Consider the following 72,089-nt stretch of genomic DNA (forward strand, 5'->3'; position numbering starts at 1 on the left):
ACAGGTCTAACACTTCCGAATAACCAATACAACGCCCACCCAGAACAATATATAAAGCTAAACGAACCGGTCACTGGGAACTTATATGTACGAAAATCCCTATTGATTTACCTGTTTTTACAAGGAAATAAAATGTGAAAACAATATTTCTACATCCCATGGCCTTTCCCAACCATTTAAATTTTTCTCTTACAGGTCTAACATTTTCGAAAAACCAATACAACGCCCACCCGGAACAATATATAAAGCTAAACGAACCATTCACTGGGTACTTATCCGTACGAAAATCCCTATTGATTTACCTGTTTTTACAAGGAAATAAAATGTGAAAAAATATTTCTACATCCCATGGCCTTTCCCAACCATTTAAATTTTTCTCTTACAGGGCGTACACTTCCGAAAAACCAATACAACGCCCACCCGGACCAATATATAAAGCTAAACGAAACGTTCACTGGGTACTTACCCGTACGAAAATCCCTATTGATTTACCTGATTTTACAAGGAAATAAAATGTGAAAAAAATATTTCTACATCCCATGGCCTTTCCCAACCATTTAAATTTTTCTCTTACAGGGTTAACACTTCCAAAAAACCAATACAACGCCCACCCGGACCAATATATAAAGCTAAACGAACCGTTCACTGGGTACTTATCCGTACGAAAATCCCTATTGATTTACCTGTTTTTACAAGGAAATAAAATGTGAAAAAAATATTTCTACATCCCATGGCCTTTCCCAACCATTTAAATTTTTCTCTTACAGGGCTAACACTTTCGAAAAACCAATACAACGCCCACCCGGAACATTTTATAAAGCTAAATGAACCGTTCACTGGGTACTTATACGTACGAAAATCCCTATTGATTTACCTGTTTTTACAAGGAAATAAAATGTGAAAAAAATATTTCTACATCCCATTGCCTTTCCCAACCATTTAATTTTTTCTCTTACAGGTCTAACACTTCCGAAAAACCAATACAACGCCCACCCGGAACAATATATAAAGCTAAACGAACCGGTCACTGGGTACTTACATGTACGAAAATCCCTATTGATTTACCTGTTTTTACAAGGAAATAAAATGTGAAAAAAATATTTCTACATCCCATGGCCTTTCCCAACCATTTAAATTTTTCTCTTACAGGTCTAACACTTCCGAAAAACCAATACAACGCCCACCCGGAACAATATATAAAGCTAAACGAAACGTTCACTGGGTACTTACCCGTACGAAAATCCCTATTGTTTTACCTGTTTTTACAAGGAAATAAAATGTGAAAAAATTATTTCTACATCCCATGGCCTTTCCCAACCATTTAAATTTTTCTCTTACAGGTCTAACACTTCCGAAAAACCAATACAACGCCCACCCGGAACAATATATAAAGCTAAACGAACCGGTCACTGGGTACTTATATGTACGAAAATCCCTATTGATTTACCTGTTTTTACAAGGAAATAAAATGTGAAAACAATATTTCTACATCCCATGGCCTTTCCCAACCATTTAAATTTTTCTCTTACAAGTCTAACACTTTCGAAAAACCAATACAACGCCCACCCGGAACATTTTATAAAGCTAAAGGAACCGTTCACTGGGTACTTATACGTACAAAAATCCCTATTGATTTATCTGTTTTTACAAGGAAATAAAATGTGAAAAAAATATTTCTGCATCCCATTGCCTTTCCCAACCATTTAAATTTTTCTCTTACAGGTCTAACACTTCCGAATAACCAATACAACGCCCACCCGGAACAATATATAAAGCTAAACGAACCGGTCACTGGGAACTTATATGTACGAAAATCCCTATTGATTTACCTGTTTTTACAAGGAAATAAAATGTGAAAACAATATTTCTACATCCCATGGCCTTTCCCAACCATTTAAATTTTTCTCTTACAGGTCTAACATTTTCGAAAAACCAATACAACGCCCACCCGGAACAATATATAAAGCTAAACGAACCATTCACTGGGTACTTATCCGTACGAAAATCCCTATTGATTTACCTGTTTTTACAAGGAAATAAAATGTGAAAAAAATATTTCTACATCCCATGGCCTTTCCCAACCATTTAAATTTTTCTCTTACAGGGCGTACACTTCCGAAAAACCAATACAACGCCCACCCGGACCAATATATAAAGCTAAACGAAACGTTCACTGGGTACTTACCCGTACGAAAATCCCTATTGATTTACCTGTTTTTACAAGGAAATAAAATGTGAAAAAAATATTTCTACATCCCATGGCCTTTCCCAACCATTTAAATTTTTCTCTTACAGGGTTAACACTTCCAAAAAACCAATACAACGCCCACCCGGACCAATATATAAAGCTAAACGAACCGTTCACTGGGTACTTATCCGTACGAAAATCCCTATTGATTTACCTGTTTTTACAAGGAAATAAAATGTGAAAAAAATATTTCTACATCCCATGGCCTTTCCCAACCATTTAAATTTTTCTCTTACAGGTCTAACACTTCCGAAAAACCAATACAACGCCCACCCGGAACAATATATAAAGCTAAACGAACCGTTCACTGGGTACTTATCCGTACGAAAATCCCTATTGATTTACCTGTTTTAACAAGGAAATAAAATGTAAAAAAAATATTTCTACATCCCATGGCCTTTCCCAACCATTTAAATTTTTCTCTTACAGGTCTAACACTTCCAAAATACCAATACAACGCCCACCCGGAACAATATATAAAGCTAAACGAACCGTTCACTGGGTACTTATATGTACGAAAATCCCTATTGATTTACCTGTTTTTACAAGGAAATAAAATGTGAAAAAATTATTTCTACATCCCATGGCCTTTCCCAACCATTTAAATTTTTCTCTTAAAGGTCTAACACTTCCGAAAAACCAATAAAACGCCCACCCGGAACAATATATAAAGCTAAACGAACCGTTCACTGGGTACTTATCCGTACGAAAATCCCTATTGATTTACCTGTTTTTACAAGGAAATAAAATGTGAAAAAAATATTTCTACATCCCATGGCCTTTCCCAACCATTTAAATTTTTCTCTTACAGGTCTAACACTTCCAAAATACCAATACAACGCCCACCCGGAACAATATATAAAGCTAAACGAACCGTTCACTGGGTACTTATATGTACGAAAATCCCTATTGATTTACCTGTTTTTACAAGGAAATAAAATGTGAAAAAATTATTTCTACATCCCATGGCCTTTCCCAACCATTTAAATTTTTCTCTTACAGGTCTAACACTTCCGAAAAACCAATACAACGCCCACCCGGAACAATATATAAAGCTAAACGAACCATTCACTGGGTACTTATCCGTACGAAAATCCCTATTGATTTACCTGTTTTTACAAGGAAATAAAATGTGAAAAAAATATTTCTACATCCCATGGCCTTTCCCAACCATTTAAATTTTTCTCTTACAGGGCGTACACTTCCGAAAAACCAATACAACGCCCACCCGGAACAATATATAAAGCTAAACGAACCGTTCACTGGGTACTTATATGTACGAAAATCCCTATTGATTTACCTGTTTTTACAAGGAAATAAAATGTGAAAAAATTATTTCTACATCCCATGGCCTTTCCCAACCATTTAAATTTTTCTCTTACAGGTCTAACACTTCCGAAAAACCAATACAACGCCCACCCGGAACAATATATAAAGCTAAACGAACCGGTCACTGGGTACTTATATGTACGAAAATCCCTATTGATTTACCTGTTTTTACAAGGAAATAAAATGTGAAAACAATATTTCTACATCCCATGGCCTTTCCCAACCATTTAAATTTTTCTCTTACAAGTCTAACACTTTCGAAAAACCAATACAATGCCCACCCGGAACATTTTATAAAGCTAAAGGAACCGTTCACTGGGTACTTATACGTACAAAAATCCCTATTGATTTATCTGTTTTTACAAGGAAATAAAATGTGAAAAAAATATTTCTGCATCCCATTGCCTTTCCCAACCATTTAAATTTTTCTCTTACAGGTCTAACACTTCCGAATAACCAATACAACGCCCACCCGGAACAATATATAAAGCTAAACGAACCGGTCACTGGGAACTTATATGTACGAAAATCCCTATTGATTTACCTGTTTTTACAAGGAAATAAAATGTGAAAACAATATTTCTACATCCCATGGCCTTTCCCAACCATTTAAATTTTTCTCTTACAGGTCTAACATTTTCGAAAAACCAATACAACGCCCACCCGGAACAATATATAAAGCTAAACGAACCATTCACTGGGTACTTATCCGTACGAAAATCCCTATTGATTTACCTGTTTTTACAAGGAAATAAAATGTGAAAAAAATATTTCTACATCCCATGGCCTTTCCCAACCATTTAAATTTTTCTCTTACAGGGCGTACACTTCCGAAAAACCAATACAACGCCCACCCGGACCAATATATAAAGCTAAACGAAACGTTCACTGGGTACTTACCCGTACGAAAATCCCTATTGATTTACCTGTTTTTACAAGGAAATAAAATGTGAAAAAAATATTTCTACATCCCATGGCCTTTCCCAACCATTTAAATTTTTCTCTTACAGGGTTAACACTTCCAAAAAACCAATACAACGCCCACCCGGACCAATATATAAAGCTAAACGAACCGTTCACTGGGTACTTATCCGTACGAAAATCCCTATTGATTTACCTGTTTTTACAAGGAAATAAAATGTGAAAAAAATATTTCTACATCCCATGGCCTTTCCCAACCATTTAAATTTTTCTCTTACAGGTCTAACACTTCCGAAAAACCAATACAACGCCCACCCGGAACAATATATAAAGCTAAACGAACCGTTCACTGGGTACTTATCCGTACGAAAATCCCTATTGATTTACCTGTTTTAACAAGGAAATAAAATGTAAAAAAAATATTTCTACATCCCATGGCCTTTCCCAACCATTTAAATTTTTCTCTTACAGGTCTAACACTTCCAAAATACCAATACAACGCCCACCCGGAACAATATATAAAGCTAAACGAACCGTTCACTGGGTACTTATATGTACGAAAATCCCTATTGATTTACCTGTTTTTACAAGGAAATAAAATGTGAAAAAATTATTTCTACATCCCATGGCCTTTCCCAACCATTTAAATTTTTCTCTTAAAGGTCTAACACTTCCGAAAAACCAATAAAACGCCCACCCGGAACAATATATAAAGCTAAACGAACCGTTCACTGGGTACTTATCCGTACGAAAATCCCTATTGATTTACCTGTTTTTACAAGGAAATAAAATGTGAAAAAAATATTTCTACATCCCATGGCCTTTCCCAACCATTTAAATTTTTCTCTTACAGGTCTAACACTTCCAAAATACCAATACAACGCCCACCCGGAACAATATATAAAGCTAAACGAACCGTTCACTGGGTACTTATATGTACGAAAATCCCTATTGATTTACCTGTTTTTACAAGGAAATAAAATGTGAAAAAATTATTTCTACATCCCATGGCCTTTCCCAACCATTTAAATTTTTCTCTTACAGGTCTAACACTTCCGAAAAACCAATACAACGCCCACCCGGAACAATATATAAAGCTAAACGAACCATTCACTGGGTACTTATCCGTACGAAAATCCCTATTGATTTACCTGTTTTTACAAGGAAATAAAATGTGAAAAAAATATTTCTACATCCCATGGCCTTTCCCAACCATTTAAATTTTTCTCTTACAGGGCGTACACTTCCGAAAAACCAATACAACGCCCACCCGGAACAATATATAAAGCTAAACGAAACGTTCACTGGGTACTTATATGTACGAAAATCCCTATTGATTTACCTGTTTTTACAAGGAAATAAAATGTGAAAAAATTATTTCTACATCCCATGGCCTTTCCCAACCATTTAAATTTTTCTCTTACAGGTCTAACACTTCCGAAAAACCAACACAACGCCCACCCGGAACAATATATAAAGCTAAACGAACTGTTCACTGGGTACTTATATGTACGAAAATCCCTATTGATTTACCTGTTTTTACAAGGAAATAAAATGTGAAAAAAATATTTCTACATCCCATGGCCTTTCCCAACCATTTAAATTTTTCTCTTACAGGTCTAACACTTCCGAAAAACCAATACATCGCCCACCCGGAACAATATATAAAGCTAAACGAACCGTTCACTGGGTACTTATCCGTACGAAAATCCCTATTGATTTACCTGTTTTAACAAGGAAATAAAATGTAAAAAAAATATTTCTACATCCCATGGCCTTTCCCAACCATTTAAATTTTTCTCTTACAGGTCTAACACTTCCAAAATACCAATACAACGCCCACCCGGAACAATATATAAAGCTAAACGAACCGTTCACTGGGTACTTATATGTACGAAAATCCCTATTGATTTACCTGTTTTTACAAGGAAATAAAATGTGAAAAAATTATTTCTACATCCCATGGCCTTTCCCAACCATTTAAATTTTTCTCTTAAAGGTCTAACACTTCCGAAAAACCAATAAAACGCCCACCCGGAACAATATATAAAGCTAAACGAACCGTTCACTGGGTACTTATCCGTACGAAAATCCCTATTGATTTACCTGTTTTTACAAGGAAATAAAATGTGAAAAAAATATTTCTACATCCCATGGCCTTTCCCAACCATTTAAATTTTTCTCTTACAGGTCTAACACTTCCAAAATACCAATACAACGCCCTCCCGGAACAATATATAAAGCTAAACGAACCGTTCACTGGGTACTTATATGTACGAAAATCCCTATTGATTTACCTGTTTTTACAAGGAAATAAAATGTGAAAAAATTATTTCTACATCCCATGGCCTTTCCCAACCATTTAATTTTTTCTCTTACAGGTCTAACACTTCCGAAAAACCAATACAACGCCCACCCGGAACAATATATAAAGCTAAACGAACCGGTCACTGGGTACTTACATGTACGAAAATCCCTATTGATTTACCTGTTTTTACAAGGAAATAAAATGTGAAAAAAATATTTCTACATCCCATGGCCTTTCCCAACCATTTAAATTTTTCTCTTACAGGTCTAACACTTCCGAAAAACCAATACAACGCCCACCCGGAACAATATATAAAGCTAAACGAAACGTTCACTGGGTACTTACCCGTACGAAAATCCCTATTGTTTTACCTGTTTTTACAAGGAAATAAAATGTGAAAAAATTATTTCTACATCCCATGGCCTTTCCCAACCATTTAAATTTTTCTCTTACAGGTCTAACACTTCCGAAAAACCAATACAACGCCCACCCGGAACAATATATAAAGCTAAACGAACCGGTCACTGGGTACTTATATGTACGAAAATCCCTATTGATTTACCTGTTTTTACAAGGAAATAAAATGTGAAAACAATATTTCTACATCCCATGGCCTTTCCCAACCATTTAAATTTTTCTCTTACAAGTCTAACACTTTCGAAAAACCAATACAACGCCCACCCGGAACATTTTATAAAGCTAAAGGAACCGTTCACTGGGTACTTATACGTACAAAAATCCCTATTGATTTATCTGTTTTTACAAGGAAATAAAATGTGAAAAAAATATTTCTGCATCCCATTGCCTTTCCCAACCATTTAAATTTTTCTCTTACAGGTCTAACACTTCCGAATAACCAATACAACGCCCACCCGGAACAATATATAAAGCTAAACGAACCGGTCACTGGGAACTTATATGTACGAAAATCCCTATTGATTTACCTGTTTTTACAAGGAAATAAAATGTGAAAACAATATTTCTACATCCCATGGCCTTTCCCAACCATTTAAATTTTTCTCTTACAGGTCTAACATTTTCGAAAAACCAATACAACGCCCACCCGGAACAATATATAAAGCTAAACGAACCATTCACTGGGTACTTATCCGTACGAAAATCCCTATTGATTTACCTGTTTTTACAAGGAAATAAAATGTGAAAAAAATATTTCTACATCCCATGGCCTTTCCCAACCATTTAAATTTTTCTCTTACAGGGCGTACACTTCCGAAAAACCAATACAACGCCCACCCGGACCAATATATAAAGCTAAACGAAACGTTCACTGGGTACTTACCCGTACGAAAATCCCTATTGATTTACCTGTTTTTACAAGGAAATAAAATGTGAAAAAAATATTTCTACATCCCATGGCCTTTCCCAACCATTTAAATTTTTCTCTTACAGGGTTAACACTTCCAAAAAACCAATACAACGCCCACCCGGACCAATATATAAAGCTAAACGAACCGTTCACTGGGTACTTATCCGTACGAAAATCCCTATTGATTTACCTGTTTTTACAAGGAAATAAAATGTGAAAAAAATATTTCTACATCCCATGGCCTTTCCCAACCATTTAAATTTTTCTCTTACAGGGCTAACACTTTCGAAAAACCAATACAACGCCCACCCGGAACATTTTATAAAGCTAAACGAACCGTTCACTGGGTACTTATACGTACGAAAATCCCTATTGATTTACCTGTTTTTACAAGGAAATAAAATGTGAAAAAAATATTTCTACATCCCATTGCCTTTCCCAACCATTTAATTTTTTCTCTTACATGTCTAACACTTCCGAAAAACCAATACAACGCCCACCCGGAACAATATATAAAGCTAAACGAACCGGTCACTGGGTACTTACATGTACGAAAATCCCTATTGATTTACCTGTTTTTACAAGGAAATAAAATGTGAAAAAAATATTTCTGCATCCCATGGCCTTTCCCAACCATTTAAATTTTTCTCTTACAGGTCTAACACTTCCGAAAAACCAATACAACGCCCACCCGGAACAATATATAAAGCTAAACGAACCGTTCACTGGGTACTTATCCGTACGAAAATCCCTATTGATTTACCTGTTTTTACAAGGAAATAAAATGTGAAAAAAATATTTCTACATCCCATGGCCTTTCCCAACCATTTAAATTTTTCTCTTACAGGTCTAACACTTCCAAAATACCAATACAACGCCCACCCGGAACAATATACAAAGCTAAACGAACCGTTCACTGGGTACATATAAGTACGAAAATCCCTATTGATTTACCTGTTTTTACAAGGAAATAAAATGTGAAAAAAATATTTCTACATCCCATGGCCTTTCCCAACCATTTAAATTTTTCTCTTAAAGGGCTAACACTTCCGAAAAACCGATACAACGCCCACACGGACCAATATATAAAGCTAAACGAACCGTTCACTGGGTACTTACCCGTACGAAAATCCCTATTGATTTACCTATTTTTACAAGGAAATAAAATGTGAAAAAAATATTTCTACATCCCATGGCCTTTCCCAACCATTTAAATTTTTCTCTTACAGGGCTAACACTTCCAAAAAACCAATACAACGCCCACCCGGAACAATATATAAAGCTAAACGAACCGGTCACTGGGTACTTATATGTACGAAAATCCCTATTGATTTACCTGTTTTTACAAGGAAATAAAATGTGAAAACAATATTTCTACATCCCATGGCCTTTCCCAACCATTTAAATTTTTCTCTTACAAGTCTAACACTTTCGAAAAACCAATACAACGCCCACCCGGAACATTTTATAAAGCTAAAGGAACCGTTCACTGGGTACTTATACGTACAAAAATCCCTATTGATTTATCTGTTTTTACAAGGAAATAAAATGTGAAAAAAATATTTCTGCATCCCATTGCCTTTCCCAACCATTTAAATTTTTCTCTTACAGGTCTAACACTTCCGAATAACCAATACAACGCCCACCCGGAACAATATATAAAGCTAAACGAACCGGTCACTGGGAACTTATATGTACGAAAATCCCTATTGATTTACCTGTTTTTACAAGGAAATAAAATGTGAAAACAATATTTCTACATCCCATGGCCTTTCCCAACCATTTAAATTTTTCTCTTACAGGTCTAACATTTTCGAAAAACCAATACAACGCCCACCCGGAACAATATATAAAGCTAAACGAACCATTCACTGGGTACTTATCCGTACGAAAATCCCTATTGATTTACCTGTTTTTACAAGGAAATAAAATGTGAAAAAAATATTTCTACATCCCATGGCCTTTCCCAACCATTTAAATTTTTCTCTTACAGGGCGTACACTTCCGAAAAACCAATACAACGCCCACCCGGACCAATATATAAAGCTAAACGAAACGTTCACTGGGTACTTACCCGTACGAAAATCCCTATTGATTTACCTGTTTTTACAAGGAAATAAAATGTGAAAAAAATATTTCTACATCCCATGGCCTTTCCCAACCATTTAAATTTTTCTCTTACAGGGTTAACACTTCCAAAAAACCAATACAACGCCCACCCGGACCAATATATAAAGCTAAACGAACCGTTCACTGGGTACTTATCCGTACGAAAATCCCTATTGATTTACCTGTTTTTACAAGGAAATAAAATGTGAAAAAAATATTTCTACATCCCATGGCCTTTCCCAACCATTTAAATTTTTCTCTTACAGGGCTAACACTTTCGAAAAACCAATACAACGCCCACCCGGAACATTTTATAAAGCTAAACGAACCGTTCACTGGGTACTTATACGTACGAAAATCCCTATTGATTTACCTGTTTTTACAAGGAAATAAAATGTGAAAAAAATATTTCTACATCCCATTGCCTTTCCCAACCATTTAATTTTTTCTCTTACATGTCTAACACTTCCGAAAAACCAATACAACGCCCACCCGGAACAATATATAAAGCTAAACGAACCGGTCACTGGGTACTTACATGTACGAAAATCCCTATTGATTTACCTGTTTTTACAAGGAAATAAAATGTGAAAAAAATATTTCTGCATCCCATGGCCTTTCCCAACCATTTAAATTTTTCTCTTACAGGTCTAACACTTCCGAAAAACCAATACAACGCCCACCCGGAACAATATATAAAGCTAAACGAACCGTTCACTGGGTACTTATCCGTACGAAAATCCCTATTGATTTACCTGTTTTTACAAGGAAATAAAATGTGAAAAAAATATTTCTACATCCCATGGCCTTTCCCAACCATTTAAATTTTTCTCTTACAGGTCTAACACTTCCAAAATACCAATACAACGCCCACCCGGAACAATATACAAAGCTAAACGAACCGTTCACTGGGTACATATATGTACGAAAATCCCTATTGATTTACCTGTTTTTACAAGGAAATAAAATGTGAAAAAAATATTTCTACATCCCATGGCCTTTCCCAACCATTTAAATTTTTCTCTTAAAGGGCTAACACTTCCGAAAAACCGATACAACGCCCACCCGGACCAATATATAAAGCTAAACGAACCGTTCACTGGGTACTTACCCGTACGAAAATCCCTATTGATTTACCTATTTTTACAAGGAAATAAAATGTGAAAAAAATATTTCTACATCCCATGGCCTTTCCCAACCATTTAAATTTTTCTCTTAAAGGGCTAACACTTCCGAAAAACCGATACAACGCCCACCCGGACCAATATATAAAGCTAAACGAACCGTTCACTGGGTACTTACCCGTACGAAAATCCCTATTGATTTACCTATTTTTACAAGGAAATAAAATGTGAAAACAATATTTCTACATCCCATGGCCTTTCCCAACCATTTAAATTTTTCTCTTACAAGTCTAACACTTTCGAAAAACCAATACAACGCCCACCCGGAACATTTTATAAAGCTAAAGGAACCGTTCACTGGGTACTTATACGTACAAAAATCCCTATTGATTTATCTGTTTTTACAAGGAAATAAAATGTGAAAAAAATATTTCTGCATCCCATTGCCTTTCCCAACCATTTAAATTTTTCTCTTACAGGTCTAACACTTCCGAATAACCAATACAACGCCCACCCGGAACAATATATAAAGCTAAACGAACCGGTCACTGGGAACTTATATGTACGAAAATCCCTATTGATTTACCTGTTTTTACAAGGAAATAAAATGTGAAAACAATATTTCTACATCCCATGGCCTTTCCCAACCATTTAAATTTTTCTCTTACAGGTCTAACATTTTCGAAAAACCAATACAACGCCCACCCGGAACAATATATAAAGCTAAACGAACCATTCACTGGGTACTTATCCGTACGAAAATCCCTATTGATTTACCTGTTTTTACAAGGAAATAAAATGTGAAAAAAATATTTCTACATCCCATGGCCTTTCCCAACCATTTAAATTTTTCTCTTACAGGGCGTACACTTCCGAAAAACCAATACAACGCCCACCCGGACCAATATATAAAGCTAAACGAAACGTTCACTGGGTACTTACCCGTACGAAAATCCCTATTGATTTACCTGTTTTTACAAGGAAATAAAATGTGAAAAAAATATTTCTACATCCCATGGCCTTTCCCAACCATTTAAATTTTTCTCTTACAGGGTTAACACTTCCAAAAAACCAATACAACGCCCACCCGGACCAATATATAAAGCTAAACGAACCGTTCACTGGGTACTTATCCGTACGAAAATCCCTATTGATTTACCTGTTTTTACAAGGAAATAAAATGTGAAAAAAATATTTCTACATCCCATGGCCTTTCCCAACCATTTAAATTTTTCTCTTACAGGGCTAACACTTTCGAAAAACCAATACAACGCCCACCCGGAACATTTTATAAAGCTAAACGAACCGTTCACTGGGTACTTATACGTACGAAAATCCCTATTGATTTACCTGTTTTTACAAGGAAATAAAATGTGAAAAAAATATTTCTACATCCCATTGCCTTTCCCAACCATTTAATTTTTTCTCTTACATGTCTAACACTTCCGAAAAACCAATACAACGCCCACCCGGAACAATATATAAAGCTAAACGAACCGGTCACTGGGTACTTACATGTACGAAAATCCCTATTGATTTACCTGTTTTTACAAGGAAATAAAATGTGAAAAAAATATTTCTGCATCCCATGGCCTTTCCCAACCATTTAAATTTTTCTCTTACAGGTCTAACACTTCCGAAAAACCAATACAACGCCCACCCGGAACAATATATAAAGCTAAACGAACCGTTCACTGGGTACTTATCCGTACGAAAATCCCTATTGATTTACCTGTTTTTACAAGGAAATAAAATGTGAAAAAAATATTTCTACATCCCATGGCCTTTCCCAACCATTTAAATTTTTCTCTTACAGGTCTAACACTTCCAAAATACCAATACAACGCCCACCCGGAACAATATACAAAGCTAAACGAACCGTTCACTGGGTACATATATGTACGAAAATCCCTATTGATTTACCTGTTTTTACAAGGAAATAAAATGTGAAAAAAATATTTCTACATCCCATGGCCTTTCCCAACCATTTAAATTTTTCTCTTAAAGGGCTAACACTTCCGAAAAACCGATACAACGCCCACCCGGACCAATATATAAAGCTAAACGAACCGTTCACTGGGTACTTACCCGTACGAAAATCCCTATTGATTTACCTATTTTTACAAGGAAATAAAATGTGAAAAAAATATTTCTACATCCCATGGCCTTTCCCAACCATTTAAATTTTTCTCTTACAGGGCTAACACTTCCAAAAAACCAATACAACGCCCACCCGGACCAATATATAAAGCTAAACGAATCGTTCACCGGGTACTTAACCATACGAAAATCCCTATTGATTTACCTGTTTTTACAAGGAAATAAAATGTGAAAAAAATATTTCTACATCCCATTGCCTTTCCCAACCATTTAAATTTTTCTCTTACAGGTCTAACACTTCCGAAAAACCAATACAACGCCCACCCGGAACAATATATAAAGCTAAACTAACCGTTCACTGGGTACTTATATGTACGAAAATCCCTATTGATTTACCTGTTTTTACAAGGAAATAAAATGTGAAAAAAATATTTCTACATCCCATGGCCTTTCCCAACCATTTAAATTTTTCTCTTACAGGGCTAACACTTCCGAAAAACCAATACAACGCCCACCCGGACCAATATATAAAGCTAAACGAACTGTTCACTGGGTACTTATATGTACGAAAATCCCTATTGATTTACCTGTTTTTACAAGGAAATAAAATGTGAAAAAAAATATTTCTACATCCCATGGCCTTTCCCAACGATTTAAATTTTTCTCTTACAAGTCTAACACTTCCGAAAAACCAATACAACGCCCACCCGGAACAATATATAAAGCTAAACGAACCGTTCACTGGGTACTTATCCGTACGAAAATCCCTATTGATTTACCTGTTTTAACAAGGAAATAAAATGTAAAAAAAATATTTCTACATCCCATGGCCTTTCCCAACCATTTAAATTTTTCTCTTACAGGGCTAACACTTCCGAAAAACCAATACAACGCCCACCCGTACCAATATATAAAGCTAAACGAACCGTTCACTGGGTACTTATCCGTACGAAAATCCCTATTGATTTACCTGTTTTTACAAGGAAATAAAATGTGAAAAAAATATTTCTACATCCCATGGCCTTTCCCAACCATTTAAATTTTTCTCTTACAGGTCTAACACTTCCGAAAAACCAATACAACGCCCACCCGGAACAATATATAAAGCTAAACTAACCGTTCACTGGGTACTTATATGTACGAAAATCCCTATTGATTTACCTGTTTTTACAAGGAAATAAAATGTGAAAAAAATATTTCTACATCCCATGGCCTTTCCCAACCATTTAAATTTTTCTCTTACAGGGCTAACACTTCCGAAAAACCAATACAACACCCACCCAGACCAATATATAAAGCTAAACGAACTGTTCACTGGGTACTTATATGTACGAAAATCCCTATTGATTTACCTGTTTTTACAAGGAAATAAAATGTGAAAAAAATATTTCTACATCCCATGGCCTTTCCCAACCATTTAAATTTTTCTCTTACAGGTCTAACACTTCCGAAAAACCAATACAACGCCCACCCGGAACAATATATAAAGCTAAACGAACCGTTCACTGGGTACTTATCCGTACGAAAATCCCTATTGATTTACCTGTTTTAACAAGGAAATAAAATGTGAAAAAATTATTTCTACATCCCATGGCCTTTCCCAACCATTTAAATTTTTCTCTTAAAGGTCTAACACTTCCGAAAAACCAATAAAACGCCCACCCGGAACAATATATAAAGCTAAACGAACCGTTCACTGGGTACTTATCCGTACGAAAATCCCTATTGATTTACCTGTTTTTACAAGGAAATAAAATGTGAAAAAAATATTTCTACATCCCATGGCCTTTCCCAACCATTTAAATTTTTCTCTTACAGGTCTAACACTTCCAAAATACCAATACAACGCCCACCCGGAACAATATATAAAGCTAAACGAACCGTTCACTGGGTACTTATATGTACGAAAATCCCTATTGATTTACCTGTTTTTACAAGGAAATAAAATGTGAAAAAATTATTTCTACATCCCATGGCCTTTCCCAACCATTTAAATTTTTCTCTTAAAGGTCTAACACTTCCGAAAAACCAATACAACGCCCACCCGGAACAATATATAAAGCTAAACGAACCGTTCACTGGGTACTTATCCGTACGAAAATCCCTATTGATTTACCTGTTTTAACAAGGAAATAAAATGTAAAAAAAATATTTCTACATCCCATGGCCTTTCCCAACCATTTAAATTTTTCTCTTACAGGTCTAACACTTCCAAAATACCAATACAACGCCCACCCGGAACAATATATAAAGCTAAACGAACCGTTCACTGGGTACTTATCCGTACGAAAATCCCTATTAATTTACCTGTTTTTACAAGGAAATAAAATGTGAAAAAAATATTTCTACATCCCATGGCCTTTCCCAACCATTTAAATTTTTCTCTTACAGGTCTAACACTTCCGAAAAACCAATACAACGCCCACCCGGACCAATATATAAAGCTAAACGAACCGTTCACTGGGTACTTATCCGTACGAAAATCCCTATAGATTTACCTGTTTTTACAAGGAAATAAAATGTGAAAAAAATATTTCTACATCCCATGGCCTTTCCCAACCATTTAAATTTTTCTCTTACAGGGCTAACACTTCCGAAAAACCAATACAACGCCCACGTCTAACAACGTCTAACACTTCCGAAAAACCAATACAACGCCCACCCGGAACAATATATAAAGCTAAACGAACCGTTCACTGGGTACTTATCCGTACGAAAATCCCTATTAATTTACCTGTTTTTACAAGGAAATAAAATGTGAAAAAAATATTTCTACATCCCATGGCCTTTCCCAACCATTTAAATTTTTCTCTTACAGGTCTAACACTTCCGAAAAACCAATACAATGCCCACCCGGACCAATATATAAAGCTAAACGAACCGTTCACTAGGTACTTATCCGTACGAAAATCCCTATAGATTTACCTGTTTTTACAAGGAAATAAAATGTGAAAAAAATATTTCTACATCCCATGGCCTTTCCCAACCATTTAAATTTTTCTCTTACAGGGCTAACACTTCCGAAAAACCAATACAACGCCCACCCGCAACAATATATAAAGCTAAACGAACCGTTCACTGGGTACTTATCCGTAAGAAAATCCCTATTGATTTACCTGTTTTTACAAGGAAATAAAATGTGAAAAAAATATTTCTACATCCCATGGCCTTTCCCAACCATTTAAATTTTTCTCTTACAGGTCTAACACTTCCAAAAAACCAATACAACGCCCACCCGGAACAATATATAAAGCTAAACGAACCGTTCACTGGGTACTTATATGTACGAAAATCCCTATAGATTTACCTGTTTTTACAAGGAAATAAAATGTGAAAAAAATATTTCTACATCCCATGGCCTTTCCCAACCATTTAAATTTTTCTCTTACAAGTCTAACACTTTCGAAAAACCAATACAACGCCGACCCGGAACATTTTATAAAGCTAAAGGAACCGTTCACTGGGTACTTATCCGTACGAAAATCCCTATAGATTTACCTGTTTTTACAAGGAAATAAAATGTGAAAAAAATATTTCTACATCCCATGGCCTTTCCCAACCATTTAAATTTTTCTCTTACAGGGCTAACACTTCCGAAAAACCAATACAACGCCCACCCGCAACAATATATAAAGCTAAACGAACCGTTCACTGGGTACTTATCCGTATGAAAATCCCTATTGATTTACCTGTTTTTACAAGGAAATAAAATGTGAAAAAAATATTTCTACATCCCATGGCCTTTCCCAACCATTTAAATTTTTCTCTTACTGGTCTAACACTTCCAAAAAACCAATACAACGCCCACCCGGAACAATATATAAAGCTAAACGAACCGTTCACTGGGTACTTATACGTACGAAAATCCCTATAGATTTACCTGTTTTTACAAGGAAATAAAATGTGAAAAAAATATTTCTACATCCCATGGCCTTTTCCAACCATTTAAATTTTTCTCTTACAGGGCTAACACTTCCGAAAAACCAATACAACTCCCACCCGGAACAATATATAAAGCTAAACGAACCGTTCACTGGGTACTTATCCGTATGAAAATCCCTATTGATTTACCTGTTTTTACAAGGAAATAAAATGTGAAAAAAATATTTCTACATCCCATGGCCTTTCCCAACCATTTAAATTTTTCTCTTACAGGTCTAACACTTCCGAAAAACCAATACAACGCCCACCCGGAACAATATATAAAGCTAAACGAACCGGTCACTGGGTACTTATATGTACGAAAATCCCTATTGATTTACCTGTTTTTACAAGGAAATAAAATGTGAAAACAATATTTCTACATCCCATGGCCTTTCCCAACCATTTAAATTTTTCTCTTACAAGTCTAACACTTTCAAAAAACCAATACAACGCCCACCCGGAACATTTTATAAAGCTAAAGGAACCGTTCACTGGGTACTTATACGTACAAAAATCCCTATTGATTTACCTGTTTTTACAAGGAAATAAAATGTGAAAAAAATATTTCTGCATCCCATTGCCTTTCCCAACCATTTAAATTTTTCTCTTACAGGTCTAACACTTCTGAATAACCAATACAACGCCCACCCGGAACAATATATAAAGCTAAACGAACCGGTCACTGGGAACTTATATGTACGAAAATCCCTATTGATTTACCTGTTTTTACAAGGAAATAAAATGTGAAAACAATATTTCTACATCCCATGGCCTTTCCCAACCATTTAAATTTTTCTCTTACAGGTCTAACATTTTCGAAAAACCAATACAACGCCCACCCGGAACAATATATAAAGCTAAACGAACCATTCACTGGGTACTTATCCGTACGAAAATCCCTATAGATTTACCTGTTTTTACAAGGAAATAAAATGTGAAAAAAATATTTCTACATCCCATGGCCTTTCCCAACCATTTAAATTTTTCTCTTACAGGTCTAACACTTCCGAAAAACCAATACAACGCCCACCCGGAACAATATATAAAGCTAAATGAACCGTTCACTGGGTACTTATACATACGAAAATCCCTATAGATTTACCTGTTTTTACAAGGAAATAAAATGTGAAAAAAATATTTCTACATCCCATGGCCTTTCCCAACCATTTAAATTTTTCTCTTACAGGTCTAACACTTCCGAAAAACCAATACAACGCCCACCCGGAACAATATATAAAGCTAAACGAACCGGTCACTGGGAACTTATATGTACGAAAATCCCTATAGATTTACCTGTTTTTACAAGGAAATAAAATGTGAAAACAATATTTCTACATCCCATGGCCTTTCCCAACCATTTAAATTTTTCTCTTACAGGTCTAACACTTTCGAAAAACCAATACAACGCCCACCCGCAACAATATATAAAGCTAAACGAACCGTTCACTGGGTACTTATCCGTATGAAAATCCCTATTGATTTACCTGTTTTTACAAGGAAATAAAATGTGAAAAAAATATTTCTACATCCCATGGCCTTTCCCAACCATTTAAATTTTTCTCTTACTGGTCTAACACTTCCAAAAAACCAATACAACGCCCACCCGGAACAATATATAAAGCTAAACGAACCGTTCACTGGGTACTTATACGTACGAAAATCCCTATAGATTTACCTGTTTTTACAAGGAAATAAAATGTGAAAAAAATATTTCTACATCCCATGGCCTTTTCCAACCATTTAAATTTTTCTCTTACAGGGCTAACACTTCCGAAAAACCAATACAACTCCCACCCGGAACAATATATAAAGCTAAACGAACCGTTCACTGGGTACTTATCCGTACGAAAATCCCTATTGATTTACCTGTTTTTACAAGGAAATAAAATGTGAAAAAAATATTTCTACATCCCATGGCCTTTCCCAACCATTTAAATTTTTCTCTTACAGGTCTAACACTTCCGAAAAACCAATACAACGCCCACCCGGAACAATATATAAAGCTAAACGAACCGGTCACTGGGTACTTATATGTACGAAAATCCCTATTGATTTACCTGTTTTTACAAGGAAATAAAATGTGAAAACAATATTTCTACATCCCATGGCCTTTCCCAACCATTTAAATTTTTCTCTTACAAGTCTAACACTTTCAAAAAACCAATACAACGCCCACCCGGAACATTTTATAAAGCTAAAGGAACCGTTCACTGGGTACTTATACGTACAAAAATCCCTATTGATTTACCTGTTTTTACAAGGAAATAAAATGTGAAAAAAATATTTCTGCATCCCATTGCCTTTCCCAACCATTTAAATTTTTCTCTTACAGGTCTAACACTTCTGAATAACCAATACAACGCCCACCCGGAACAATATATAAAGCTAAACGAACCGGTCACTGGGAACTTATATGTACGAAAATCCCTATTGATTTACCTGTTTTTACAAGGAAATAAAATGTGAAAACAATATTTCTACATCCCATGGCCTTTCCCAACCATTTAAATTTTTCTCTTACAGGTCTAACATTTTCGAAAAACCAATACAACGCCCACCCGGAACAATATATAAAGCTAAACGAACCATTCACTGGGTACTTATCCGTACGAAAATCCCTATAGATTTACCTGTTTTTACAAGGAAATAAAATGTGAAAAAAATATTTCTACATCCCATGGCCTTTCCCAACCATTTAAATTTTTCTCTTACAGGTCTAACACTTCCGAAAAACCAATACAACGCCCACCCGGAACAATATATAAAGCTAAATGAACCGTTCACTGGGTACTTATACATACGAAAATCCCTATAGATTTACCTGTTTTTACAAGGAAATAAAATGTGAAAAAAATATTTCTACATCCCATGGCCTTTCCCAACCATTTAAATTTTTCTCTTACAGGTCTAACACTTCCGAAAAACCAATACAACGCCCACCCGGAACAATATATAAAGCTAAACGAACCGGTCACTGGGAACTTATATGTACGAAAATCCCTATAGTTTTACCTGTTTTTACAAGGAAATAAAATGTGAAAACAATATTTCTACATCCCATGGCCTTTCCCAACCATTTAAATTTTTCTCTTACAGGTCTAACACTTTCGAAAAACCAATACAACGCCCACCCGGAACAATATATAAAGCTAAACGAACCATTCACTGGGTACTTATCCGTACGAAAATCCCTATAGATTTACCTGTTTTTACAAGGAAATAAAATGTGAAAACAATATTTTTACATCCCATGGCCTTTCCCAACTATTTAAATTTTTCTCTTACAGGTCTAACACTTTCGAAAAACCAATACAACGCCCACCCGGAACAATATATAAAGCTATACGAACCATTCACTGGGTACTTATCCGTACGAAAATCCCTATAGATTTACCTGTTATTACAAGGAAATAAAATGTGAAAAAAATATTTCTACATCCCATGGCCTTTCCCAACCATTTAAATTTTTCTCTTACAGGGCTAACACTTCCGAAAAACCAATACAACGCCCACCCGGACCAATATATAAAGCTAAACGAACCGTTCACTGGGTACTTATCCGTACGAAAATCCCTATTGATTTACCTGTTTTTACAAGGAAATAAAATGTGAAAAAAATATTTCTACATCCCATGGCCTTTCCCAACCATTTAAATTTTTCTCTTACAGGTCTAACACTTCCGAAAAACCAATACAACGCCCACCCGGAACAATATATAAAGCTAAACGAACCGTTCACTGGGTACTTATCTGTACGAAAATCCCTATTGATTTACCTGTTTTTACAAGGAAATAAAATGTGAAAAAAATATTTCTACATCCCATTGGCTTTCCCAACCATTTAAATTTTTCTCTTACAGGGCTAACACTTCCAAAAAACCAATACAACGCCCACCCGGACCAATATATAAAGCTAAACGAACCGTTCACTGGGTACTTATCCGTACGAAAATCCCTATTGATTTACCTGTTTTTACAAGGAAATAAAATGTGAAAAAAATATTTCTACATCCCATGGCCTTTCCCAACCATTTAAATTTTTCTCTTACAGGTCTAACACTTCCGAAAAACCAATACAACGCCCACCCGGACCAATATATAAAGCTAAACGAACCGTTCACTGGGTACTTATCCGTACGAAAATCCCTATAGATTTACCTGTTTTTACAAGGAAATAAAATGTGAAAAAAATATTTCTACATCCCATGGCCTTTCCCAACCATTTAAATTTTTCTCTTACAGGGCTAACACTTCCGAAAAACCAATACAACGCCCACCCGCAACAATTTATAAAGCTAAACGAACCGTTCACTGGGTACTTATCCGTACGAAAATCCCTATTGATTTACCTGTTTTTACAAGGAAATAAAATGTGAAAAAAATATTTCTACATCCCATGGCCTTTCCCAACCATTTAAATTTTTCTCTTACAGGTCTAACACTTCCGAAAAACCAATACAACGCCCACCCGGAACAATATATAAAGCTAAACGAACCGGTCACTGGGTACTTATATGTACGAAAATCCCTATTGATTTACCTGTTTTTACAAGGAAATAAAATGTGAAAACAATATTTCTACATCCCATGGCCTTTCCCAACCATTTAAATTTTTCTCTTACAAGTCTAACACTTTCAAAAAACCAATACAACGCCCACCCGGAACATTTTATAAAGCTAAAGGAACCGTTCACTGGGTACTTATACGTACAAAAATCCCTATTGATTTACCTGTTTTTACAAGGAAATAAAATGTGAAAAAAATATTTCTGCATCCCATTGCCTTTCCCAACCATTTAAATTTTTCTCTTACAGGTCTAACACTTCTGAATAACCAATACAACGCCCACCCGGAACAATATATAAAGCTAAACGAACCGGTCACTGGGAACTTATATGTACGAAAATCCCTATTGATTTACCTGTTTTTACAAGGAAATAAAATGTGAAAACAATATTTCTACATCCCATGGCCTTTCCCAACCATTTAAATTTTTCTCTTACAGGTCTAACATTTTCGAAAAACCAATACAACGCCCACCCGGAACAATATATAAAGCTAAACGAACCATTCACTGGGTACTTATCCGTACGAAAATCCCTATAGATTTACCTGTTTTTACAAGGAAATAAAATGTGAAAAAAATATTTCTACATCCCATGGCCTTTCCCAACCATTTAAATTTTTCTCTTACAGGTCTAACACTTCTGAAAAACCAATACAACGCCCACCCGGAACAATATATAAAGCTAAATGAACCGTTCACTGGGTACTTATACATACGAAAATCCCTATAGATTTACCTGTTTTTACAAGGAAATAAAATGTGAAAAAAATATTTCTACATCCCATGGCCTTTCCCAACCATTTAAATTTTTCTCTTACAGGTCTAACACTTCCGAAAAACCAATACAACGCCCACCCGGAACAATATATAAAGCTAAACGAACCGGTCACTGGGAACTTATATGTACGAAAATCCCTATAGATTTACCTGTTTTTACAAGGAAATAAAATGTGAAAACAATATTTCTACATCCCATGGCCTTTCCCAACCATTTAAATTTTTCTCTTACAGGTCTAACACTTTCGAAAAACCAATACAACGCCCACCCGGAACAATATATAAAGCTAAACGAACCATTCACTGGGTACTTATCCGTACGAAAATCCCTATAGATTTACCTGTTTTTACAAGGAAATAAAATGTGAAAACAATATTTTTACATCCCATGGCCTTTCCCAACTATTTAAATTTTTCTCTTACAGGTCTAACACTTTCGAAAAACCAATACAACGCCCACCCGGAACAATATATAAAGCTATACGAACCATTCACTGGGTACTTATCCGTACGAAAATCCCTATAGATTTACCTGTTATTACAAGGAAATAAAATGTGAAAAAAATATTTCTACATCCCATGGCCTTTCCCAACCATTTAAATTTTTCTCTTACAGGGCTAACACTTCCGAAAAACCAATACAACGCCCACCCGGACCAATATATAAAGCTAAACGAACCGTTCACTGGGTACTTATCCGTACGAAAATCCCTATTGATTTACCTGTTTTTACAAGGAAATAAAATGTGAAAAAAATATTTCTACATCCCATGGCCTTTCCCAACCATTTAAATTTTTCTCTTACAGGTCTAACACTTCCGAAAAACCAATACAACGCCCACCCGGAACAATATATAAAGCTAAACGAACCGTTCACTGGGTACTTATCTGTACGAAAATCCCTATTGATTTACCTGTTTTTACAAGGAAATAAAATGTGAAAAAAATATTTCTACATCCCATTGGCTTTCCCAACCATTTAAATTTTTCTCTTACAGGGCTAACACTTCCAAAAAACCAATACAACGCCCACCCGGACCAATATATAAAGCTAAACGAACCGTTCACTGGGTACTTATCCGTACGAAAATCCCTATTGATTTACCTGTTTTTACAAGGAAATAAAATGTGAAAAAAATATTTCTACATCCCATGGCCTTTCCCAACCATTTAAATTTTTCTCTTACAGGTCTAACACTTCCGAAAAACCAATACAACGCCCACCCGGACCAATATATAAAGCTAAACGAACTGTTCACTGGGTACTTATCCGTACGAAAATCCCTATAGATTTACCTGTTTTTACAAGGAAATAAAATGTGAAAAAAATATTTCTACATCCCATGGCCTTTCCCAACCATTTAAATTTTTCTCTTACAGGGCTAACACTTCCGAAAAACCAATACAACGCCCACCCGCAACAATATATAAAGCTAAACGAACCGTTCACTGGGTACTTATCCGTACGAAAATCCCTATTGATTTACCTGTTTTTACAAGGAAATAAAATGTGAAAAAAATATTTCTACATCCCATGGCCTTTCCCAACCATTTAAATTTTTCTCTTACAGGGCTAACACTTCTGAAAAACCAATACAACGCTCACCTGGACCAATATATAAAGCTAAACGAACCGTTCACTGGGTACTTATCCGTACGAAAATCCCTATTGATTTACCTGTTTTTACAAGGAAATAAAATGTGAAAAAAATATTTCTACATCCCATGGCCTTTCCCAACCATTTAAATTTTTCTCTTACAGGTCTAACACTTCCGAAAAACCAATACAACGCCCACCCGGAACAATATATAAAGCTAAATGAACCGTTCACTGGGTACTTATACATACGAAAATCCCTATAGATTTACCTGTTTTTACAAGGAAATAAAATGTGAAAAAAATATTTCTACATCCCATGGCCTTTCCCAACCATTTAAATTTTTCTCTTACAGGGCTAACACTTCCGAAAAACCAATACAACGCCCACCCGGAACAATATATAAAGCTAAACGAACCGTTCACTGGGTACTTATCCGTACGAAAATCCCTATTGATTTACCTGTTTTTACAAGGAAATAAAATGTGAAAAAAATATTTCTGCATCCCATTGCCTTTCCCAACCATTTAAATTTTTCTCTTACAGGTCTAACACTTCCGAAAAACCAATACAACGCCCACCCGGAACAATATATAAAGCTAAACGAACCGGTCACTGGGAACTTATATGTACGAAAATCCCTATTGATTTACCTGTTTTTACAAGGAAATAAAATGTGAAAACAATATTTCTACATCCCATGGCCTTTCCCAACCATTTAAATTTTTCTCTTACAGGGCTAACGCTTCCGAAAAACCAATACAACGCCCACCCGGAACAATATATAAAGCTAAACGAACCGTTCACTGGGTACTTATCCGTACGAAAATCCCTATTGATTTACCTGTTTTTACAAGGAAATAAAATGTGAAAAAAATATTTATACATCCCATGGCCTTTCCCAACCATTTAAATTTTTCTCTTACAGGGCTAACACTTCCAAAAAACCAATACAACGCCCACCCGGACCAATATATAAAGCTAAACGAACCGTTCACTGGGTACTTATCCGTACGAAAATCCCTATTGATTTACCTGTTTTTACAAGGAAATAAAATGTGAAAAAAATATTTCTACATCCCATGGCCTTTCCCAACCATTTAAATTTTTCTCTTACAGGTCTAACACTTCCGAAAAACCAATACAACGCCCACCCGGACCAATATATAAAGCTAAACGAACCGTTCACTGGGTACTTATCCGTACGAAAATCCCTATAGATTTACCTGTTTTTACAAGGAAATAAAATGTGAAAAAAATATTTCTACATCCCATGGCCTTTCCCAACCATTTAAATTTTTCTCTTACAGGGCTAACACTTCCGAAAAACCAATACAACGCCCACCCGCAACAATATATAAAGCTAAACGAACCGTTCACTGGGTACTTATCCGTACGAAAATCCCTATTGATTTACCTGTTTTTACAAGGAAATAAAATGTGAAAAAAATATTTCTACATCCCATGGCCTTTCCCAACCATTTAAATTTTTCTCTTACAGGGCTAACACTTCTGAAAAACCAATACAACGCTCACCTGGACCAATATATAAAGCTAAACGAACCGTTCACTGGGTACTTATCCGTACGAAAATCCCTATTGATTTATCTGTTTTTACAAGGAAATAAAATGTGAAAAAAATATTTCTACATCCCATGGCCTTTCCCAACCATTTAAATTTTTCTCTTACAGGTCTAACACTTCCGAAAAACCAATACAACGCCCACCCGGAACAATATATAAAGCTAAACGAACCGTTCACTGGGTACTTATCCGTACGAAAATCCCTATTGATTTACCTGTTTTTACAAGGAAATAAAATGTGAAAAAAATATTTCTGCATCCCATTGCCTTTCCCAACCATTTAAATTTTTCTCTTACAGGTCTAACACTTCCGAAAAACCAATACAACGCCCACCCGGAACAATATATAAAGCTAAACGAACCGGTCACTGGGAACATATATGTACGAAAATCCCTATTGATTTACCTGTTTTTACAAGGAAATAAAATGTGAAAACAATATTTCTACATCCCATGGCCTTTCCCAACCATTTAAATTTTTCTCTTACAGGTCTAACACTTTCGAAAAACCAATACAACGCCCACCCGGAACAATATATAAAGCTAAACGAACCATTCACTGGGTACTTATCCGTACGAAAATCCCTATAGATTTACCTGTTTTTACAAGGAAATAAAATGTGAAAAAAATATTTCTACATCCCATGGCCTTTCCCAACCATTTAAATTTTTCTCTTACAGGGCTAACACTTCCGAAAAACCAATACAACGGTCACCCGGACCAATATATAAAGCTAAACGAACCGTTCACTGGGTACTTATCCGTACGAAAATCCCTATTGATTTACCTGTTTTTACAAGGAAATAAAATGTGAAAAAAATATTTCTACATCCCATGGCCTTTCCCAACCATTTAAATTTTTCTCTTACAGGGCTAACACTTCCGAAAAACCAATACAACGCCCACCCGGAACAATATAAAAAGCTAAATGAACCGTTCACTGGGTACTTATACATACGAAAATCCCTATAGATTTACCTGTTTTTACAAGGAAATAAAATGTGAAAAAAATATTTCTACATCCCATGGCCTTTCCCAACCATTTAAATTTTTCTCTTACAGGGCTAACGCTTCCGAAAAACCAATACAACGCCCACCCGGAACAATATATAAAGCTAAACGAACCATTCACTGGGTACTTATCCGTACGAAAATCCCTATTGATTTACCTGTTTTTACAAGGAAATAAAATGTGAAAAAAATATTTCTACATCCCATGGCCTTTCCCAACCATTTAAATTTTTCTCTTACAGGTCTAACACTTCCGAAAAACCAATACAACGCCCACCCGGAACAATATATAAAGCTAAATGAACCGTTCACTGGGTTCTTATACATACGAAAATCCCTATAGATTTACCTGTTTTTACAAGGAAATAAAATGTGAAAAAATATTTCTACATCCCATGGCCTTTCCCAACCCTTTAAATTTTTCTCTTACAGGGCTAACACTTCCGAAAAACCAATACAACGCCCACCCGGAACAATATATAAAGCTAAACGAACCGTTCACTGGGTACTTATCCGTACGAAAATCCCTATTGATTTACCTGTTTTTACAAGGAAATAAAATGTGAAAAAAATATTTCTGCATCCCATTGCCTTTCCCAACCATTTAAATTTTTCTCTTACAGGTCTAACACTTCCGAAAAACCAATACAACGCCCACCCGGAACAATATATAAAGCTAAACGAACCGGTCACTGGGAACTTATATGTACGAAAATCCCTATTGATTTACCTGTTTTTACAAGGAAATAAAATGTGAAAAAATATTTCTACATCCCATGGCCTTTCCCAGCCACTTCCGTTTTTCTCCCACAGGTCTAACACTTCTGAAAAACCAATACAACGCCCACCCGGAACAATATATAACGCTAAACAAACCATTCACTGGGTACTTATCCGTACAAAAATCCCTATAGATTTAACTATTTTTACAAGGAAATAAAATGTGAAAAAAATATTTCTACATCCCATGGCCTTTCCCAGCCACTTCGGTTTTTCTCCCACAGGTCTAACACTTCCGAAAAACCAATACAACGCCCACCCGGAACAATATATAAAGCTAAACGAACCGTTCACTGGGAACTTATCCGTACGAAAATCCCTATTGATTTTCCTGTTTTTACAAGGAAATAAAATATGAAAAAAATATTTCTACATCCCATGGCCTTTCCCAGCCACTTCGGTTTTTCTCGCTCAGGTCTAACACTTCCAAAAAACCAATACAACGGCCACCCGGAACAATATATAAAGCTAAACGAACCGTTCACTGGGAACTTATCCGTACGAAAATCCCTATGGATTTTCCTGTTTTTACAAGGAAATAAAATGTGAAAAAAAAATTTCTACATCCCATGGCCTTACCCAGCCACTTGGGTTTTTTCCCCACAGGTCTAACACTTCGGAAAAACCAATACAACGCCCTCCTGGAACAATATATAAAGCTAAACGACCCGTTCACTGGGTACTTATCCGTACGAAAATCCCTATTGATTTTCCTGTTTTTACAAGGAAATAAAATGTGAAAAAAATATTTCTACATCCCATGGCCTTTCCCAGCCACTTCGGTTTTTCTCCCACAGGTCTAACACATCCAAAAAACCCATACAACGGCCACCCGGAACAATATATAAAGCTAAACGAACCGTTCACTGGGTACTTATCCGTACGAAAATTCCTATGGATTTTCCCTTTTTTTACAAGGAAATAAAATGTGAAAAAAATATTTCTACATCCCATGGCCTTTCCCAGCCACTTCGGTTTTTCTCCCACAGGTCTAACACTTCCGAAAAACCAATACAACGCCCACCCGGAACAATATATAAAGCTAAACGAACCGTTCACTGGGTACTTATCCGTACGAAAATCCCTATTGATTTTCCTGTTTTTACAAGGAAATAAAATGTGAAAAAAATATTTCTACATCCCATGGCCTTTCCCAGCCCCTTCCGTTTTTCTCCCACAGGTCTAACACTTCCGAAAAACCAATACAACGCCCTCCTGGAACAATATATAAAGCTAAACGAACCGTTCACTGGGTGCTTATCCGTACGGAAATCTCTATTGATTTACCTGTTTTTACAAGGAAATAAAATGTGAAAAAAATATTTCTACATCCCATGGCCTTTCCCAGCCACTTCCGTTTTTCTCCCACAGGTCTAACACTTCCGAAAAACCAATACAACGCCTTCCCGGAACAATATATTAAGCGAAACGAACGGTTCACTGGGTGCTTATCCGTACGGAAATCTCTATTGATTTACCTGTTTTTACAAGGAAATAAAATGTGAAAAAAATATTTCTACATCCCATGGCCTTTCCCAGCCACTTCGGTTTTTCTCCCACAGGTCTAACACTTCCGAAAAACCAATACAACGCCCACCCGGAACAATATATAAAGCTAAACGAACCGTTAACTGGGTACTTATCCGTACGAAAATCCCTATTGATTTTCCTGTTTTTACAAGGAAATAAAATGTGAAAAAAATATTTCTACATCCCATGGCCTTTCCCAGCCCCTTCCGTTTTTCTCCCACAGGTCTAACACTTCCGAAAAACCAATACAACGCCCTCCTGGAACAATATATAAAGCTAAACGAACCGTTCACTGGGTGCTTATCCGTACGGAAATCTCTATTGATTTACCTGTTTTTACAAGGAAATAAAATGTGAAAAAAATATTTCTACATCCCATGGCCTTTCCCAGCCACTTCCGTTTTTCTCCCACAGGTCTAACACTTCCGAAAAACCAATACAACGCCTTCCCGGAACAATATATTAAGCGAAACGAACGGTTCACTGGGTGCTTATCCGTACGGAAATCTCTATTGATTTACCTGTTTTTACAAGGAAATAAAATGTGAAAAAAATATTTCTACATCCCATGGCCTTTCCCAACCATTTAAATTTTTCTCTTACAGGGCTAACACTTCCGAAAAACCAATACAACGCCCACCCGGAACAATATATAAAGCTAAACGAACCGTTCACTGGGTACTTATCCGTAGGAAAATCCCTAATGATTTACCTGCCTTTACAAGGAAATAAAATGTGAAAAAAATATTTCTACATCCCATAGACTTTCCCAGCAACTTCCGTTTTTCTCCCACAGGTCTAACACTTCCGAAAAACCAATACAACTCCCTCCCGGAACAATATATAAAGCTAAACGAACCGTTCACTGGGTGCTTATCCGTACGAAAATCCCTATTGATTTTCCTGTTTTTACAAGGAAATTAAATGTGAAAAAAATATTCCTACATCCCATGGCCTTTCCCACCCATTTAAATTTTTGTCCCACAGGTCTAACACTTCCGAAAAACCCATACAACGCCCAACCGGAACAATATATAAAGCTAAACGAACCGTTCACTGGGAACATATCCGTACGAAAATCCCTATTGATTTTCCTGTTTTTACAAGGAAATAAAATGTGAAAAAAATATTTCTACATCCCATGGCCTTTCCCAGCCACTTCCGTTTTTCTCCCACAGGTCTAACACTTCCGAAAAACCAATACAACGCCCTCCCGGAACAATATATTAAGCTAAACGAACCGTTCACTGGGTGCTTATCCGTACGAAAATCCCTATTGATTTTCCTGTTTTTACAAGGAAATAAAATGTGAAAAAAATATTCCTACATCCGATGGCCTTTCCCAACAATTTAAATTTTTGTCCCACAGGTCTAACACTTCCGAAAAACCCATACAAAGCCCAACCGGAACAATATATAAAGCTAAACGAACCGTTCACTGGGAACATATCCGTACGAAAATCGCTATGGATTTTCCTATTTTTACAAGGAAATAAAATGTGAAAAAAATATTTCTACATCCCATGGCCTTTCCCAGCCACTTCGGTTTTTCTCCCACAGGTCTAACACTTCCGAAAAACCAATACAACGCCCACCCAGAACAATATATAAAGCTAAACGAACCGTTCACTGGGTACTTATCCGTACGAAAATCCCTATGGATTTTCCTGTTTTTACAAGGAAATAAAATGTGAAAAAAATATTTCTACATCCCATGGCCTTTCCCAGCCACTTCCGTTTATCTCCCACAGGTCTAACACTTCCGAAAAACCAATACAACGCCCTCCTGGAACAATATATTAAGCTAAACGAACCGTTCACTGGGTACTTATCCGTACGAAAATCCCTATTGATTTACCTGTTTTTACAAGGAAATAAAATGTGGAAAAAATATTTCTACATCCCATGGCCTTTCCCAACCATTTAAATTTTTCTCTTACAGGTCTATCACTTCCGAAAATCCAATACAACGCCCACCCGGAACAATATATAAAGCTAAACGAGCCGTTCACTGGGTACTTATACGTACGAAAATCCCTATTGATTTACCTGTTTTTACAAGGAAATAAAATGTGAAAAAAATATTTCTACATCCCATGGCCTTTCCCAACCATTTAAATTTTTCTCTTACAGGGCTAACACTTCCGAAAAACCAATACAACGCCCACCCGGACCAATATATAAAGCTAAACGAACCGTTCACTGGGTACTTATCCGTACGAAAATCCCTATTGATTTACCTGTTTTTACAAGGAAATAAAATGTGAAAAAAATATTTCTACATCCCATGGCCTTTCCCAACCATTTAAATTTTTCTCTTACAGGGCTAACACTTCCAAACACCAATACAACGCCCACCCGGACCAATATATAAAGCTAAACGAACCATTCACTGGGTACTTATCCGTACGAAAATCCCTATTGATTTACCTGTTTTTACAAGGAAATAAAATGTGAAAAAAATATTTCTACATCCCATGGCCTTTCCCAACCATTTAAATTTTTCTCTTACAGGTCTAACACTTCCGAAAAACCAATACAACGTCCACCCGGAACAATATATAAAGCTAAACGAACCGTTCACTGGGTACTTATATGTACGAAAATCCCTATTGATTTACCTGTTTTTACAAGTTAATAAAATGTGAAAAAAAAATTTCTACATCCCATGGCCTTTCCCAACCATTTAAATTTTTCTCTTACAGGGCTAACACTTCCGAAAAACCAATACAACGCCCACCCGGACCAATATATAAAGCTAAACGAACCGTTCACTGGGTACTTATCCGTACGAAAATCCCTATTGATTTACCTGTTTTTACAAGGAAATAAAATGTGAAAAAATATTTCTACATCCCATGGCCTTTCCCAACCATTTAAATTTTTCTCTTACAGGTCTATCACTTCCGAAAAACCAATACAACGCCCACCCGGAACAATATATAAAGCTAAACGAGCCGTTCACTGGGTACTTATACGTTTGAAAATCCCTATTGATTTACCTGTTTTTACAAGGAAATAAAATGTGAAAAAATATTTCTACATCCCACGGCCTTTCCCAACCATTTAAATTTTTCTCTTACAGGGCTAACACTTCCGAAAAACCAATACAACGCCCACCCGGAACAATATATAAAGCTAAACGAGCCGTTCACTGGGTACTTATACGTACGAAAATCCCTATTGATATACCGGTTTTTACAAGGAAATAAAATGTGAAAAAAATATTTCTGCATCCCATGGCCTTTCCCAACCATTTAAATTTTTCTCTTACAGGGCTAACACTTCCGAAAAACCAATACAATGCCCACCCGGACCAATATATAAAGCTAAACGAACCGTTCACTGGGTACTTATCCGTACGAAAATCCCTATTGATTTTCCTGTTTTTACAAGGAAATAAAATGTGAAAAAAATATTTCTACATCCCATGGCCTTTCCCAACCATTTAAATTTTTCTCTTACAGGGCTAACACTTCCAAAAAACCAATACAACGCCCACCCGGACCAATATATAAAGCTAAACGAACCGTTCACTGGGTACTTATACGTACGAAAATCCCTATTGATTTACCTGTTTTTACAAGGAAATAAAATGTGAAAAAAATATTTCTACATCCCACGGCCTTTCCCAACCATTTAAATTTTTCTCGTACAGGGCGTACACTTCCGAAAAACCAATACAACGCCCACCCGGACCAATATATAAAGCTAAACGAAACGTTCACTGCGTACTTATCCGTACGAAAATCCCTATTGTTTTACCTGTTTTTACGAGGAAATAAAATGTGAAAAAAATATTTCTACATCCCATGGCCTTTCCCAACCATTTAAATTTTTCTCTTACATGGCTAACACTTCCAAAAAACCAATACAATGCCCACCCGGACCAATATATTAAGCTAAACGAACCGTTCACTGGGTACTTATCCGTACGAAAATCCCTATTGATTTACCTGTTTTTACAAGGATATAAAATGTGAAAAAAATATTTCTACATCCCATGGCCATTCCCAACCATTTAAATTTTTCTCTTACAGGGCTAACACTTCCGAAAAACCAATACAACGCCCACCCGGACCAATATATAAAGCTAAACGAGCCGTTCACTGGGTAATTATACGTACGAAAATCCCTATTGATTTACCTGTTTTTACAAGGAAATAAAATGTTAAAAAAATATTTCTGCATCCCATGGCCTTTCCCAACCATTTAAATTTTTCTCTTACAGGTCTATCACTTCCGAAAATCCAATACAACGCCCACCCGGAACAATATATAAAGCCAAACGAGTCGTTCACTGGGTACTTATACGTACGAAAATCCCTATTGATTTACCTGTTTTTACAAGGAAATAAAATGTGAAAAAAATATTTCTACATCCCATGGCCTTTCCCAACCATTTAAATTTTTCTCTTACAGGGCTAACACTTCCGAAAAACCAATACAATGCCCACCCGGACCAATATATAAAGCTAAACGAACCGTTCACTGGGTACTTATCCGTACGAAAATCCCTATTGATTTACCTGTTTTTACAAGGAAATAAAATGTGAAAAAATATTTCTACATCCCATGGCCTTTCCCAACCATTTAAATTTTTCTCTTACAGGTCTATCACTTCCGAAAAACCAATACAACGCCCACCCGGAACAATATATAAAGCTAAACGAGCCGTTCACTCGGTACTTATCCGTACGAAAATCCCTATTGATTTACCTGTTTTTACAAGGAAATAAAATGTGAAAAAATATTTCTACATCCCACGGCCTTTCCCAACCATTTAAATTTTTCTCTTACAGGGCTAACAGTTCCGAAAAACCAATACAACGCCCACCCGGAACAATATAAAAAGCTAAACGAGCCGTTCACTGGGTACTTATACGTACGAAAATCCCTATTGATTTACCTGTTTTTACAAGGAAATAAAATGTGAAAAAAATATTTCTGCATCCCATGGCCTTTCCCAACCATTAAAATTTTTCTCTTACAGGTCTATCACTTCCGAAAAACCAATACAACGCCCACCCGGAACAATATATAAAGCTAAACGAGCCGTTCACTGGGTACTTATACGTACGAAAATCCCTATTGATTTACCTGTTTTTACAAGGAAATAAAATGTGAAAAAAATATTTCTACATCCCATGGCCTTTCCCAACCATTTAAATTTTTCTCTTACAGGGCTAACACTTCTGAAAAACCAATACAATGCCCACCCGGACCAATATATAAAGCTAAACGAACCGTTCACTGGGTACTTATCCGTACGAAAATCCCTATTGATTTACCTGTTTTTACAAGGAAATAAAATGTGAAAAAATATTTCTACATCCCATGGCCTTTCCCAACCATTTAAATTTTTCTCTTACAGGTCTATCACTTCCGAAAAACCAATACAACGCCCACCCGGAACAATATATAAAGCTAAACGAGCCGTTCACTGGGTACTTATCCGTACGAAAATCCCTATTGATTTACCTGTTTTTACAAGGAAATAAAATGTGAAAAAAATATTTCTACATCCCACGGCCTTTCCCAACCATTTAAATTTTTCTCTTACAGGGCTAACAGTTCCGAAAAACCAATACAACGCCCACCCGGAACAATATAAAAAGCTAAACGAGCCGTTCACTGGGTACTTATACGTACGAAAATCCCTATTGATTTACCTGTTTTTACAAGGAAATAAAATGTGAAAAAAATATTTCTGCATCCCATGGCCTTTCCCAACCATTAAAATTTTTCTCTTACAGGGCTAACACTTCCGAAAAACCAATACAATGCCCACCCGGACCAATATATAAAGCTAAACGAACCGTTCACTGGGTACTTATCCGTACGAAAATCCCTATTGATTTACCTGTTTTTACAAGGAAATAAAATGTGAAAAAATATTTCTACATCCCATGGCCTTTCCCAACCATTTAAATTTTTCTCTTACAGGTCTATCACTTCCGAAAAACCAATACAACGCCCAGCCGGAACAATATATAAAGCTAAACGAGCCGTTCACTGGGTACTTATCCGTACGAAAATCCCTATTGATTTACCTTTTTTTACAAGGAAATAAAATGTGAAAAAAATATTTCTACATCCCACGGCCTTTCCCAACCATTTAAATTTTTCTCTTACAGGGCTAACAGTTCCGAAAAACCAATACAACGCCCACCCGGAACAATATAAAAAGCTAAACGAGCCGTTCACTTGGTACTTATACGTACGAAAATCCCTATTGATTTACCTGTTTTTACAAGGAAATAAAATGTGAAAAAAATATTTCTACATCCCACGGCCTTTCCCAACCATTTAAATTTTTCTCGTACAGGGCGTACACTTCCGAAAAACCAATACAACGCCCACCCGGACCAATATATAAAGCTAAACGAAACGTTCACTGCGTACTTATCCGTACGAAAATCCCTATTGTTTTACCTGTTTTTACGAGGAAATAAAATGTGAAAAAAATATTTCTACATCCCATGGCCTTTCCCAACCATTTAAATTTTTCTCTTACATGGCTAACACTTCCAAAAAACCAATACAATGCCCACCCGGACCAATATATTAAGCTAAACGAACCGTTCACTGGGTACTTATCCGTACGAAAATCCCTATTGATTTACCTGTTTTTACAAGGATATAAAATGTGAAAAAAATATTTCTACATCCCATGGCCATTCCCAACCATTTAAATTTTTCTCTTACAGGGCTAACACTTCCGAAAAACCAATACAACGCCCACCCGGACCAATATATAAAGCTAAACGAGCCGTTCACTGGGTAATTATACGTACCAAAATCCCTATTGATTTACCTGTTTTTACAAGGAAATAAAATGTTAAAAAAATATTTCTGCATCCCATGGCCTTTCCCAACCATTTAAATTTTTCTCTTACAGGTCTATCACTTCCGAAAATCCAATACAACGCCCACCCGGAACAATATATAAAGCCAAACGAGTCGTTCACTGGGTACTTATACGTACGAAAATCCCTATTGATTTACCTGTTTTTACAAGGAAATAAAATGTGAAAAAAATATTTCTACATCCCATGGCCTTTCCCAACCATTTAAATTTTTCTCTTACAGGGCTAACACTTCCGAAAAACCAATACAATGCCCACCCGGACCAATATATAAAGCTAAACGAACCGTTCACTGGGTACTTATCCGTACGAAAATCCCTATTGATTTACCTGTTTTTACAAGGAAATAAAATGTGAAAAAATATTTCTACATCCCATGGCCTTTCCCAACCATTTAAATTTTTCTCTTACAGGTCTATCACTTCCGAAAAACCAATACAACGCCCACCCGGAACAATATATAAAGCTAAACGAGCCGTTCACTCGGTACTTATCCGTACGAAAATCCCTATTGATTTACCTGTTTTTACAAGGAAATAAAATGTGAAAAAATATTTCTACATCCCACGGCCTTTCCCAACCATTTAAATTTTTCTCTTACAGGGCTAACAGTTCCGAAAAACCAATACAACGCCCACCCGGAACAATATAAAAAGCTAAACGAGCCGTTCACTGGGTACTTATACGTACGAAAATCCCTATTGATTTACCTGTTTTTACAAGGAAATAAAATGTGAAAAAAATATTTCTGCATCCCATGGCCTTTCCCAACCATTAAAATTTTTCTCTTACAGGTCTATCACTTCCGAAAAACCAATACAACGCCCACCCGGAACAATATATAAAGCTAAACGAGCCGTTCACTGGGTACTTATACGTACGAAAATCCCTATTGATTTACCTGTTTTTACAAGGAAATAAAATGTGAAAAAAATATTTCTACATCCCATGGCCTTTCCCAACCATTTAAATTTTTCTCTTACAGGGCTAACACTTCTGAAAAACCAATACAATGCCCACCCGGACCAATATATAAAGCTAAACGAACCGTTCACTGGGTACTTATCCGTACGAAAATCCCTATTGATTTACCTGTTTTTACAAGGAAATAAAATGTGAAAAAATATTTCTACATCCCATGGCCTTTCCCAACCATTTAAATTTTTCTCTTACAGGTCTATCACTTCCGAAAAACCAATACAACGCCCACCCGGAACAATATATAAAGCTAAACGAGCCGTTCACTGGGTACTTATCCGTACGAAAATCCCTATTGATTTACCTGTTTTTACAAGGAAATAAAATGTGAAAAAAATATTTCTACATCCCACGGCCTTTCCCAACCATTTAAATTTTTCTCTTACAGGGCTAACAGTTCCGAAAAACCAATACAACGCCCACCCGGAACAATATAAAAAGCTAAACGAGCCGTTCACTGGGTACTTATACGTACGAAAATCCCTATTGATTTACCTGTTTTTACAAGGAAATAAAATGTGAAAAAAATATTTCTGCATCCCATGGCCTTTCCCAACCATTAAAATTTTTCTCTTACAGGGCTAACACTTCCGAAAAACCAATACAATGCCCACCCGGACCAATATATAAAGCTAAACGAACCGTTCACTGGGTACTTATCCGTACGAAAATCCCTATTGATTTACCTGTTTTTACAAGGAAATAAAATGTGAAAAAATATTTCTACATCCCATGGCCTTTCCCAACCATTTAAATTTTTCTCTTACAGGTCTATCACTTCCGAAAAACCAATACAACGCCCAGCCGGAACAATATATAAAGCTAAACGAGCCGTTCACTGGGTACTTATCCGTACGAAAATCCCTATTGATTTACCTTTTTTTACAAGGAAATAAAATGTGAAAAAAATATTTCTACATCCCACGGCCTTTCCCAACCATTTAAATTTTTCTCTTACAGGGCTAACAGTTCCGAAAAACCAATACAACGCCCACCCGGAACAATATAAAAAGCTAAACGAGCCGTTCACTTGGTACTTATACGTACGAAAATCCCTATTGATTTACCTGTTTTTACAAGGAAATAAAATGTGAAAAAAATATTTCTGCATCCCATGGCCTTTCCCAACCATTAAAATTTTTCTCTTACAGGTCTATCACTTCCGAAAAACCCATACAACGCCCACCCGGAACAATATATTAAGGTAAACGAGCCGTTCACTGGGTACTTATACGTACGAAAATCCCTATTGATTTACCTGTTTTTACAAGGAAATAAAATGTGAAAAAAATATTTCTACATCCCATGGCCTTTCCCAACCATTTAAATTTTTCTCTTACAGGGCTAACACTTCCGAAAAACCAATACAACGCCCACCCGGACCAATATATAAAGCTAAACGAACCGTTCACTGGGTACTTATCCGTACGAAAATCCCTATTGATTTACCTGTTTTTACAAGGAAATAAAATGTGAAAAAAATATTTCTACATCCCATGGCCTTTCCCAACCATTTAAATTTTTCTCTTACAGGGCTAACACTTCCGAAAAACCAATACAACGCCCACCCGGAACAATATATAAAGCTAAACGAGCCGTTCACTGGGTACTTATACGTACGAAAATCCCTATTGATTTACCTGTCTTTACAAGGAAATAAAATGTGAAAAAAATATTTCTACATCCCATGGCCTTTCCCAACCATTTAAATTTTTCTCTTACAGGGCTAACACTTCCGAAAAACCAATACAACGCCCACCCGGAACAATATATAAAGCTAAACGAACCGTTCACTGGGTACTTATCCGTACGAAAATCCCTATTGATTTTCCTGTTTTTACAAGGAAATAAAATGTGAAAAAAAAATTTCTACATCCCATGGCCTTTCCGAACCATTTAAATTTTTCTCTTACAGGGCTACCACTTCCGAAAAACCAATACAACGCCCACCCGGAACAATATATAAAGCTAAACGAGCCGTTCACTGGGTACTTATACGTACGAAAATCCCTATTGATTTACCTGTTTTTACAAGGAAATAAAATGTGAAAAAAATATTTCTGCATCCCATGGCCTTTCCCAACCATTAAAATTTTTCTCTTACAGGGCTAACACTTCCGAAAAACCAATACAATGCCCACCCGGACCAATATATAAAGCTAAACGAACCGTTCACTGGGTACTTATCCGTACGAAAATCCCTATTGATTTACCTGTTTTTACAAGGAAATAAAATGTGAAAAAATATTTCTACATCCCATGGCCTTTCCCAACCATTTAAATTTTTCTCTTACAGGTCTATCACTTCCGAAAAACCAATACAACGCCCAGCCGGAACAATATATAAAGCTAAACGAGCCGTTCACTGGGTACTTATCCGTACGAAAATCCCTATTGATTTACCTGTTTTTACAAGGAAATAAAATGTGAAAAAAATATTTCTACATCCCACGGCCTTTCCCAACCATTTAAATTTTTCTCTTACAGGGCTAACAGTTCCGAAAAACCAATACAACGCCCACCCGGAACAATATAAAAAGCTAAACGAGCCGTTCACTTGGTACTTATACGTACGAAAATCCCTATTGATTTACCTGTTTTTACAAGGAAATAAAATGTGAAAAAAATATTTCTGCATCCCATGGCCTTTCCCAACCATTAAAATTTTTCTCTTACAGGTCTATCACTTCCGAAAAACCCATACAACGCCCACCCGGAACAATATATTAAGCTAAACGAGCCGTTCACTGGGTACTTATACGTACGAAAATCCCTATTGATTTACCTGTTTTTACAAGGAAATAAAATGTGAAAAAAATATTTCTACATCCCATGGCCTTTCCCAACCATTTAAATTTTTCTCTTACAGGGCTAACACTTCCGAAAAACCAATACAACCCCCACCCGGACCAATATATAAAGCTAAACGAACCGTTCACTGGGTACTTATCCGTACGAAAATCCCTATTGATTTACCTGTTTTTACAAGGAAATAAAATGTGAAAAAAATATTTCTACATCCCATGGCCTTTCCCAACCATTTAAATTTTTCTCTTACAGGGCTAACACTTCCGAAAAACCAATACAACGCCCACCCGGAACAATATATAAAGCTAAACGAGCCGTTCACTGGGTACTTATACGTACGAAAATCCCTATTGATTTACCTGTCTTTACAAGGAAATAAAATGTGAAAAAAATATTTCTACATCCCATGGCCTTTCCCAACCATTTAAATTTTTCTCTTACAGGGCTAACACTTCCGAAAAACCAATACAACGCCCACCCGGAACAATATATAAAGCTAAACGAACCGTTCACTGGGTACTTATCCGTACGAAAATCCCTATTGATTTTCCTGTTTTTACAAGGAAATAAAATGTGAAAAAAAAATTTCTACATCCCATGGCCTTTCCGAACCATTTAAATTTTTCTCTTACAGGGCTAACACTTCCGAAAAACCAATACAACGCCCACCCGGAACAATATATAAAGCTAAACGAACCGTTCACTGGGTACTTATACGTGCGAAAATCCCTATTGATTTACCTGTTTTTACAAGGAAATAAAATGTGAAAAAAATATTTCTACATCCCATGGCCTTTCCCAACCATTTAAATTTTTCTCTTACAGGGCGTACACTTCCGAAAAACCAATACAACGCCCACCCGGACCAATATATAAAGCTAAACGAAATGTTCACTGCGTACTTACCCGTACGAAAATCCCTATTGTTTTACCTGTTTTTACAAGGAAATAAAATGTGAAAAAAATATTTCTACATCCCATGGCCTTTCCCAACCATTTAAATTTTTCTCTTACAGGGCTAACACTTACGAAAAACCAACACAAAGCCCACCCGGTCCAATATATAAAGCTAAACGAACCGTTCACTGGGTACGTATCCGTACGAAAATCCCTATTGATTTTCCTGTTTTTACAAGGAAATAAAATGTGAAAAAAATATTTCTACATCCCATGGCCTTTCCGAACCATTTAAATTTTTCTCTTACAGGGCTAACACTTCCGAAAAACCAATACAACGCCCACCCGGACCAATATATAAAGCTAAACGAACCGTTCACTGGGTACTTATACGTACGAAAATCCCTATTGATTTACCTGTTTTTACAAGGAAATAAAATGTGAAAAAAATATTTCTACATCCCATGGCCTTTCCCAACCATTTAAATTTTTCTCTTAAAGGTCTAACACTTCCGAAAAACCAATACAACGCCTACCCGGAACAATATATAAAGCTAAACGAACCGTTCACTGGGTACTTATCCGTACGAAAATCCCTATTGATTTACCTGTTTTTACAAGGAAATAAAATGTGAAAAAAATATTTCTGCATCCCATGGCCTTTCCCAACCATTTAAATTTTTCTCTTACAGGTCTAACACTTCCAAAATACCAATACAACGCCCACCCGGAACAATATATAAAGCTAAACGAACCGTTCACTGGGTACTTATATGTACAAAAATCCCTATTGATTTACCTGTTTTTACAAGGAAATAAAATGTGAAAAAAATATTTCTACATCCCATGGCCTTTCCCAACCATTTAAATTTTTCTCTTACAGGGCTAACACTTCCGAAAAACCAATACAACGCCCACCCGGACCAATATATAAAGCTAAACGAACCGTTCACTGGGTACTTATCCGTACGAAAATCCCTATTGATTATCCTGTTTTTACAAGGAAATAAAATGTGAAAAAAATATTTCTACATCCCATGGCCTTTCCCAACCATTTAAATTTTTCTCTTACAGGGCTAACACTTCCGAAAAACCAATACAACCCCCACCCGGACCAATATATAAAGCTAAACGAACCGTTCACTGGGTACTTATCCGTACGAAAATCCCTATTGATTTACCTGTTTTTACAAGGAAATAAAATGTGAAAAAAATATTTCTACATCCCATGGCCTTTCCCAACCATTTAAATTTTTCTCTTACAGGGCTAACACTTCCGAAAAACCAATACAACGCCCACCCGGAACAATATATAAAGCTAAACGAGCCGTTCACTGGGTACTTATACGTACGAAAATCCCTATTGATTTACCTGTCTTTACAAGGAAATAAAATGTGAAAAAAATATTTCTACATCCCATGGCCTTTCCCAACCATTTAAATTTTTCTCTTACAGGGCTAACACTTCCGAAAAACCAATACAACGCCCACCCGGAACAATATATAAAGCTAAACGAACCGTTCACTGGGTACTTATCCGTACGAAAATCCCTATTGATTTTCCTGTTTTTACAAGGAAATAAAATGTGAAAAAAAAATTTCTACATCCCATGGCCTTTCCGAACCATTTAAATTTTTCTCTTACAGGGCTAACACTTCCGAAAAACCAATACAACGCCCACCCGGAACAATATATAAAGCTAAACGAACCGTTCACTGGGTACTTATACGTGCGAAAATCCCTATTGATTTACCTGTTTTTACAAGGAAATAAAATGTGAAAAAAATATTTCTACATCCCATGGCCTTTCCCAACCATTTAAATTTTTCTCTTACAGGGCGTACACTTCCGAAAAACCAATACAACGCCCACCCGGACCAATATATAAAGCTAAACGAAATGTTCACTGCGTACTTACCCGTACGAAAATCCCTATTGTTTTACCTGTTTTTACAAGGAAATAAAATGTGAAAAAAATATTTCTACATCCCATGGCCTTTCCCAACCATTTAAATTTTTCTCTTACAGGGCTAACACTTACGAAAAACCAACACAAAGCCCACCCGGTCCAATATATAAAGCTAAACGAACCGTTCACTGGGTACGTATCCGTACGAAAATCCCTATTGATTTTCCTGTTTTTACAAGGAAATAAAATGTGAAAAAAATATTTCTACATCCCATGGCCTTTCCGAACCATTTAAATTTTTCTCTTACAGGGCTAACACTTCCGAAAAACCAATACAACGCCCACCCGGACCAATATATAAAGCTAAACGAACCGTTCACTGGGTACTTATACGTACGAAAATCCCTATTGATTTACCTGTTTTTACAAGGAAATAAAATGTGAAAAAAATATTTCTACATCCCATGGCCTTTCCCAACCATTTAAATTTTTCTCTTAAAGGTCTAACACTTCCGAAAAACCAATACAACGCCTACCCGGAACAATATATAAAGCTAAACGAACCGTTCACTGGGTACTTATCCGTACGAAAATCCCTATTGATTTACCTGTTTTTACAAGGAAATAAAATGTGAAAAAAATATTTCTGCATCCCATGGCCTTTCCCAACCATTTAAATTTTTCTCTTACAGGTCTAACACTTCCAAAATACCAATACAACGCCCACCCGGAACAATATATAAAGCTAAACGAACCGTTCACTGGGTACTTATATGTACAAAAATCCCTATTGATTTACCTGTTTTTACAAGGAAATAAAATGTGAAAAAAATATTTCTACATCCCATGGCCTTTCCCAACCATTTAAATTTTTCTCTTACAGGGCTAACACTTCCGAAAAACCAATACAACGCCCACCCGGACCAATATATAAAGCTAAACGAACCGTTCACTGGGTACTTATCCGTACGAAAATCCCTATTGATTATCCTGTTTTTACAAGGAAATAAAATGTGAAAAAAATATTTCTACATCCCATGGCCTTTCCGAAGCATTTAATTTTTTCTCTTACAGGGCTAACACTTCCGAAAAACCAATACAACGCCCACCCGGAACAATATATAAAGCTAAACGAACCGTTCACTGGGTACTTATATGTACGAAAATCCCTATTGATTTACCTGTTTTTACAAGTTAATAAAATGTGAAAAAAAAATTTCTACATCCCATGGCCTTTCCCAACCATTTAAATTTTTCTCTTACAGGGCTAACACTTCCGAAAAACCAATACAACGCCCACCCAGACCAATATATAAAGCTAAACGAACCGTTCACTGGGTACTTATCCGTACGAAAATCCCTATTGATTTACCTGTTTTTACAAGGAAATAAAATGTGAAAAAATATTTCTACATCCCATGGCCTTTCCCAACCATTTAAATTTTTCTCTTACAGGTCTATCACTTCCGAAAAACCAATACAACGCCCACCCGGAACAATATATAAAGCTAAACGAGCCGTTCACAGGGTACTTATACGTTCGAAAATCCCTATTGATTTACCTGTTTTTACAAGGAAATAAAATGTGAAAAAAATATTTCTACATCCCACGGCCATTCCCAACCATTTAAATTTTTCTCTTACAGGGCTAACACTTCCGAAAAACCAATACAACGCCCAACCGGAACAATATAAAAAGCTAAACGATCCGTTCACTGGGTACTTATACGTACGAAAATCCCTATTGATTTACCTGTTTTTACAAGGAAATAAAATGTGAAAAAAATATTTCTGCATCCCATGGCCTTTCCCAACCATTTAAATTTTTCTCTTACAGGTCTATCACTTCCGAAAAACCAATACAACGCCCACCCGGAACAATATATAAAGCTAAACGAGCCGTTCACTGGGTACTTATACGTACGAAAATCCCTATTGATTTACCTGTTTTTACAAGGAAATAAAATGTGAAAAAAATATTTCTACATCCCATGGCCTTTCCCAACCATTTAAATTTTTCTCTTACAGGGCTAACACTTCCGAAAAACCAATACAACGCCCACCCGGACCAATATATAAAGCTAAACGAACCGTTCACTGGGTACTTATCCGTACGAAAATCCCTATTGATTTACCTGTTTTTACAAGGAAATAAAATGTGAAAAAAATATTTCTACATCCCATGGCCTTTCCCAACCATTTAAATTTTTCTCTTACAGGGCTAACACTTCTGAAAAACCAATACAACGCCCACCCGGACCAATATATAAAGCTAAACGAGCCGTTCACTGGGTACTTATCCGTACGAAAATCCCTATTGATTTACCTATTTTTACAAGGAAATAAAATGTGAAAAAAATATTTCTACATCCCATGGCCTTTCCCAACCATTTAAATTTTTCTCTTACAGGGCTAACACTTCGGAAAACCAATACAACGCCCACCCGGACCAATATATAAAGCTAAACGAACCGTTCACTGGGTACTTATCCGTATGAAAATCCCTATTGATTTACATGTTTTTACAAGTTAATAAAATGTGAAAAAAATATTTCTACATCCCATGGCCTTACCCAACCATTTAAATTTTTCTCTTACAGGGCTAACACTTCTGAAAAACCAATACAACGCCCACCCGGACCAATATATAAAGCTAAACGAGCCGTTCACTGGGTACTTATCCGTACGAAAATCCCTATTGATTTACCTGTTTTTACAAGGAAATAAAATGTGAAAAAAATATTTCTGCATCCCATGGCCTTTCCCAACCATTTAAATTTTTCTCTTACAGGTCTAACACTTCCAAAATACCAATACAACGCCCACCCGGACCAATATATAAAGCTAAACGAACCGTTCACTGAGTACTTATACGTACGAAAATCCCTATTGATTTACCTGTTTTTACAAGGAAATAAAATGTGAAAAAAATATTTCTATATCCCATGGCCTTTCCCAACCATTTAAATTTTTCTCTTAAAGGTCTAACACTTCCGAAAAACCAATACAACGCCTACCCGGAACAATATATAAAGCTAAACGAACCGTTCACTGGGTACTTATCCGTACGAAAATCCCTATTGATTTACCTGTTTTTACAAGGAAATAAAATGTGAAAAAAATATTTCTGCATCCCATGGCCTTTCCCAACCATTTAAATTTTTCTCTTACAGGTCTAACACTTCCAAAATACCAATACAACGCCCACCCAGAACAATATATAAAGCTAAACGAACCGTTCACTGGGTACTTATATGTACAAAAATCCCTATTGATTTACCTGTTTTTACAAGGAAATAAAATGTGAAAAAAATATTTCTACATCCCATGGCCTTTCCCAACCATTTAAATTTTTCTCTTACAGGGCTAACACTTCCGAAAAACCAATACAACGCCCACCCGGACCAATATATAAAGCTAAACGAACCGTTCACTGGGTACTTATCCGTACGAAAATCCCTATTGATTTTCCTGTTTTTACAAGGAAATAAAATGTGAAAAAAATATTTCTACATCCCATGGCCTTTCCGAACCATTTAAATTTTTCTCTTACAGGGCTAACACTTCCGAAAAACCAATACAACGCCCACCCGGACCAATATATAAAGCTAAACGAACCGTTCACTGGGGACTTATACGTACGAAAATCCCTATTGTTTTACCTGTTTTTACAAGGAAATAAAATGTGAAAAAAATATTTCTACATCCCATGGCCTTTCCCAACCATTTAAATTTTTCTCTTACAGGGCTAACACTTCCGAAAAACCAATACAACGCCCACCCGGACCAATATATAAAGCTAAACGAACCGTTCACTGGGTACTTATCCGTACGAAAATCCCTATTGATTTACCTGTTTTTACAAGGAAATAAAATGTGAAAAAAATATTTCTACATCCCATGGCCTTTCCCAACCATTTAAATTTTTCTCTTACAGGGCTAACACTTCTGAAAAACCAATACAACGCCCACCCGGACCAATATATAAAGCTAAACGAGCCGTTCACTGGGTACTTATCCGTACGAAAATCCCTATTGATTTACCTGTTTTTACAAGGAAATAAAATGTGAAAAAAATATTTCTACATCCCATGGCCTTTCCCAACCATTTAAATTTTTCTCTTACAGGGCTAACACTTCGGAAAACCAATACAACGCCCACCCGGACCAATATATAAAGCTAAACGAACCGTTCACTGGGTACTTATCCGTATGAAAATCCCTATTGATTTACATGTTTTTACAAGTTAATAAAATGTGAAAAAAAAATTTCTACATCCCATGGCCTTACCCAACCATTTAAATTTTTCTCTTACAGGGCTAACACTTCCGAAAAACCAATACAACGCCCACCCGGACCAATATATAAAGCTAAACGAACCGTTCACTGGGTACTTATACGTACGAAAATCCCTATTGATTTACCTGTTTTTACAAGGAAATAAAATGTGAAAAAAATATTTCTACATCCCATGGCCTTTCCCACCCATTTAAATTTTTCTCTTACCGGGCTTACACTTACGAAAAACCAACACAAAGCCCACCCGGACCAATATATAAAGCTAAACGAACCGTTCCCTGGTTACTTATCCGTACGAAAATCCCTATTGATTTACCTGTTTTTACAAGGAAATAAAATGTGAAAAAAATATTTCTACATCCCATGGCCTTTCCCAACCATTTAAATTTTTCTCTTACAGGGCTAACACTTCCGAAAAACCAATACAACGCCCACCCGGACCAATATATAAAGCTAAACGAACCGTTCACTGGGTACTTATCCGTACGAAAATCCCTATTGATTTACCTATTTTTACAAGGAAATAAAATGTGAAAAAAATATTTCTACATCCCATGGCCTTTCCCAACCATTTAAATTTTTCTCTTACAGGGCTAACACTTCCGAAAAACCAATACAATGACCACCCGGACCAATATATAAAGCTAAACGAACCGTTCACTGGGTACGTATCCGTACGAAAATCCCTATTGATTTTCCTGTTTTTACAAGGAAATAAAATGTGAAAAAAATATTTCTACATCCCATGGCCTTTCCGAACCATTTAAATTTTTCTCTTACAGGGCTAACACTTCCGAAAAACCAATACAACGCCCACCCGGACCAATATATAAAGCTAAACGAACCGTTCACTGGGTACTTATACGTACGAAAATCCCTATTGATTTACCTGTTTTTACAAGGAAATAAAATGTGAAAAAAATATTTCTATATCCCATGGCCTTTCCCAACCATTTAAATTTTTCTCTTAAAGGTCTAACACTTCCGAAAAACCAATACAACGCCTACCCGGAACAATATATAAAGCTAAACGAACCGTTCACTGGGTACTTATCCGTACGAAAATCCCTATTGATTTACCTGTTTTTACAAGGAAATAAAATGTGAAAAAAATATTTCTGCATCCCATGGCCTTTCCCAACCATTTAAATTTTTCTCTTACAGGTCTAACACTTCCAAAATACCAATACAACGCCCACCCGGAACAATATATAAAGCTAAACGAACCGTTCACTGGGTACTTATATGTACAAAAATCCCTATTGATTTACCTGTTTTTACAAGGAAATAAAATGTGAAAAAAATATTTCTACATCCCATGGCCTTTCCCAACCATTTAAATTTTTCTCTTACAGGGCTAACACTTCCGAAAAACCAATACAACGCCCACCCGGACCAATATATAAAGCTAAACGAACCGTTCACTGGGTACTTATCCGTACGAAAATCCCTATTGATTTTCCTGTTTTTACAAGGAAATAAAATGTGAAAAAAATATTTCTACATCCCATGGCCTTTCCCAACCATTTAAATTTTTCTCTTACAGGGCTAACACTTCCGAAAAACCAATACAACGCCCACCCGGACCAATATATAAAGCTAAACGAACCGTTCACTGGGGACTTATACGTACGAAAATCCCTATTGTTTTACCTGTTTTTACAAGGAAATAAAATGTGAAAAAAATATTTCTACATCCCATGGCCTTTCCCAACCATTTAAATTTTTCTCTTACAGGGCTAACACTTCCAAAAAACCAATACAACGCCCACCCGGACCAATATATAAAGCTAAACGAACCGTTCACTGGGTACTTATCCGTACGAAAATCCCTATTGATTTACCTGTTTTTACAAGGAAATAAAATGTGAAAAAAATATTTCTACATCCCATGGCCTTTCCCAACCATTTAAATTTTTCTCTTACAGGTCTAACACTTCCGAAAAACCAATACAACGCCCACCCGGAACAATATATAAAGCTAAACGAACCGTTCACTTGGTACTTATATGTACGAAAATCCCTATTGATTTACCTGTTTTTACAAGTTAATAAAATGTGAAAAAAAAATTTCTACATCACATGGCCTTTCCCAACCATTTAAATTTTTCTCTTACAGGGCTAACACTTCCGAAAAACCAATACAACGCCCACCCGGACCAATATATAAAGCTAAATGAACCGTTCACTGGGTACTTATCCGTACGAAAATCCCTATTGATTTACCTGTTTTTACAAGGAAATAAAATGTGAAAAAAATATTTCTACATCCCATGGCCTTTCCCAACCATTTAAATTTTTCTCTTACAGGGCTAACACTTCCGAAAAACCAATACAATGCCCACCCGGACCAATATATAAACCTAAACGAACCGTTCACTGGGTACGTATCCGTACGAAAATCCCTATTGATTTTCCTGTTTTTACAAGGAAATAAAATGTGAAAAAAATATTTCTACATCCCATGGCCTTTCCGAACCATTTAAATTTTTCTCTTACAGGGCTAACACTTCCGAAAAACCAATACAACGCCCACCCGGACCAATATATAAAGCTAAACGAACCGTTCACTGGGTACTTATACGTACGAAAATCCCTATTGATTTACCTGTTTTTACAAGGAAATAAAATGTGAAAAAAATATTTCTATATCCCATGGCCTTTCCCAACCATTTAAATTTTTCTCTTAAAGGTCTAACACTTCCGAAAAACCAATACAACGCCTACCCGGAACAATATATAAAGCTAAACGAACCGTTCACTGGGTACTTATCCGTACGAAAATCCCTATTGATTTACCTGTTTTTACAAGGAAATAAAATGTGAAAAAAATATTTCTACATCCCATGGCCTTTCCCAACCATTTAAATTTTTCTCTTACAGGTCTAACACTTCCGAAAAACCAATACAACGCCCACCCGGAACAATATATAAAGCTAAACGAACCGTTCACTGGGTACTTATATGTACGAAAATCCCTATTGATTTACCTGTTTTTACAAGTTAATAAAATGTGAAAAAAAAATTTCTACATCACATGGCCTTTCCCAACCATTTAAATTTTTCTCTTACAGGGCTAACACTTCCGAAAAACCAATACAACGCCCACCCGGACCAATATATAAAGCTAAACGAACCGTTCACTGGGTACTTATACGTACGAAAATCCCTATTGATTTACCTGTTTTTACAAGGAAATAAAATGTGAAAAAAATATTTCTACATCCCATGGCCTTTCCCAACCATTTAAATTTTTCTCTTACCGGGCTTACACTTACGAAAAACCAACACAACGCCCACCCGGACCAATATATAAAGCTAAACGAACCGTTCACTGGGTACTTATCCGTACGAAAATCCCTATTGATTTACCTGTTTTTACAAGGAAATAAAATGTGAAAAAAATATTTCTACATCCCATGGCCTTTCCCAACCATTTAAATTTTTCTCTTACAGGGCTAACACTTCCGAAAAACCAATACAATGCCCACCCGGACCAATATATAAACCTAAACGAACCGTTCACTGGGTACGTATCCGTACGAAAATCCCTATTGATTTTCCTGTTTTTACAAGGAAATAAAATGTGAAAAAAATATTTCTACATCCCATGGCCTTTCCGAACCATTTAAATTTTTCTCTTACAGGGCTAACACTTCCGAAAAACCAATACAACGCCCACCCTGACCAATATATAAAGCTAAACGAACCGTTCACTGGGTACTTACCCGTACGAAAATCCCTATTGATTTACCTGTTTTTACAAGGAAATAAAATGTGAAAAAAATATTTCTACATCCCATGGCCTTTCCCAACCATTTAAATTTTTCTCTTACAGGGCTAACACTTCCAAAAAAACCAATACAACGCCCACCCGGACCAATATATAAAGCTAAACGAACCGTTCACTGGGTACTTATATGTACAAAAATCCCTATTGATTTACCTGTTTTTACAAGGAAATAAAATGTGAAAAAAATATTTCTACATCCCATGGCCTTTCCCAACCATTTAAATTTTTCTCTTACAGGTCTAACACTTCCGAAAAACCAATACAACGCCCACCCGGAACAATATATAAAGCTAAACGAACCGTTCACTGGTACTTATCCGTACGAAAATCCCTATTGATTTACCTGTTTTTACAAGGAAATAAAATGTGAAAAAATATTTCTACATCCCATGGCCTTTCCCAACCATTTAAATTTTTCTCTTACAGGGCGTACACTTCCGAAAAACCAATACAACGCCCACCCGGACCAATATATAAAGCTAAACGAAACGTTCACTGGGTACTTACCCGTACGAAAATCCCTATTGATTTACCTGTTTTTACAAGGAAATAAAATGTGAAAAAAATATTTCTACATCCCATGGCCTTTCCCAACCATTTAAATTTTTCTCTTACAGGTCTAACACTTCCAAAATACCAATACAACGCCCACCCGGAACAATATATAAAGCTATACGAACCGTTCACTGGGTACTTATATGTACAAAAATCCCTATTGATTTACCTGTTTTTACAAGGAAATAAAATGTGAAAAAAATATTTCTACATCCCATGGCCTTTCCCAACCATTTACATTTTTCTCTTACAGGGCTAACACTTCCGAAAAACCAATACAACGCCCACCCGGACCAATATATAAAGCTAAACGAACCGTTCACTGGGTACTTATCCGTACGAAAATCCCTATTGATTTTCCTGTTTTTACAAGGAAATAAAATGTGAAAAAAATATTTCTACATCCCATGGCCTTTCCGAACCATTTAAATTTTTCTCTTACAGGGCTAACACTTCCGAAAAACCAATACAACGCCCACCCGGACCAATATATAAAGCTAAACGAACCGTTCACTGGGGACTTATACGTACGAAAATCCCTATTGTTTTACCTGTTTTTACAAGGAAATAAAATGTGAAAAAAATATTTCTACATCCCATGGCCTTTCCCAACCATTTAAATTTTTCTCTTACAGGGCTAACACTTCCAAAAAACCAATACAACGCCCACCCGGACCAATATATAAAGCTAAACGAACCGTTCACTGGGTACTTATCCGTACGAAAATCCCTATTGATTTACCTGTTTTTACAAGGAAATAAAATGTGAAAAAAATATTTCTACATCCCATGGCCTTTCCCAACCATTTAAATTTTTCTCTTACAGGTCTAACACTTCCGAAAAACCAATACAACGCCCACCCGAAACAATATATAAAGCTAAACGAACCGTTCACTGGGTACTTATATGTACGAAAATCCCTATTGATTTACCTGTTTTTACAAGTTAATAAAATGTGAAAAAAAATTTCTACATCACATGGCCTTTCCCAACCATTTAAATTTTTCTCTTACAGGGCTAACACTTCCGAAAAACCAATACAACGCCCACCCGGACCAATATATAAAGCTAAACGAACCGTTCACTGGGTACTTATACGTACGAAAATCCGTATTGATTTACCTGTTTTTACAAGGAAATAAAATGTGAAAAAAATATTTCTACATCCCATGGCCTTTCCCAACCATTTAAATTTTTCTCTTACCGGGCTTACACTTATGAAAAACCAACACAACGCCCACCCGGACCAATATATAAAGCTAAACGAACCGTTCACTGGGTACTTATCCGTACGAAAATCCCTATTGATTTACCTGTTTTTACAAGGAAATAAAATGTGAAAAAAATATTTCTACATCCCATGGCCTTTCCCAACCATTTAAATTTTTCTCTTACAGGGCTAACACTTCCGAAAAACCAATACAATGCCCACCCGGACCAATATATAAAGCTATATGAACCGTTCACTGGGTATTTATCCGTACGAAAATCCCTATTGATTTACCTATTTTTACAAGGAAATAAAATGTGAAAAAAATATTTCTACATCCCATGGCCTTTCCGAAACATTTAAATTTTTCTTTTACAGGGCTAACACTTCTGAAAAACCAATACAACGCCCACCCGGACCAATATATAAAGCTAAACGAACCGTTCACTGGGTACTTATACGTACGAAAATCCCTATTGATTTACCTGTTTTTACAAGGAAATAAAATGTGAAAAAAATATTTCTACATCCCATGGCCTTTCCCAACCATTTAAATTTTTCTCTTACAGGGCTAACACTTCCGAAAAACCAATACAACGCCCACCCGGACCAATATATAAAGCTAAATGAACCGTTCACTGGGTACTTATCCGTACGAAAATCCCTATTGATTTACCTGTTTTTACAAGGAAATAAAATGTGAAAAAAATATTTCTACATCCCATGGCCTTTCCCAACCATTTATATTTTTCTCTTACAAGTCTAACACTTTCGAAAAACCAATACAACGCCCACCCGGACCAATATATAAAGCTAAACGAACCGTTCACTGGGTACTTATACGTACGAAAATCCCTATTGATTTACCTGTTTTTACAAGGAAATAAAATGTGAAAAAAATATTTCTACATCCCATGGCCTTTCCCAACCATTTAAATTTTTCTCTTACAGGGCTAACACTTCCGAAAAACCAATACAACGCCCACCCGGACCAATATATAAAGCTAAATGAACCGTTCACTGGGTACTTATCCGTACGAAAATCCCTATTGATTTACCTGTTTTTACAAGGAAATAAAATGTGAAAAAAATATTTCTACATCCCATGGCCTTTCCCAACCATTTATATTTTTCTCTTACAAGTCTAACACTTTCGAAAAACCAATACAACGCCCACCCGGACCAATATATAAAGCTAAACAAACCGTTCACTGGGTACTTATACGTACGAAAATCCCTATTGATTTACCTGTTTTTACAAGGAAATAAAATGTTAAAAAAATATTTCTACATCCCATGGCCTTTCCCAACCATTTAAATTTTTCTCTTACCGGGCTTACACTTACGAAAAACCAACACAATGCCCACCCGGACCAATATATAAAGCTAAACGAACCGTTCACTGGTTACTTATCCGTACGAAAATCCCTATTGATTTACCTGTTTTTACAAGGAAATAAAATGTGAAAAAAATATTTCTACATCCCATGGCCTTTCCCAACCATTTAAATTTTTCTCTTACAGGGCTAACACTTCCGAAAAACCAATACAACGCCCACCCGGACCAATATATAAAGCTAAACGAACCTTTCACTGTGTACTTATATGTACGAAAATCCCTATTGATTTACCTGTTTTTACAAGGGAATAAAATGTGAAAAAATATTTCTACATCCCATGGCCTTTCCCAACCATTTAAATTTTTCTCTTAAAGGGCTAACACTTCCGAAAAACCAATACAACGCCCACCCGGACCAATATATAAAGCTAAACGAACCGTTAAATGGGTACTTATATGTACGATAATCCCTATTGATTTACCTGTTTTTACAAGGGAATAAAATGTGAAAAAAATATTTCTACATCTCATGGCCTTTCCCAACCATTTAAATTTTTCTCTTGAAGGGCTAACACTTCCGAAAAACCAATACAACGCCCACCCGGACCAATATATAAAGCTAAACGAACCGTTCACTGGGTACTTATATGTACGAAAATCCCTATTGATTTACCTGTTTTTACAAGGAAATAAAATGTGAAAAAAATATTTCTACATCCCATGGCCTTTCCCAACCATTTAAATTTTTCTCTTACAGGTCTAACACTTCCGAAAAACCAATACAACGCCCACCCGGAACAATATATAAAGCTAAACGAACCGTTCACTGGTACTTATCCGTAAGAAAATCCCTATTTATTTACCTCTTTTTACAAGGAAATAAAATGTGAAAAAAATATTTCTACATCCCATGGCCTTTCCCAACCATTTAAATTTTTCTCTTACAGGGCGTACACTTCCGAAAAACCAATACAACGCCCACCCGGACCAATATATAAAGCTAAACGAAACGTTCACTGGGTACTTACCCGTACGAAAATCCCTATTGATTTACCTGTTTTTACAAGGAAATAAAATGTGAAAAAAATATTTCTACATCCCATGGCCTTTCCCAACCATTTAAATTTTTCTCTTACAGGGCTAACACTTCCAAAAAAACCAATACAACGCCCACCCGGACCAATATATAAAGCTAAACGAACCGTTCACTGGGTACTTATCCGTACGAAAATCCCTATTGATTTACCTGTTTTTACAAGGAAATAAAATGTGAAAACAATATTTCTACATCCCATGGCCTTTCCCAACCATTTAAATTTTTCTCTTACAGGTCTAACACTTCCGAAAAACCAATACAACGCCCACACGGAACAATATATAAAGCTAAATGAACCGTTCACTGGGTACTTATCCGTACGAAAATCCCTATTGATTTACCTGTTTTTACAAGGAAATAAAATGTGAAAAAAATATTTCTACATCCCATGGCCTTTCCCAACCATTTAAATTTTTCTCTTACAGGGCTTACACTTCCGAAAAACCAATACAACGCCCACCCGGACCAATATATAAAGCTAAACGAAACGTTCACTGGGTACTTACCCGTACGAAAATCCCTATTGATTTACCTGTTTTTACAAGGAAATAAAATGTGAATAAAATATTTCTAAATCCCATGGCCTTTCCCAACCATTTAAATTTTTCTCTTACAGGGCTAACACTTCCGAAAAACCAATACAACGCCCACCCGGACCAATATATAAAGCTAAACGAAACGTTCACTGGGTACTTACCCGTACGAAAATCCCTATTGATTTACCTGTTTTTACAAGGAAATAAAATGTTAAAAAAATATTTCTACATCCCATGGCCTTTCCCAACCATTTAAATTTTTCTCTTACCGGGCTTACACTTACGAAAAACCAACACAATGCCCACCCGGACCAATATATAAAGCTAAACGAACCGTTCACTGGTTACTTATCCGTACGAAAATCCCTATTGATTTACCTGTTTTTACAAGGAAATAAAATGTGAAAAAAATATTTCTACATCCCATGGCCTTTCCCAACCATTTAAATTTTTCTCTTACAGGGCTAACACTTCCGAAAAACCAATACAACGCCCACCCGGACCAATATATAAAGCTAAACGAACCTTTCACTGTGTACTTATATGTACGAAAATCCCTATTGATTTACCTGTTTTTACAAGGGAATAAAATGTGAAAAAAATATTTCTACATCCCATGGCCTTTCCCAACCATTTAAATTTTTCTCTTAAAGGGCTAACACTTCCGAAAAACCAATACAACGCCCACCCGGACCAATATATAAAGCTAAACGAACCGTTAAATGGGTACTTATATGTACGATAATCCCTATTGATTTACCTGTTTTTACAAGGGAATAAAATGTGAAAAAAATATTTCTACATCTCATGGCCTTTCCCAACCATTTAAATTTTTCTCTTGAAGGGCTAACACTTCCGAAAAACCAATACAACGCCCACCCGGACCAATATATAAAGCTAAACGAACCGTTCACTGGGTACTTATATGTACGAAAATCCCTATTGATTTACCTGTTTTTACAAGGAAATAAAATGTGAAAAAAATATTTCTACATCCCATGGCCTTTCCCAACCATTTAAATTTTTCTCTTACAGGTCTAACACTTCCGAAAAACCAATACAACGCCCACCCGGAACAATATATAAAGCTAAACGAACCGTTCACTGGTACTTATCCGTACGAAAATCCCTATTGATTTACCTGTTTTTACAAGGAAATAAAATGTGAAAAAAATATTTCTACATCCCATGGCCTTTCCCAACCATTTAAATTTTTCTCTTACAGGTCTAACACTTCCGAAAAACCAATACAACGCCCACACGGAACAATATATAAAGCTAAATGAACCGTTCACTGGGTACTTATCCGTACGAAAATCCCTATTGATTTACCTGTTTTTACAAGGAAATAAAATGTGAAAAAAATATTTCTACATCCCATGGCCTTTCCCAACCATTTAAATTTTTCTCTTACAGGGCTTACACTTCCGAAAAACCAATACAACGCCCACCCGGACCAATATATAAAGCTAAACGAAACGTTCACTGGGTACTTACCCGTACGAAAATCCCTATTGATTTACCTGTTTTTACAAGGAAATAAAATGTGAATAAAATATTTCTAAATCCCATGGCCTTTCCCAACCATTTAAATTTTTCTCTTACAGGGCTAATACTTCCGAAAAACCCATACAACGCCCACCCGGACCAATAAAAAAAAAATAAAATATATAAGGTTGACTCAGCCTTCCATCCTTCCGAGGTCGGTAAAATGAGTACCCAGCTTGCTGCTGGGGTGTAAACGGTCATGACTGGGGAAGGCACTGGCAAACCACCCCGTATTGAGTCTGCCATGAAAACGCTAGAGGGCGTCACCCCAAGGGTCAGACATGACTCAGTGCTTGCACAGGGGATACCTTTACCTTTACCTTACAAGGAAATAAAATGTGAAAAAAATATTTCTACATCCCATGGCCTTTCCCAACCATTTAAATTTTTCTCTTACAGGTCTAACACTTCCGAAAAACCAATACAACGCCCACCCGGAACAATATATAAAGCTAAACTAACCGTTCACTGTGTACTTATATGTACGAAAATCCCTATTGATTTACCTGTTTTTACAAGGAAATAAAACGTGAAAAAAATATTTCAACATCCCATGGCCTTTCCCAACCATTTAAATTTTTCTCTTACAGGTCTAACACTTCCGAAAAACCGATACAACGCCCACCCGGAACAATATATAAAGCTAAACGAACCGTTAACTGGGTACATATATGTACGAAAATCCCTATTGATTTACCTGTTTTTACAAGGAAATAAAATGTGAAAACAATATTTCTACATCCCATGGCCTTTCCCAACCATTTAAATTTTTCTCTTACAGGTCTAACACTTCCGAAAAACCAATACAACGCCCACACGGAACAATATATAAAGCTAAACGAACCGTTCACTGGGTACTTATCCGTACGAAAATCCCTATAGATTTACCTGTTTTTACAAGGAAATAAAATGTGAAAACAATATTTCTACATCCCATGGCCTTTCCCAACCATTTAAATTTTTCTCTTACAGGGCTAACACTTTCGAAAAACCAATACAACGCGCACCCGGAACATTTTATAAAGCTAAACGAACTGTTCACTGGGTACTTATACGTACGAAAATCCCTATTGATTTACCTGTTTTTACAAGGAAATAAAATGTGAAAAAAATATTTCTACATCCCATGGCCTTTCCCAACCATTTAAATTTTTCTCTTACAGGGCGTACACTTCCGAAAAACCAATACAACGCCCACCCGGACCAATATATAAAGCTAAACGAAACGTTCACTGGGTACTTACCCGTACGAAAATCCCTATTGATTTACCTGTTTTTACAAGGAAATAAAATGTGAAAAAAATATTTCTACATACCATGGCCTTTCCCAACCATTTAAATTTTTCTCTTACAGGGCTAACACTTCCGAAAAACCAATACAACGCCCACCCGGACCAATATATAAAGCTAAACGAACCGTTCACTGGGTACTTATCCGTACGAAAATCCCTATTGATTTACCTGTTTTTACAAGGAAATAAAATGTGAAAATAATATTTCTACATCCCATGGCCTTTCCCAACCCTTTAAATTTTTCTCTTACAAGTCTAACACTTTCGAAAAACCAATACAACGCCCACCCGGAACAATATATAAAGCTAAACGAGCCGTTCACTGGGTACTTATATGTACGAAAATCCCTATTGATTTACCTGTTTTTACAAGGAAATAAAATGTGAAAAAAATATTTCTACATCCCATGGCCTTTCCCAACCATTTAAATTTTTCTCTTACAGGGCTAAAACTTCCGAAAAACCAATACAAGGCCACCTGGACCAATATATAAAGCTAAACGAACCGTTCACTGGGTACTTATCCCTACGAAAATCCCTATTGATTTACCTGTTTTTACAAGGAAATAAAATGTGAAAAAAATATTTCTACATCCCATGGCCTTTCCCAACCATTTAAATTTTTCTCTTACACGGCTAACACTTCCGAAAAACCAATACAACGCCCACCCGGATCAATATATAAAGCTAAACGAACCGTTCACAGGGTACTTATCCGTACGAAAATCCCTATTGATTTACCTGTTTTTACAAGGAAATAAAATGTGAAAAAATATTTCTACATCCCATGGCCTTTCCCAACCATTTAAATTTTTCTCTTACAGGGGTAACACTTCTGAAAAACCAATACAACGCCCACCCGGACCAATATATAAAGCTAAACGAACCGTTCACTGGGTACTTATCCGTACGAAAATCCCTATTGATTTACCTGTTTTTACAAGGAAATAAAATGTGAAAAAAATATTTCTACATCCCATGGCCTTTCCCAACCATTTAAATTTTTCCCTTACAGGGCTAACACTTCTGAAAAACCAATACAACGCCCACCCGGACCAATATATAAGGCTAAACGAACCGTTCACTGGGTACTTATCCGTACGAAAATCCCTATTGATTTACCTGTTTTTACAAGGAAAGAAAATGTGAAAAAAAATTTTCTACATCCCATGGCCTTTCCCAACCATTTAAATTTTTCTCTTACAGGTCTAACACTTCCGAAAAACCAATACAACGCCCACCCGGAACAATATATAAAGCTAAACGAACCGTTCACTGGGTACTTATATGTACGAAAATCCCTATTGATTTACCTGTTTTTACAAGGAAATAAAATGTGAAAAAAATATTTCTACATCCCATGGCCTTTCCCAACCATTTAAATTTTTCTCTTACAGGGCTAACACTTCCAAAAAACCAATACAACGCCCACCCGGACCAATATATAAAGCTAAACGAACCGTTCACTGGGTACTTATCCGTACGAAAATCCCTATTGATTTACCTATTTCTACAAGGAAATAAAATGTGAAAAAAATATTTCTACATCCCATGGCCTTTCCCAACCATTTAAATTTTTCTCTTACAGGGCTAACACTTCCGAAAAACCAATACAACGCCCACCCGGACAAATATATAAAGCAAAACGAACCGTTCACTGGGTACTTATCCGTACGAAAATCCCTATTGATTTTCCTGTTTTTACAAGGAAATAAAATGTGAAAAAATATTTCTACATCCCATGGCCTTTCCGAACCATTTAAATTTTTCTCTTACAGGGCTAACACTTCCGAAAAACCAATACAACGCCCACCCGGACCAATATATAAAGCTAAACGAACCGTTCACTGGGTACTTATACGTACGAAAATCCCTATTGATTTACCTGTTTTTACAAGGAAATAAAATGTGAAAAAAATATTTCTACATCCCATGGCCTTTCCCAACCATTTAAATTTTTCTCTTAAAGGTCTAACACTTCCGAAAAACCAATACAACGCCCACCCGGAACAATATATAAAGCTAAACGAACCGTTTACTGGGTACTTATCCGTACGAAAATCCCTATAGATTTACCTGTTTTTACAAGGACATAAAATGTGAAAAAAATATTTCTACATCCCATGGCCTTTCCCAACCATTTAAATTTTTCTCTTACAGGTCTAACACTTCCAAAATACCAATACAACGCCCACCCGGAACAATATATAAAGCTAAACGAACCGTTCACTGGGTACTTATATGTACGAAAATCCCTATTGATTTACCTGTTTTTACAAGGAAATAAAATGTGAAAAAAATATTTCTACATCCCATGGCCTTTCCCAACCATTTAAATTTTTCTCTTACAGGGCTAACACTTCCGAAAAACCAATACAATGCCCACCCGGACCAACATATAAAGCTAAACGAACCGTTCACTGGGTACTTATCCGTACGAAAATCCCTATTGATTTTCCTGTTTTTACAAGGAAATAAAATGTGAAAAAAATATTTCTACATCCCATGGCCTTTCTGAACCATTTAAATTTTTCTCTTACAGGGCTAACACTTCCGAAAAACCAATACAACGCCCACCCGGACCAATATATAAAGCTAAACGAACCGTTCACTGGGTACTTATCCGTACGAAAATCCCTATTGATTTACCTGTTTTTACAAGGAAATAAAATGTGAAAAAAATATTTCTACATCCCATGGCCTTCCCCAACCATTTAAATTTTTCTCTTAAAGGTCTAACACTTCCGAAAAACCAATACAATGCCCACCCGGAACAATATATAAAGCTAAACGAACCGTTCACTGGGTACTTATCCGTACGAAAATCCCTATTGATTTACCTGTTTTTACAAGGAAATAAAATGTGAAAAAAATATTTCTACATCCCATGGCCTTTCCCAACCATTTAAATTTTTCTCTTACAGGTCTAACACTTCCAAAATACCAATACAACGCCCACCCGGAACAATATATAAAGCTAAACGAACCGTTCACTGGGTACTTATATGTACGAAAATCCTGATAGATTTACCTGTTTTTACAAGGAAATAAAATGTGAAAAAAATATTTCTACATCCCATGTCCTTTCCCAACCATTTAAATTTTTCTCTTACACGGCTAACACTTCCGAAAAACCAATACAACGCCCACCCGGATCAATATATAAAGCTAAACGAACCGTTCACAGGGTACTTATCCGTACGAAAATCCCTATTGATTTACCTGTTTTTACAAGGAAATAAAATGTGAAAAAAATATTTCTACATCCCATGGCCTTTCCCAACCATTTAAATTTTTCTCTTACCGGGCTTACACTTACGAAAAACCAACACAACGCCCACGCGGACCAATATATAAAGCTAAACGAACCGTTCACTGGTTACTTATCCGTACGAAAATCCCTATTGATTTACCTGTTTTTACAAGGAAATAAAATGTGAAAAAAATATTTCTACATCCCATGGCCTTTCCCAACCATTTAAATTTTTCTCTTACAGGGCTAACACTTCCGAAAAACCAATACAACGCCCACCCGGACCAATATATAAAGCTAAACGAACCGTTCACTGGGTACTTATCCGTACGAAAATCCCTATTGATTTACCTATTTTTACAAGGAAATAAAATGTGAAAAAAATATTTCTACATCCCATGGCCTTTCCGAAACATTTAAATTTTTCTCTTACAGGGCTAACACTTCCGAAAAACCAATACAACGCCCACCCGGACCAATATATAAAGCTAAACGAACCGTTCACTGGGTACTTATACGTACGAAAATCCCTATTGATTTACCTGTTTTTACAAGGAAATAAAATGTGAAAAAAATATTTCTACATCCCATGGCCTTTCCCAACCATTTAAATTTTTCTCTTAAAGGTCTAACACTTCCGAAAAACCAATACAACGCTCACCCGGAACAATATATAAAGCTAAACGAACCGTTCACTGGGTACTTATCCGTACGAAAATCCCTATTGATTTACCTGTTTTTACAAGGAAATAAAATGTGAAAAAAATATTTCTACATCCCATGGCCTTTCCCAACCATTTAAATTTTTCTCTTACAGGGCTAACACTTCCGAAAAACCAATACAATGCCCACCCGGACCAACATATAAAGCTAAACGAACCGTTCACTGGGTACTTATCCGTACGAAAATCCCTATTGATTTTCCTGTTTTTACAAGGAAATAAAATGTGAAAAAAATATTTCTACATCCCATGGCCTTTCTGAACCATTTAAATTTTTCTCTTACAGGGCTAACACTTCCGAAAAACCAATACAACGCCCACCCGGACCAATATATAAAGCTAAACGAACCGTTCACTGGGTACTTATCCGTACGAAAATCCCTATTAATTTACCTGTTTTTACAAGGAAATAAAATGTGAAAAAAATATTTCTACATCCCATGGCCTTTCCCAACCATTTAAATTTTTCTCTTACAGGGCTAACACTTCCGAAAAACCAATACAACGCCCACCCGGACCAATATATAAAGCTAAACGAACCGTTCACTGGGTACTTATCCGTACGAAAATCCCTATTGATTTACCTGTTTTTACAAGGAAATAAAATGTGAAAAAAATATTTCTACATCCCATGGCCTTTCCCAACCATTTAAATTTTTCTCTTACAAGTCTAACACTTTCGAAAAACCAATACAACGCCCACCCGGAACAATATATAAAGCTAAACGAACCGTTCACTGGGTACTTATATGTACGAAAATCCCTATTGATTTACCTGTTTTTACAAGGAAATAAAATGTGAAAAAAATATTTCTACATCCCATGGCCTTTCCCAACCATTTAAATTTTTCTCTTACAGGGCTAACACTTCCGAAAAACCAATACAACGCCCACCCGGACCAATATATAAAGCTAAACGAACCGTTCACTGGGTACTTATCCGTACGAAAATCCCTATTGATTTACCTGTTTTTACAAGGATCAGTTCTATGAAACCCTACAACACCTTCTAGAAGCAACGCCAAAAAATGATGTGCTTATCATCATGGGGGATTGGAATGCTAAAGTAGGAAACCAAAAGATAACTGGGATAACAGGCAAGTTTGGCCTTGGAGTACAAAATGAAGCAGGGCACAGGCTGGTAGAATTTTGTCAAGAGAATACAATGGTCATAGCAAACACTCTTTTCCAACAACCCAAGAGACGACTCTACACATGGACATCACCAGACGGTCAACACAGAAATCAGATTGACTATGTGCTCTGCAGCCAAAGATGGAAAAGTTCTATCCAGTCAATAAAAACAAGACCAGGAGCTGATTGTGGTTCAGATCATGAGCTTCTTGTTGCAAAATTTAGGCTTAAATTGAAGAAAGTAGGGAAAAGCACTAGGCCACTCAGGTATGAACTAAATCATATCCCCAACGAATACACAGTAGAGGTGATAAATAGATTTAAGGAATTAGATCTGATAGACAGAGTGCCTGAAGAACTATGGACGGAGGTTCGCAACATTGTACAAGAGGTAGCAACTAAAACCATCCCAAAGAAAAAGAAATGCAAGAAATCAAAATGGCTGTCTGAGGAAGCTTTACAAATAGCTAAGGAGAGAAGGGAAGTGAAAGGCAAGGGAGAAAGAGAAAGATACACCCAATTGAATGCAGAATTCCAGAGAAAAGCTAGAAGAGATAAGAATGCCTTCTTAAATGAACAGTGCAAACAAATAGAAGAAAACAATAGAATGGGGAGGACCAGAGATCTTTTCAAGAAAATTGGAGATATGAAGAGAACGTTTCATGCAAAGTTGGGTATGATAAGGGACCAAAATGGTAGGGACCTCACAGAAGCAGAAGAGATTAAACAAAGGTGGCAAAATTATACAGAACAACTATACAAGAGCGAGCTTAACATCCCTGATGACCACAGTGGGGTAGTTACTGACCTGGAGCCAGACATCCTGGAATGTGAAGTCAAATGGGCCTTAGGAAGTCTGAGCAATAATAAAGCTAGTGGTGGTGACAGCATTCCAGTTGAATTATTAAAAATCTTAAAGGATGATGCAGTAAAAGTGCTACACTCAATATGCCAGCAAATTTGGAAAACTCAACAATGGCCACAGGATTGGAAAAGGTCAGTTTACATTCCAATCCCAAAGAAGGGCAATGCCAAAGAATGTTCAAACTACCGCACCATTGCACTAATTTCTCATGCTAGCAAAGTTATGCTCAAAATCCTACAAGCTAGGCTCCAGCAATATGTGGACCGAGAACTTCCAGAAGTACAGGCAGGATTTCGAAGAGGCAGAGGAACTAGAGATCAAATTGCCAACATACGCTGGATCATGGAGAAAGCTAGGGAGTACCAGAAGAACGTCTACTTCTGCTTCATTGACTATGCTAAAGCCTTTGATTGTGTGGAGCACAACAAATTGTGGCAAGTTCTTAAAGAGATGGGAATACCAGAGCATCTTATTTGTCTCTTGAGAAATTTATATGCAGGTCAAGAAGCAACAGTGAGAACTGAACATGGAATCACTGACTGGTTCAAAATTGAGAAAGGAGTTCGGCAAGGCTGTATACTGTCGCCTTGCCTATTTAACTTGTATGCAGAGCACATCATGAGAAATGCGGGATTAGAGGAGTCACAAATTGGGATCAAGATTGCAGGGAGAAATATCAACAACCTCAGATATGCAGATGATACCACTCTAATGGCAGAAAGTGAAGAGGAACTAAAGAGCCTGTTGATGCGGGTGAAGGAGGAGAGTGCAAAAGTTGGCTTGAAACTCAACATCAAGAAAACAAAGATCATGGCATCCGGCCCTCTCAATTCCTGGCAAATAGAAGGGGAAGAAATGGAGATAGTGACAGATTTTATTTTCCTGGGCTCCAAGATCACTGCAGATGGGGACTGCAGCAAAGAAATTAAAAGACGCTTGCTCCTGGGGAGGAAAGCTATGGCAAATCTAGACAGCATCCTAAAAAGCAGAGACATCACCCTGCCAACAAAAGTGCGTTTAGTCAAGGCTATGGTTTTCCCAGTTGCAATGTATGGCTGCGAAAGTTGGACCATAAGGAAGGCCGAGCGTCAAAGAATTGAGGCTTTTGAACTCTGGTGCTGGAGAAGACTCTTGCGAGTCCCTTGGACTGCAAGGCGAACAAACCGGTCAGTCCTAGAGGAGATCAGCCCTGACTGCTCTTTAGAAGGCCAGATCCTGAAGATGAAACTCAAATATTTTGGCCACCTCATGAGAAGGAAGGACTCCCTGGAGAAGAGCCTAATGCTGGGAGCGATCGAGGGCAAAAGAAGAAGGGGACGACAGAGAATGAGGTGGCTGGATGGAGTCACTGAAGCAGTAGGTGCAAACTTAAATGGACTCCGGGGAATGGTAGAGGACAGGAAGGCCTGGAGGATCATTGTCCATGGGGTCGCGATGGGTCGGACACGACTTCGCACATAACAACAACAACAACAAGGAAATAAAATGTGAAAAAATATTTCTACATCCCATGGCCTTTCCCAACCATTTAAATTTTTCTCTTAAAGGTCTAACACTTCCGAAAAACCAATACAACGCCCACCCGGAACAATATATAAAGCTAAACGAACCGTTCACTGGGTACTTATCCCTACGAAAATCCCTATTGATTTACCTGTTTTTACAAGGAAATAAAATGTGAAAAAAATATTTCTACATCCCATGGCCTTTCCCAACCATTTAAGTTTTTCTCTTACAGGTCTAACACTTCCAAAATACCAATACAATGCCCACCCGGAACAATATATAAAGCTAAACGAACCGTTCACTGGGTACTTATATGTACGAAAATCCCTATAGATTTACCTGTTTTTACAAGGAAATAAAATGTGAAAAAAATATTTCTACATCCCATGTCCTTTCCCAACCATTTAAATTTTTCTCTTACACGGCTAACACTTCCGAAAAACCAATACAACGCCCACCCGGATCAATATATAAAGCTAAACGAACCGTTCACTGGGTACTTATCCGTACGAAAATCCCTATTGATTTACCTGGTTTTACAAGGAAATAAAATGTGAAAAAAATATTTCTACATCCCATGGCCTTTCCCAACCATTTAAATTTTTCTCTTACAGGGCTAACACTTCCGAAAAACCAATACAACGCCCACCCGGACCAATATATAAAGCTAAACGAACCGTTCACTGGGTACTTATCCGTACGAAAATCCCTATTGATTTACCTGTTTTTACAAGGAAATAAAATGTGAAAAAAATATTTCTACATCCCATGGCCTTTCCCAACCATTTAAATTTTTCCCTTACAGGGCTAACACTTCCGAAAAACCAATACAACGCCCACCCGGACCAATATATAAAGCTAAACGAACCGTTCACTGGGTACTTATCCGTACGAATATCCCTATTGATTTACCTGTTTTTACAAGGAAATAAAATGTGAAAAAAAATTTTCTACATCCCATGGCCTTTCCCAACCATTTAAATTTTTCTCTTACAGGTCTAACACTTCCGAAAAACCAATACAACGCCCACCCGGAACAATATATAAAGCTAAACGAACCGTTCACTGGGTACTTATCCGTACGAAAATCCCTATTGATTTACCTGTTTTTACAAGGAAATAAAATGTGAAAAAAATATTTCTACATCCCATGGCCTTTCCCAACCATTTAAATTTTTCTCTTACACGGCTAACACTTCCGAAAAACCAATACAACGCCCACCCGCATCAATATATAAAGCTAAACGAACCGTTCACAGGGTACTTATCCGTACGAAAATCCCTATTGATTTACCTGTTTTTACAAGGAAATAAAATGTGAAAAAATATTTTTACATCCCATGGCCTTTCCCAACCATTTAAATTTTTCTCTTACAGTTCTATCACTTCCGAAAAACCAATACAACGCCCACCCGGAACAATATATAAAGCTAAACGAGCCGTTCACTGGGTACTTATACGTACGAAAATCCCTATTGATTTACCTGTTTTAACAAGGAAATAAAATGTGAAAAAAATATTTCTACATCCCATGGCCTTTCCCAACCATTTAAATTTTTCTCTTACAGGGCTAACACTTCCGAAAAACCAATACAACGCCCACCCGGACCAATATATAAAGCTAAATGAACCGTTCACTGGGTACTTATCCGTACGAAAATCCCTATTGATTTACCTGTTTTTACAAGGAAATAAAATGTGAAAAAAATATTTCTACATCCCATGGCCTTTCCCAACCATTTAAATTTTTCCCTTACAGGGCTAACACTTCTGAAAAACCAATACAACGCCCACCCGGACCAATATATAAAGCTAAACGAACCGTTCACTGGGTACTTATCCGTACGAAAATCCCTATTGATTTACCTGTTTTTACAAGGAAATAAAATGTGAAAAAAAATTTTCTACATCCCATGGCCTTTCCCAACCATTTAAATTTTTCTCTTACAGGTCTAACACTTCCGAAAAACCAATACAACGCCCACCCGGAACAATATATAAAGCTAAACGAACCGTTCACTGGGTACTTATATGTACGAAAATCCCTATTGATTTACCTGTTTTTACAAGTTAATAAAATGTGAAAAAAAATTTCTACATCCCATGGCCTTTCCCAACCATTTAAATTTTTCTCTTACAGGGCTAACACTTCCGAAAAACCAATACAACGCCCACCCGGACCAAGATATAAAGCTAAACGAACCGTTCACTGGGTACTTATACGTACGAAAATCCCTATTGATTTACCTGTTTTTACAAGGAAATAAAATGTGAAAAAAATATTTCTACATCCCATGGCCTTTCCCAACCATTTAAATTTTTCTCTTACCGGGCTTACACTTACGAAAAACCAACACAACGCCCACCAGGACCAATATATAAAGCTAAACGAACCGTTCACTGGTTACTTATCCGTACGAAAATCCCTATTGATTTACCTGTTTTTACAAGGAAATAAAATGTGAAAAAAATATTTCTACATCCCATGGCCTTTCCCAACCATTTAAATTTTTCTCTTACAGGGCTAACACTTCCAAAAAACCAATACAACGCCCACCCTGACCAATATATAAAGTTAAACGAACCGTTCACTGGGTACTTATCCGTACGAAAATCCCTATTGATTTACCTATTTTTACAAGGAAATAAAATGTGAAAAAAATATTTCTACATCCCATGGCCTTTCCCAACCATTTAAATTTTTCCCTTACAGGGCTAACACTTCTGAAAAACCAATACAACGCCCACCCGGACCAATATATAAAGCTAAACGAACCGTTCACTGGGTACTTATCCGTACGAAAATCCCTATTGATTTACCTGTTTTTACAAGGAAATAAAATGTGAAAAAAAATTTTCTACATCCCATGGCCTTTCCCAACCATTTAAATTTTTCTCTTACAGGTCTAACACTTCCGAAAAACCAATACAACGCCCACCCGGAACAATATATAAAGCTAAACGAACCGTTCACTGGGTACTTATATGTACGAAAATCCCTATTGATTTACCTGTTTTTACAAGTTAATAAAATGTGAAAAAAAATTTCTACATCCCATGGCCTTTCCCAACCATTTAAATTTTTCTCTTACAGGGCTAACACTTCCGAAAAACCAATACAACGCCCACCCGGACCAAGATATAAAGCTAAACGAACCGTTCACTGGGTACTTATACGTACGAAAATCCCTATTGATTTACCTGTTTTTACAAGGAAATAAAATGTGAAAAAAATATTTCTACATCCCATGGCCTTTCCCAACCATTTAAATTTTTCTCTTACCGGGCTTACACTTACGAAAAACCAACACAACGCCCACCAGGACCAATATATAAAGCTAAACGAACCGTTCACTGGTTACTTATCCGTACGAAAATCCCTATTGATTTACCTGTTTTTACAAGGAAATAAAATGTGAAAAAAATATTTCTACATCCCATGGCCTTTCCCAACCATTTAAATTTTTCTCTTACAGGGCTAACACTTCCAAAAAACCAATACAACGCCCACCCTGACCAATATATAAAGTTAAACGAACCGTTCACTGGGTACTTATCCGTACGAAAATCCCTATTGATTTACCTATTTTTACAAGGAAATAAAATGTGAAAAAAATATTTCTACATCCCATGGCCTTTCCCAACCATTTAAATTTTTCCCTTACAGGGCTAACACTTCTGAAAAACCAATACAACGCCCACCCGGACCAATATATAAAGCTAAACGAACCGTTCACTGGGTACTTATCCGTACGAAAATCCCTATTGATTTACCTGTTTTTACAAGGAAATAAAATGTGAAAAAAAATTTTCTACATCCCATGGCCTTTCCCAACCATTTAAATTTTTCTCTTACAGGTCTAACACTTCTGAAAAACCAATACAACGCCCACCCGGAACAATATATAAAGCTAAACGAACCGTTCACTGGGTACTTATATGTACGAAAATCCCTATTGATTTACCTGTTTTTACAAGTTAATAAAATGTGAAAAAAAATTTCTACATCCCATGGCCTTTCCCAACCATTTAAATTTTTCTCTTACAGGGCTAACACTTCCGAAAAACCAATACAACGCCCACCCGGACCAAGATATAAAGCTAAACGAACCGTTCACTGGGTACTTATACGTACGAAAATCCCTATTGATTTACCTGTTTTTACAACGAAATAAAATGTGAAAAAAATATTTCTACATCCCATGACCTTTCCCAACCATTTAAATTTTTCTCTTACAGGGCTAACACTTCCGAAAAACCAATACAACGCCCACCCGGACCAATATATAAAGCTAAACGAACCGTTCACTGGGTACTTATCCGTACGAAAATCCCTATTGATTTACCTGTTTTTACAAGGAAATAAAATGTGAAAAAAATATTTCTACATCCCATGGCCTTTCCCAACCATTTAAAATTTCCCTTACAGGGCTAACACTTCCGAAAAACCAATACAACGCCCACCCGGACCTATATATAAAGCTAAACGAACCGTTCACTGGGTACTTATCCGTACGAAAATCCCTATTGATTTACCTGTTTTTACAAGGAAATAAAATGTGAAAAAAAATTTTCTACATCCCATGGCCTTTCCCAACCATTTAAATTTTTCTCTTACAGGTCTAACACTTCCGAAAAACCAATACAACGCCCACCCGGAACAATATATAAAGCTAAACGAACCGTTCACTGGGTACTTATCCGTACGAAAATCCCTATTGATTTACCTGTTTTTACAAGGAAATAAAATGTGAAAAAAATATTTCTACATCCCATGGCCTTTCCCAACCATTTAAATTTTTCCCTTACAGGGCTAACACTTCTGAAAAACCAATACAACGCCCACCCGGACCAATATATAAAGCTAAACGAACCGTTCACTGGGTACTTATCCGTACGAAAATCCCTATTGATTTACCTGTTTTTACAAGGAAATAAAATGTGAAAAAAAATTTTCTACATCCCATGGCCTTTCCCAACCATTTAAATTTTTCTCTTACAGGTCTAACACTTCCGAAAAACCAATACAATGCCCACCCGGAACAATATATAAAGCTAAACGAACCGTTCACTGGGTACTTATATGTACGAAAATCCCTATTGATTTACTTGTTTGTACAAGTTAATAAAATGTGAAAAAAAATTTCTACATCCCATGGCCTTTCCCAACCATTTAAATTTTTCTCTTACAGGGCTAACACTTCCGAAAAACCAATACAACGCCCACCCGGACCAAGATATAAAGCTAAACGAACCGTTCACTGGGTACTTATACGTACGAAAATCCCTATTGATTTACCTGTTTTTACAAGGAAATAAAATGTGAAAAAAATATTTCTACATCCCATGGCCTTTCCCAACCATTTAAATTTTTCTCTTACCGGGCTTACACTTACGAAAAACCAACACAACGCCCACCAGGACCAATATATAAAGCTAAACGAACCGTTCACTGGTTACTTATCCGTACGAAAATCCCTATTGATTTACCTGTTTTTACAAGGAAATAAAATGTGAAAAAAATATTTCTACATCCCATGGCCTTTCCCAACCATTTAAATTTTTCTCTTACAGGGCTAACACTTCCAAAAAACCAATACAACGCCCACCCTGACCAATATATAAAGTTAAACGAACCGTTCACTGGGTACTTATCCGTACGAAAATCCCTATTGATTTACCTATTTTTACAAGGAAATAAAATGTGAAAAAAATATTTCTACATCCCATGGCCTTTCCCAACCATTTAAATTTTTCTCTTACAGGGCTAACACTTCCGAAAAACCAATACAACGCCCACCCGGACCAATATATAAAGCAAAACGAACCGTTCACTGGGTACTTATCCGTACGAAAATCCCTATTGATTTTCCTGTTTTTACAAGGAAATAAAATGTGAAAAAATATTTCTACATCCCATGGCCTTTCCGAACCATTTAAATTTTTCTCTTACAGGGCTAACACTTCCGAAAAACCAATACAACGCCCACCCGGACCAATATATAAAGCTAAACGAACCGTTCACTGGGTACTTATACGTACGAAAATCCCTATTGATTTACCTGTTTTTACAAGGAAATAAAATGTGAAAAAAATATTTCTACATCCCCATGGCCTTTCCCAACCATTTACATTTTTCTCTTAAAGGTCTAACACTTCCGAAAAACCAATACAACGCCCACCGGAACAATATATATAGCTAAACGAACCGTTCACTGGGTACTTATCGTACGAAAAT

The sequence above is a fragment of the Paroedura picta genome, chromosome 9 (assembly GCF_049243985.1).
Source record: "Paroedura picta isolate Pp20150507F chromosome 9, Ppicta_v3.0, whole genome shotgun sequence".
NCBI lineage: Eukaryota > Metazoa > Chordata > Lepidosauria > Squamata > Gekkonidae > Paroedura > Paroedura picta.